Here is a 66,827-nt window from a genome sequence, read left to right as displayed (position 1 = left end):
ACCAAAAATCAACGATTCTAACTATTTTTCAACGTTGATTTAACATCATGTGCTATCTGGGACTCTATCCCTGTTTTACTGAAGGGCCTGTTTTGATGAGCTTCAGATGAAAAATGTTCAGGTGTGGTTAGTCCTGGACTACATCTGTGATGGAGTCTACATCCTGGATATCGCTGTTCGTCTCCACACAGGTACTCAGTTAGTAATTTGACAGAAGCAAGTCTCTCAGTGTTGCTGTCAGAATAGAAATCCTTATTCAGTGATGTAGATTTTCATTTACATTGTTTGTTTTAGTCCACATCCCTTAGCCTGGGCATTGTTTGTCTATATGTCAAGGTTTTCTAGATCAAGGCTTGTTGGTGAAGGACGTGCGTCGTCTGAGAGAAACCTACATCCGAACACTACAATGCACCCTGGACATCTGCTCCATCCTCCCCACGGACCTTCTGTACCTCATAGTCGGGATGAGCTACACGCCTCTTCTCCGGTTCAACCGCCTGCTGCGGCTCTCGCGCCTATTCGAGTTCTTTGAACGGACAGAAACGCGCACAAGCTATCCCAACGCGTTCCGCATCTGCAAGCTAGTCCTGTACATCCTGGTCATCATCCACTGGAACGCCTGTGTGTATTACAGTTTCTCCAAAGTCCTGGGTCTGGGTTCCGACTCGTGGGTGTATCCCAATGCTTCCGACCCCGAGTTCGGCTCGCTGACCAGAAGCTACATATACTGTCTGTACTGGTCCACTCTGACACTCACCACCATCGGTGAGACCCCTCCGCCTGTCAGAGACGAGGAGTACCTGTTCTTGATATTTGACTTTCTGGTAAGATCGTCATCCCCAAACATGCCGTCCATTGAGTGAACCTGTCCACTGAAGACCGGTCTTTTGGTGTTTCTCTTCCAGGTTGGCGTTCTGATTTTTGCCTCCATTGTTGGCAACGTTGGATCCATGATCTCCAACATGAACGCAACGCGAGTGGGCTTTCAAACCCGTGTGGACGCCCTCAAACATTACATGCACTTTAGGCATGTCAGCAAGGTCCTGGAGCAACGCGTCATTCGCTGGTTTGACTACCTCTGGACCAATCAGAAGACAATTGACGAGCAAGAAGTGCTAAGGAGCTTGCCAAACAAACTGCGAGCAGAAATCGCCATTAATGTCCACCTGGACACACTGAAGAAGGTAAACGCCACTAAACTCCTCTGACATCAGCTTATTCAAGTCTTCGATGCCTTACATTTGCGTAATTAGGCATCATTTTGCTCTATCTACAACAACAGTCTCAAACTCCAGTCATCAAGGGCCGGTGCCCTTCAACTTTTAGATGAAACTGACTCAAATGGTAATCCATCATCAGAGCTCCGTAGCATTTGACTCCATACTAGTGAAGCAGTTTTGCTACTAAATTCATGTGTGTAGGAAAAGGGATACATCTAAAAGTTAAAGGACCCTGGCTTTTGGCTGGAGTTTGAGTCCACTGATCTGGAATGTTCTTTAACGTTCATAAGAACGCTCATCAGAACTTGAATTTTGAATCCCATTTGTCCATAAATTGCCGTGTCTTCAATATTGTCTGTTTCTGTGAATGTGTGCGTGGATCCAGGTGCGTATTTTCCAGGACTGCGAGGCAGGTCTCCTCGTAGAGTTGGTGTTAAAACTTCGACCCCAGGTGTTCATTCCTGGTGACTACATCTGCAGAAAGGTCCGTACTTCCTCTGAAGATGTTATTTGTTGATCTTGGAAGAATTGCTAATATCTGTTGAACTGTAATGGTTGACAGAATTGCCAAAACACAGTAAAACAGTCCAGTTATTTTACAACATGGGATTCTAATACCACTTCTTTGTATCCTAGCGTTGCTAGCTCCTTCTCGTGAACAACATGTCTGCTACATAAATAACAGAAAAATATTTCTACCGTATTTTCTGGTCAATAAGTCACTCTTTTCTCATAGCATCTTCAAGTTGTCACTTATAGCCTAGAAAATATGGTACATTGTTTTCTAGTGGCGGACATAACACCATACCTATTTACAAAATGCTCCTGTAACATAGACATGGGCAAATATTGGATTTTTACAGTATGATAACACACTTTAATGTTTCAGATAACTATATAAATTTTAATATTATATTATTTCATTTGTTAAGAGAAATAGTTAAGTCAAGTATATTTCTATAACACGTTTCAGCGACAAGGCAGTTGAAAGTGCTTTAAATCATAAAAACATCGTACAGTCATCAATTATGAATTAAGCAAAAAACATTATATTTTGTCAAATGCCGTCATCAAATATGTTGATCAATGTTCCTGTTACTGCTAATCAAAGGCAACTTTAATCAAATAGGCTTTCCAAACCCAACTGGCACGGTTTTTAAGTTTTTTTCTTCATTTATTTTTTTTTAGATAGAAAAATACATTATTTTACAATACATCTTTAAGATGACACATTATTTTAGAGAAATAACACATTATTTTATAGATGTAAACCAACAGCATGGAATTTTTTTTCTCTATTTGGTGCTGGTTGGTTATGATGTGTTGGTGTGAGTCAGATTTCTGCCGCTGAGCGTTTTCACCTTTAAACTCAAAATGAGTTTGAAGATATCAAATCAAATCAAATTTTATTTGTATAGCACATTTCAGCAGCAATGCATTTCAAAGTGCTTTACATAATTAAAATAAAAACAGCATGTGACATTGAATAAACAGTGAGAAAGAGAAATAAAAAGAAATTAAAGTAAAGATAAAGAGATTTAAAAAAAATTAAATAAAATAAAAAATAAAAACATTATCCATATGAGGACTTGCCCTTATGGGGTCTCCTCCAAAATAAGAGGCTCTACAAGCCTTTCCTTCTGTAGGACTTTAGTCAAACCGCCATTTGATATGCATTTCTTCTCATCAGAATTTTTTTGTAGGTTTTAACTTTTATTTGTTCCAACTCAGTTATGTTTGTGTTGTGGATAAAAATTATAGCTGGGAGTAGTTTGTGTCTTAATTATTAGTGATTGTTTTTAAGCATTTCTCCTTTCTTTTGCAACTATAAAATGGCTTACAGAGGAGCCCACGAGAAATTGTCTCTGCTTTTTCCAAGGGCGATGTGGGTAAGGAGATGTACATCATCAAAGAGGGCCACCTGGCGGTGGTGGGGGACGACGGAGTCACCCAGTTCGCTGTGCTGACCGCAGGAAGCTGCTTCGGAGAAATCAGCATCCTGAACATCAGTGGCAGCAAGATGGGGAACAGGCGCACCGCTAACATAAGGAGCCTGGGCTACTCTGATCTGTTCTGCCTCTCCAAACAAGACCTGATGGAGGCCCTGCAGGAGTTCCCCCACGCCAGGGCGCAGCTGGAGCAGCGGGGGCGGGACATCCTGCAGAAGGAGGGGCTTCTGGAGGAAGTAAACGTGTCGGCCGGAGAAGAGCTGGAGGTGAAGATGGAGAGGCTGGAAACCAGTCTGGACCGTCTGCAGGTCAGTGTAGCGGCTTTTTATGAAACTTTATCAGTTTTTTTAATTTTATTGTTTTTCTAATTTCCATGATGTTTTTTTTTTAATTTTTTTTAATTAAAACAAGTCTGATTCCTGAAAGCCTGTCAATAACTGGTGATGAATTATTTTCAGACGTGTTTGGCGCGCCTGCAGAGTGAGTTCAACTCGTCCCAGCTCCGGCTGAAAAAGAGACTCACGGCCCTCGAGCACAACATCACCACGGCAACCACCGGTAGCGGCTTCCTGTCGGACGCCGATGGCAGCGAGAGCGTCTCCGGCTGCGACTTCGTACGAAGCGAAATCAACATCCGGCTCTGAGGACTCACCTCACGCAGCTGTCAGCAAATACTGTTATTTTTTTATTTTATTTTATTTTCTGTAATTCAAGACGTAGACTCAAAATAAAGTAAATCCCAACTCGGAGCACAATTTTCGGATTTTTATTTGCTGAAAACAAACACAAATGCGCCCAGCGTCCTTTCACTTTACGCTTATTTTTTTTCTGTACGACATAAAATACTTTGTGTTTGTAAAGTGGAAGGGTTATTGGGCATAAAAACTTTTTATTCTTTTTTTTTTAACCAAACTTCTACCTTTCCTGATTAGACCATCTTCCAGATAAAAAAAATTATAAATGTAAACTAACATACAGCATAAATAGATCTTTATAAAGTATTGAGTAGAAATAAAATCCCATCATGCTTTGAGTTAGAACTACGAATAAATACTTTAGTTAATAGGAATCTTTCTTTCTTTTTTGTTTTATTTTGTCTTTTGTATTTGTCCTAATTATGACATTATTACCTTAAGAATCTCACATAAACTTTGTATATAATTTAAGATCATAACTTAATCTGTTTCAGATTAAGTAGAAAAGAAGGCTGTGTGAAAGTGTGTGTTAAGGACACTGATACCTGTGTAATGTGGTAACTCTGTAACTGGAGTCAATGTTAGCAAGCAAGTGGCTTCTGATCAAAGTCCAACAGCACAAGTCTGCAAGGTATATGAGGAAGTGACAGAGAACACTCTCCAGGTTGAAAAGGTAAAATAATTCATTTGCTGTTTGTTCTACTCACTTTTTCAACCTGCTTCCAATCCAACATGCTGCTGTTCTATACAGTGAGGTTTGTTTTCTTGTTAGCTGAATCATTCTGCAGAGAAAAGCTTCAGTTTGGATCTCTTAGTTTGGCCTCATGTACACACACATGCAGGCAGATTTTCTCAGTGCTTTGAAATAACTGTTTTCACGCCATTTTTATGTTTTTTTTGTTTGTTTTTTTAGCAATGCAGAGAATAACTCTGGTGCTGGGTATGATGCTGGTGTCTGCAGTGTCTGCTGCAGGGCAGGTAAGAGTTTAGCTTGGTGTGTGCATTCATTTTCTTTTCATTTGCATCAGTAAAATCACCAACTATAAGCAGACACATTCAAACCTGGGCAGAGTAGCCGGAAATTATACTCAAGTCAAAGCAGAGCTAAGGAAGTGGGTATTTGTATGTGGTCATTAGTTAATTTAGTCCCTGTGTTGTCTTGTCAAGTAACGATCTTCAATTTATTCTATTGTAATTCAGTGTGATAGATCAATGCAAAGTCGTGAATAATTGTGAAATCTAATGAAAATGATTCATAGTTTTCAGCTTATTTTGGGCTAAAAGTTAGAGCTTACAGGGGCAGTAGCCCAGGGCACCAATTCTTGTGGGGTGGGCCACAAAATTTATTTATGATTTTTTTTATGGATGCATGTTTTGAAAACACTGTACTTTATGTAATAGTCACAGGTCCACATCAGTTGAGTTGTAATAATATTCTGTGATTTTTAAGACTATAGACAACACTCCAGTAGTTGAAAATTATGAAGGTTTTTTGTTGTTGATTTTTAAGGGACAACATGAAGCTACTGGCCAAGTGACATATTAAACTTACCATAATCAGTTGGTATAATCGGCTCAGACCTGGTTTATTTATAGAACTACCTATTAATCTATTGAAAATTGCATTAGGGAAGTAAAGTTTCTTTAGTGGAAAGGACACCAAGATGCGGTTTCCAGCCCATGGGCCTACATAGTTGTAAATCCGGCCCTGCATATATATGTAATCAACACTGTATTCGTCCATCTATGTTGCAGCCTGGTTTCTTAGAGTCCATCATGCTGTCCATCCAGCAGCGTCCCTGGCTCATGGGTGTCTACGTCTTCGTCGTTGGACTTCCCCTCGTTCTCTTCGTCAGCTTCGTGTGCCCTGACAAGGTACTTTGTGTCCACATTGTTGTATTCTGTGGGTATGTAGGACAGCTGCAAACCTTGGAACTGTGTGTGGTGTTTTAAATGTAGAGGTTCGGCCCACCAGACCAACCGTATTACTACAAGAAAACGGATGATGTCCAACCAGACGACCTTGAGGTCTCCCCACGGAGAAAATCGGCAAAAACCAAAAGTAACAAAGTCTCTCTGTTTTTTTAAATCGCATTTGTCAAAGTTCCCAAGCTGAAACAAGCTGATAATTATTAGCTTTTATTAAGGTGTAGTTATTTATGATTATTTAAGCTGAAAATGCATTCACCACCTGAGAAAACAAACATTTTGTGTGTGTCTGTTTGCGTAGGATCCCAGATCAGTGAACAGAGCTCCGCAGAGGAAACAACATCAACTCACAAGAGATTGCTGAGCAAGCAGTAATACTCTCAGTGTGACTAACCTTACTGTTATTATAAAACTGCTGGAGCGATGCAGTCAGGACTCAGTCATATATATCTGGAACTTCTGACTGTGATGTGGACAAATCAGAAGCAGCTCTGATCCTCTGATACTGATTCCCAAAGGATGTGAATAGATCTGCAACTTACATTTATTTTAGTAATTGATTAAACTGTTGATTGTTCTGATGATTAGCTGGTTATTCTGACGATTAACCGATTAATCGCATAAAAAATTGGCATATTTTGCTGATTTTTCTTTTTTTTTTATTTTACACAATATTAAGAATACATGAAAAATGCAAATAAACAAACAATGCAATTCCTTTTTCTAAATAAGAAAATAAACATTTTATTGCCTACAATGCAACAACTGCATTCTTTTAGAGAACGAATTATAATTTGTAGTTAAAAAAAAACAAACTTCTAAAATCAACATGTGAAAAGCTCAGCCCTTTCTGCTCAACTTAACATCAATGTATTATTAAGCTAATCTGTTGACTATTTTTAGGCTAACAGAGTAGTAACTGAACAGCAATCGGAGCTAACTGTTTATTTGAACAGTTTTGACTCGATTACTGCCCTGAGTGTGTTGTTCTTTCAGGCAATGGCTTTTTATTGAGACCATATTTAGTTAGTGCGTAGTTAGCGATGAATTGATTACTAAACTTGTTGATGATCATTTCAATAATTGATGAATCACAATTAATCCAATTAATTGTTTCAGCACTAGACGTGATGACGATGTATACCATCTGATGGTTAATCTGAATAATATTCAGCATGCTGTTTTTCCTCATTTAAATGTAAATTAAAAACAGATAAATGTGAGTTTTCAAAATTAATTATGCATTTACATATTTTATTTTATCTTTGGCGAGATAAACATCTAATTTTCTGTCAGAAACATATGTGTTGGTTGGGTAAAAATACATTTATACAGTATAATTTGGAGGTTAATAGCAATTTTTCAACGACAAATTTAGATTCTCTGTCTAAATTCACCTTCAGTATTCATTACAGTGTTTCAGTTTATGGTAATATTCTTCATCAATTATAAAAGAAGCCAAGATGCTTTCTGTATCGGATACTAAATTCTATTTTTCTATTGTGTCAAATACTTGTTTCATGCAATAAAATGATAATTATTTTCAAAATCATTCATTGTTTTTTCTGTTTTTTTCATTCTTTACTAATATTCTCTCTTTTTGCCTCACCATTCAGATGCTGCTATAATAATAAAAAAGATTACCTTTTCATTTGATATGATTGGCAGCGTATTAAATGCTTCTTTTCCGCACCGTATTTATAAAACGAGGCTGTCTCACTGCAATCAGTCACAGAACAATTATGCAACCAAATAATGGAGGAAAATTGCCTCCTTCTGTCCTCTATCCTCCTACAAACGCTGACCTTCAGTTGCATTTAGCCACTCCAAACCATTATTTCAAATGGCACAAAGCTGCTAATCAGAAAGACGATGACCACTCAAGTCTCTCAACGACACTCACAGAGGATGGGGTAGATGGGAGCCACGGTGCGTTGGCCAGGAAGAATCAAAGATTCACGGTACGACTGCTACCAAGCAACACTAAGTTTGTTTTTAACAACAAGTTTAATATTAGAAACTTGTTTTTTAACGTGAAGTTGGTCTTGACAGGTTCTGGGCACATCTGTTCTGAGCCGTGCCTGAACATTTGGTGTATTTTATCACCGTGGAAAATCAGGCATTTCTCCAGGTGCTCCTCCTTTGTTTTGACTCAGCTGTAGGAAGATTTTTCCATTCTCCAAGACAAGAATCAAACAGATGAGCCCAAACTGTTTGAAGAATCAGTCTGCTTTACTGACTTCTTTCTTGGTTGTGCTGCAATTTTTCAACAAGAGGAGTAAGAGAGGCCCCACCATGGCCCTGCTAACAGGACTGATGATGCTGGCAGCTTGCACCCCGTTTGTCAAGGTGAATACTTTGAATAATCAGAATGCTGTTCTGGGGTGTTCTGTAACTGTGCTTTTTAAAATCTATGTACCCCTTGAATGTTTCATATTTTGTCACAATGCAGCCAAAAAGGATCTGTTCATCTGTTCTCACTTCACTTACAGCTGAAAGGTATTGTATTTCATGGTGTGTCTACCACAGACATTTTGGCTGCTTATTCAGGCTGTAAAAGATAGCCAGACCTTCAGATAATAACAGGAAGGCTGAACATATTACAGTTTTTCTTTTAGTTTTTAATTTATTCTCTCTATATTAACTCAGAGTTAACATAGAACTTCACATTTTCTAAAATATATATAAAGACGGAGACCCGTTTTGGGTTTGGTGCTTCTAACTGAGGTAATCACTAATAGGTAGCCTAGCTTCTCTATCAACTCAAAAGCATTAACATGTCTACTCTGTCATTATTTTGACTATTGTTGTATGATAGTAATACACTGTTTCACATGAGAGAAACAAATAATAAGAGTGCTATTTTTATGGCTTCATAAATTATTGTTTTCCAAGAAACGGGAGCTAAACTTGGCATCAGTGTGTCAAAGCCTTACAGAAACATGAGATTGAAAATTTGTCCCAAAATTTCCACATTTTCAAAGCTGCATGTATACAACGTTTATGGAAAAAGTATGTTTTTTGCATATTGGTTCAAACTATTACAATGTCGTATAATGATGTGGCAATGTAATATGAAACAGATAATCATCTTCTCCCATGTGCTGCTATTGCCGTCTGGAAAAAAACACCGTCCCGACAGAAACAACCAATCAGAACCAGGAGGTGTGTCTTAATGCTGTCAATCAACCTCATGAATGTGCTCCTAAAAATGCTAATGGAAGAGAAACAAAACTCACTGTTACCCAAAATCCGTTTATCCGCCATTATCAGAGGCCATGCTAGCTAGCCTTAGCATTCACGAGAGGCTCCGCTGATGAAGAGAAGCTGTACTGTATAGCAGACTGCAAGAGGAAGGCATGTGTAGGGGAAGGAAGCACATACATGGGCATGATTGACAGCGCTAAGACCTGCCTCCTGGCTCTGACTGGTTGCTTCTGATAGTACTGGGACAAGGCACAGGATTACCTGCCTCATACTGTACTGTCACGACACAGTGACATTTTTATATATTTCTTACAAAAGCTGACATTTCTGCAGACTTAGTCGTCTATTTTAAAGGCTACATAATTTCAGTGTGTTTTATTTTCTACATATTTTCTACATTTTGCTTTCCAACAGGCATATTTGAAACCAAATGAGATAATGGAAGGGAATAGATGTGAACATCTCAGGGACGACACATATGTGTGTATGTGTCTGTGTAGGCGTCAGACGGCTGCGGCGGGGAGCTGGCTCAGTTGCGGCAGCAGGAGCAGCTTTTGAAGAGACAGCTTCAGAAACAGGAGCTCCTCCTACGCAGCTTACAGCTGATGACCCAACAGGGCAACAGCAATGATGCTGGAGCTGACCAGGTCCAGGACACCCAGCATGCAGGTCAGCGCCCACTGCCTCGCACCCTCAGGAAGCCCTGTGAAAACCATGCTGAAACTGTATTTGATCATGCCGTCTGTTGGATAAACGGACTTGTGTAAATCTGTGTGTCAGACTGCTCCCAGGTCTATAGTTCTGGATTCCAATCCAGCGGTCTGTATCGGATCAGGCCTAGCGGAAGCCCTTCAGCGGTCAAAGTCTACTGTGATATGACTGAAGGAGGAGGATGGACTGTCCTGCAGAGACGGGTCAATGGCACAGAGGCATTTAACAGGTGTGTCTGCAGCATGCTGTATCATAGGCATTGGTACAAACTCAACTATCTGTGTAAAAAAAATAAGAATCTCCTCAACTATCAATCCATCAGGTCATGGATAGAGTATAAAGACGGTTTTGGAGACCTGAATGCAGAATTTTGGCTTGGAAATGACAACATGCATTTTCTCACAACACAAGGTTAGTACTGTTTTGCTTTGTAGACTAAAAACTAACACATGCAAATGCTGTTTTAAGTGTCCACTTTGTGGAAAAAGCCATGTGTAGCCTTTTCTGTAGCCTTTGTTTGTCTGCTGCCATCAAGTGGTCAAAAATAACAACTATTAGTGCTTTGGAGAACACTTGTGTTGTCCAGAAATGTCATCTGCTCAGCCACTTTCTCATCGATGGCCACAAAATTCTCGCAGGGTTGCTGGTGTCTACCTCTGGTGGTCTTGCTGGTATTCCAACACCAGGACATTGATATATCAGCACAACAGCGCTTACATTTCTACAGGTCACATTGTATGCTGCATAAACTTATCCTTTTCCTTGTGGCTCCTTCTTTTGCAGGGAATTATTCAGTGAAGATCAACTTGGAAGACTTTGATGGCCACCAGCGCTATGCTGAGTACAAGAACTTCCAAGTAGCAAATGAAAAGGTCCAAGTCCTAAAAGTTGATGGAATACATTATGTGTAGCACTGTGTAGTTGTTTGAAGATTAAAAGGAAATATGTCTTTAAAGAAAAACATATTAAGTAACATTATATCTTAATTTCAACCCTATCGCAGCAGGAAATCTGTAAAAACAAGTAAAAATATTAGATTAGCTAGTTAGATAGATAGTTTGTTTCTTAATTGGAATTTTAAGATGCTTCTTAAAACTCCAACTTTAAGAAACATCATAGTGGATTTATGCAAAGCTCATTCTATCTAGTCGTAACCATTGTCACAATTGCATTGGAAGGTTATTTACAGAGAATAACCTACCTTTTTTCCCACAAGAAATAAAGGTAGAAGTTGGTGCTCTAACTATGATCTGTCAGTGTGACTGGGAAAGAATACGCAAAAAAATTTAAGGTCAGGTATGCAGTACATTTTACACAGCAGGATCATTATTGGTGCATTGCTTCCTACCTGAGTGTCCTGTTTAAAAGAAACATTGACTTTTGTAGAAATACACACCTACCTCAAATGTGACATCTTAAAGGTTTTCGTTGACAATACAAAGTTTTAAAGACTGGAAGTAAAAGAAATCCATTTCAATCTTGGATCTCTGGATGTTGGCAACTAAATTAGATTTATTCAGTGTGAAAATACTAAGAGTCAAGAGTTATTAACGTTATTCATTTAAAAAACCATCCCGAACTCTGTCTTTAACCTCATGCAAGTCGTTATTTTTTATTTCCGTAAGTAGGAGCACTACCGCCTTTCCTTTGGAGACTATGTTGGTACCGCTGGAGATGCTTTGACTGGAAGCTATCAGGTTCCTGAGGTCAAATGGGCCAGTCACCAGGGCATGAAATTCAGCACCTACGACCAGGACAATGACAACTACAAGGGGAACTGCGCTCAGGAAGACAAAGGGGGCTGGTGGTTCAATAAGTACGAGCCCAAACAAAAATCCACATTTATGTCTTCCAGTGACATTAACAAATACATTCTCTGTTCGACTGGTATTTTCCGTAGATGCCACTCGGCCAATCTCAATGGCGTGTACTATCCCAACGGACACTACAGTGCTTCCACGGATGACGGTGTGGTCTGGTATCCTTGGAGAGGGTGGTGGTACTCGCTGAAGACCAGCATCATGAAGCTGCGACCTGTAGACCACAAAACCCATCTCACTAATGACCAGGTGGCAGTTTCTCTCAAGCCACCTTCCTAGGTTATGCTTGCTTTGACAAATGATGAACAAATGGAACAAAAATACTTTGCAATCACCCATATCTTTGTAGTACTTACAACTGCATTGACCATCTCCTCATAATATATAAGAATCCTGTTTTGTGTCGGGGCAAAGCTGAGTTGCATACACAATACGGAGCAAACAAAGGAACAAAATTGAGAACGTGTGAAAGTTTTAGTCAGTTCTACAGACTTGAATGTTGTAAGAGGAAGTTGCATCCAGCTGTCTGGTTTGAAGGCATAAGAGGAAGTCTGATGTCAGCGTTATTGAGAAGTCATGAAACATTGGATTGACATGTTATTGACATATTATCACACAGCTGCAACTGACTGAACACGTGTATTTTATCTGAACAATGGAGTGACATGACCTTTCAAAACTACCCTGTCAAGCATTGTGCTGATTCAAAATTAATCATCAAATGTGCTTGCAAATAAATCCATTGCTTTTATTGAAGTACAGGGTGGTACGTTGTCTTACTTTTGATTCGTTTCACAACTTGAAACAACGCATTGCTAGGCTATGGAGAATTTAATGTGGTCCATGTTCCAGTAGTGTAACATGTGACTTTGTGATCACATTAGCAGGGGACAGATTCCAAAGTGAAACATAAGCATAAGTCCATCTGATTTCCAGTTATTTTCAACTTATTTCTAAATCCATCTTGTAGTTTGTTGTTGCTTCTAGGAAGCAAATCTTATCTTGGGTTGGTCTATAGACGTGGATGTTTGTAATTACTCCTAGGGTATAAATAACTAGAATAGAATATGCAAAATACAATAAAACAACTTTTACTCATGTCCGATTATGCTGTGTAACATAATAAAACTCACCTCCTATCTCTAATTACCATACTAATATAGCACTTTTGTAGTCTAAATTACTACATAGTCTAGATTTAAAGTAAAAGTTTTTCATTTTAAACGTCTAAAATCAAACATAATGTCATGCACAAAAGGACTGTGTGTATGTCCATGCCCAATATGGCAGATTATTCTGCACAGATAGATTTAATAGGATATTCAGAATGTTTATTCCAGAAAGGAAGAATGTACTTGTGAATATCTGGAAATGCAGACCTAATACTCCTAAATCAGTGACCTTTATTTATTTATTTTTTTACACATGCATGTCTTCCAGCCTGTTCATAAAAAGGAAGTGCAGTTCTTTTTGCTCAATAAAACACTTTAAATATTCTAAGAAAGTAATATCCATGTTAAGATCTAATCTAGATATAGCTGAAATATGATGTACCATCGCTCAGTGTGAAAATATTAACTGCTGTTGACGCTGAATGGCGCCTTTGTTGTGAACGGCTGTCTGAGACAAGAATCTGTCGTCACACAAGCAAGCCACGAGCCTTTATCTTTTGGTACGCTTGATTAAATGATACGGGAAGCCGTTTTACTGGGCCGCGCTTCTGCCAGTGAATAGGTTGCTGTGTTCAGGCTTGAACTCCCCGCCCTTTCAAACCGTACGGAGGTTAAAAACGGGCGAGACGTCAGCGTTTAACGCCAACGCTCATTGGCTGACACCGCTTCACGTTGAGAGAGATTGTCAGTCAGCTGGAGGTTTAAGGAGAATAACAGTTACTTGTTTTTGTCTGGCGGCCCTTGACGAAATAGTGGTAATGCTTATAAGCTTGCTCAGCCCGTTGAAACGACTTGGTATAGCTGTTCGGAAAACAGGATTGTAAGGTTCTTGTCGGAAACTCTTCAGCGCGAGGTGAGTAAGCTAACCTTAGCTGATGTTGAACTGATTACTAAGCGAGCAAGCTAGTAGGCTATCTTCCGTCATTGTGTTTGCTAGTCAATTGCACACCTTTTTTTTTGTATATGTAAGAGCAACAATATTGCCCTCCATTGTTATTTTTCAGGTAAATTTCTTTCTAGTTCAGTTTAGTTAGCAGTCGCTCAGCTTCCCTTCCGCCTCTTTGTCTCCAAGGTGACGGCTTTTATCACTCCATCCATCATCTCATCACCCTGGGTCTTTCTGTCTGTTCTCCGGGAGACTGCTACCAAAACCTTAGACAAGCGCGGTGCGTTTCCTGTCTGGAGTGTTGTCGCAGGCGGAGCTCAGTGCCTGTTGCCACCGGGTGGCCCGATGCTAGCAGCGGGGAAGACATAGCGGCGCGGCTCGAGGAGGAGATGTCAGAGCGGGGATGCCTCTTCTTGGAGACAGTGCTGTAGTCGATGGAATACCGGAGTGCACACCCTACACCTGCCGCTGGCACTTGCGGAGTTGCAGCCTAACAAGCAGTGACAGATATATGGATGGTGAGGTCGCAGCATGCCCACCCCCTCAACTACCACTACGCCGCTGGCTGGAGGGAGCAGCAGCCGCCGCAGTAGCAGCAGCTCTGGAGGAGAAGAGGAGCCCATGTCTGCCAGTCCCGACTCCACCGGCGGCTCCTCTTTCCGGGTCGTCCCGGCTTTCTGCCTGGGCGTGGTGGCGGCTGTTGCGTTTCAGCTGGCCTGGGGAGGCCTGACTCTCACCTCTGTCCTGCTGAAGCTCTTCATCTACGTCTCATTCGCCTTACTGTGCTTCCTGGCCGGGAGCTTCGTGCTGCTGGTCAGGAAGAGCCCTCTGAAAGTCAGCTGCTTTGACCGAAACAGGAGGCAGTCAGCTGCTCGTCTGGAGTTCTTCAACAGGCTGATGGTAGGAAGATTACTCTTTCGAATAACATGTATGTATATAAATATGTTCATAGAGAACACATTTTAGTACATCTAAGAATGGAGAAAAAAATAAAACACTTAGCCAGTAGCGGTGCTTACATGACTGGTTCCCTCCTACCCAGATAAGAAACAAACAAAATAAACATGTTTAGTTTGTAGCTTAAGAATTAAACATATATCGATCATTTTTACCAATGACATGGGTCAAAATTGTAAAGACTAAAACATTTTCTTCTGCAAATGCTAAAATTTAAAACTATATATTGATCTATCTGTCTATCTGTGTGTATGTAGTTCAACAATAAACTAAACGTACAGTCATTTAAATTAAACAAGTGAATAATAAAAAAAAATTGTGGCAAAGAGATTTTTGCACAACTTTAAAAGAAAGGCATACATTATTCAAACTATTTCGAGCTCAACAACAATTTTCAGACAATATATTAGATTCAGTCCATCTTCAGCAATAAGAACAGGGTTAAGTTTCTGTCTCTTTGAAACACCTGCTGCACATTTTCAAAAGTTGAATAAATGAATTAAAATCAGATTTGGTCTGTTTCAGAGCAAAATATCAGTGGATAGATGTTGACTTGTTTACTACAAAATTAAAGACAAAGTAACCCTGTTACTAAACGATGACTACATTTTGTTGTTCCTAAATTTTTTCCATTCTAATTTGTAATAATTTAAATCTGATAATCTCCATCTACACCAACCCCCTTTATTATGTTATTTGCATGCTCTTAGTTTTATTCTAATCTCACTCTGTATTTCTATCTTCTCATGTTTTCTCTTTGTTCTTGCATTAAAAAAAATCTTGATCTATAATTAATGCATTCATGCCATCTTGCTTAATTTCCACTGTGCACAAAGTAAATGACTGCCCATCCCTTCAGAAAAACAATGCTGCGTTTGCAGCTGGCTGCTGGCCTGTCTTTCAGCCGTGTTATTTTCTGCTGTGTGCCGATGACTTATTGACGATGGAGGGAGATTGGCGCAGACATCTGTCTTGTTGACATGTTGCGTCAGCTCTGACAGATTGCTTATCAGGGATACAGTTCTCTTTTAGTTGTATTAAAATGCTAACTGCTAATCACTCCTGCTTTCCCGAATGCGAGGTTGAAAATGAAGTGACCTGGTGCTCTGGTTGTCCCTCAGGGTCGGTTTTCGGTGCCTGCTCAGGAGTCCGTCCTGAGCAGAAGAGTGGTGGTGTCACACAACGTGGACAAAGCCCTGAAAGAAGGTAATTCATCAGAGATGCTTTGACGTATAAAAAACGTGAGCGAGCCGTACAAGTTTTACTGTTTTTTGGGTGAAAACGTCCTGCCTGGGGTTGAGCAGTGATTTTTCCAGTTTTTGTGAAGCTTTGCTTTGTCAATACTGAATTCAGATGTTTCGGATTTCTCTTTACGCGCTGTAAATGTAGAATATCAAACTGTGTATTTTTAATAATCCAGGCACAATGTGTCCACACATCCTTAACAAATCTTAAATTCATGTATATATGGGTTGGTTTCTAATGTAAAGGCCTTAAAATGTCTTAAATCCATTAAAAAAGTAAATATGCTTTTCCCAAGTCTTACATTTTGTCTTTATTAATATTTTATTTTATTTTTGTCCCCTCCTGGGGACTTTTCTGTCAGGCAAAAAAAAGGACATCTTCGTTGCGCTTTGTGACACGAGACCACTGATGCTACCGCTAACTAGTGCTAATATACCTTTGCTAGCTAGCAGGGGAAGTTGCAAAGAACTACCCATGATTGTTCTTTGTGACTGTCATGAGTAAGTGCAAATTTTTTGCCGGTTGTCTTGACAAAGTTTGTTCATTTCTGTTATGACACAAGTCTTAAATTTCATTCATAGTGGTCTTAAAAAGTCTTAAATATGAGGTTTTGAAACCCTATGTCAGGATACACCTATAATTATTGAAATTAAGAACATCAATAACATTTTACCACTATTTTCAGATCTATTATGAGTCTTCACAGAGGATTTACGCTCAAATATATATTTTTTTGTACTCTATTCAGCCTTCTTATCTCTTCAAAGTACAATTCTTGCTCGCTGTTGGCAGCCTGATTGAACCACAAACATGTCTCTAGAAAATGCAGCTTGCCTTTCAGTAAATTCTTAAATGTCTCAGATTCCTCTGAGTGAAATCTGAAACATCTTACTAATCCTGAAATTTAGTAACTGAGGTTTATTATGTTTCCAATCAGCGAGTGAAAAGCCATCACCAGTCGAGCTTAAAAATGTCTGAATCTGGTTACCAGCTCATTTCCCGACACATTTCTCTGAGAGAGACTTGATACAGAGATTAGAATCTTTTTGTGCCACGTAGAGCAAATTAGGAGGAAATGCAAAAGGATTAGCTGGTCAGAGATTTAAAACATTTCAATTTGCTCTTTAGACCACAGTGGAGCAAATGCTTTTCTAATGTGTTAATTAAAGTTTCCTGCATAGATTTTTATTTCTGGGGAACTTTCTTTATTTTGTACAGTCAAAGACTCGGTCCATTACTCGTTTGTTTCTTTGCTCTAGAGAATTGTGAGTTTATGGAACTTCAGGGTGAAAATGTACTGATTGTAAGAAGGCTGTGTCATTTCCATGGAGGCTTGTGTGTCGTTTCCAGCATCTTTCATCACAAAAACATTCTGTTAGTAAAAATTTTTATTTATTTATTTTTTTTAAACCCAATAAGAAAGCTTAGTGATGGTGCTGTGCTGCTACCACTCATCACTGCTCCTCAGTGACCCACTGTTGCACCAGTAAAAGGCCTGGTGAAGGAGACGCACAAGCATTTGCACAACCACACATCTACACAATGAGAGGAGCTGTGTGTGTGTGTGTGTGTGTGTGTGTGTGCGCCTGCCAAGCAGCAGATGGCTCCAGGATTTGTACTGAGTTAACAAACGCCTACACAGTAGAAGAAGGGGATTTGTACATGCTCCACTGTGACTGGCAGGTGGAGTAGGTTGATGACTTTGGATTCAGTCGACTTCTGCTCTCAGTGATCTGATGACTCGGTCTGAGTTTCTGTCCAGTCCAAGGGTACAACATGCCTTCTGGTTGAATCAGGAAATCGTGGACACAAATAATGTTCAAAGTAGTAAAAATGATTTTGGAACCACCGTACGATGAAGTGTGTTCAGAAGTGTATGTTGAAATTCAATTTATAGCACTGATTTTATGCATCAACAAACTGGCTAGGATTGCACCAATGTAATCTTGCAATAATTGATTTTTTAAATCAATTAATTCAATATTCTGTTTTGAAAATGGAACTTTTGGAAAATTTGGATAATTTTCTTTCTCACCTATTCACTTCTTGGGTTTCCAGAGTGATGCTAATTCACCCAAGAACTACAATATGATACGATCAGTGCATTTTACAGCTTCTATTTATGTCAACTTTGAATTCAGGTTAACTCACAGAAAAAAATTAACAAAACCCTTTTTTAAAAAAATATATATTTTCTGTCATTTGTAAGGCTAAAAAAACAACTAAGATTGGAAATTGAATTTAGTATGGGGGGGGGAGAAACACATATTTTATTTTTAAGCCAAATTGCCCAGCTGTAATTGAGCTGGGCAATTACAGTATTCAATTGTATTCTTACAATTGAAAGAATTGTAGGAACAATGTTGAAATTTATCATCTCTAAGTTATTTAAAAGATAATTGACAACAAAAACACAAGTAACCATTTTTTTGTACAATTGGATATCCATCCAGGCTTTCAGGGGTTAAAGATATTATTAGTATTATTATGTTTTAATCTAATTATAATATTTACACTAGAAGCAGAGGTGACATCACACTGTCGACAGCACAACCCCGAACTTCCTCTAAACTGTGAAGAAAGCCTTGTCACGAATGTGTTTTTTTTTCCTTTTCATTATTTCTCCTCTACATTCGTCCTGTCCTGGGACTCGATCTTTGTATTTGTTTTCTCTGCATATCTTGGGTGCTCAGATAACAAAGTCCACTTTGGCTATATTGATCAGACCAGTGACTCTCTCCATGTTTTCCAAAACGACTTCACCATTAGCTAAGACTGAAAAAGAGCAAGGTGGTGAAATGGGAACATAAGAGCCCTCAGAATCACCAAAGTCTGCTTTTGATATTCCTCATTAATTCTAATTGGCGCTTATAATAGATTGCGATAATGAGACATCCTGTGTATTTTCAGATTGGCATCACGTGAGCGTATGTTCCAAATGAGCCGAACACGGTTGTGTCCTGCTCATCTGGTTTCCTCCTGCAGTTAGTCACATCAGTCTCTGCTTCTATGAGTCATCGCTGTGATAAAATAACCTGTCCCTTTTTTTTTTTTTTTTTTACACCTCGCTGCCTCTGATGCACCTGGCCTTTGAGGAAATGAAACCTGTTGGACTAACTCTGCAGCTGTCTAATTCGTGGTTTAGTTACCAAAAAAAAAAGAAATCAGGCACCAGGGCTGGCAAATTAAACTCCATTTAACTGAACCGTTCGTCTTCTTATCTCTCCTAAACAAAGCCAACCTGCATCGGAATCCTCTTTCTATCTCCGTCTCCTCTCCAGTGTTCGACTTGGCCTACAGAGACTACATCCTGTCCTGGTACGTCTCCCTGAGTCACGATGAGGGCCAGCTGTACTCCATGCTGCTGGAGGACTGGTGGCAGATGATTGGCCAGTTGCGATCCAGACTCGCAGACATAGACGTCGTCAACGTGGTGTGCTACGACAGCGTCCGCATCCTTCACTCCCACTTCACCGACCTCAGGGCCGCGTCTGGAAGGTACGCACTCGGCCACGTTTCTGTCCAGTCGTTGGACAAGTTTCGAGCGAGCTTTGAAAATGTCGCAAAAATGAGAATGCAAGTTACGCGTGCGTCTGGAGCGAATTGACCATGCTAAGCACTCCACATGGCTGTAAACAAAAAACAAAAAGAACAACAAGATGTAGAATTTTTAAATTTTATTCTTTTCAAAAGTTTTGTTGACAGACCCACCAGTGAATGTGGACAGTTGGTTACGTCAGAATTTATTTGGTATTTACGGTATTTACGGTATTCGTATTTTTATTTTTTCAGAATGTTGGTATTTCACATGCAATATTTCAAAACGTGCATAAAAACAAACCTTGACGGAAACGCGTCTGGTTTGTTATTTGCATGTAGTTGTAGTGGATAACTACATGTAGTGAACTTAAAATTTTATCACGATATTTTGCGGTATCATTGCGATAACAATAAAAGTTCCAATAAGAACCGTTTATTACTACTTTATTAGGAAACTATCTGGCTGTGACTGCCACTAAACTGCACACACATTATAAATAGTATTGATATTTATTGATACTTTAATTGAAAAAACAGTCAAGAAATTAGTAAAACAGACTATTTTATCAGGTTTTAATCTTGAATTGGAATTTATTGTGACAAAGATAAATCAAAATTCTTATAAGACATTTATCAGAAATTGTACGATAAGTAAATCGCCCCAGATTTTCTTAATTTTAGGGAGTTACTTATATGTAAAAGCAATTTTTTGTACCTTCGCAAAGGTTGCTGTATTTCGCAACTTTTCAGATGGTGGTGGGGGTGGGGGGGTGGAAATCAGCATCCTTTGAAATCGGTGTCAGTGATTGGCCAGAAAACTGTAATTGGTTCACCCCTACAAATTGAAACGGCAAGAACACTAATTAATTTTAGTGCTGGCTATCGGCCTTTTTCATTCTGACGTTATGACTCCTTGTTGGTGTCATACCATCAGTTGCTTTGTCAAAGACAGCAACTCAAAAGTGCTGTCTTTTGAGTTGCTGTCCCCACCTTCCCCCTGTAATTTCACGCATCCTGACGGAGTGAAATCCCATCAATCTGATGCAGCGTAAATGACATTAAAAACTCACATCCCCCCCAGCGATATGCACAAAAGACGACCGAGGGGACAGACGGAGCGGTGCTTCACGCTTTATCTGCTTTTATTATCCTGGCACGTCTGGCGAAGCTCATGATTCCACCTCGCAACAGTGACGTCGGTCGTTGATGGGTTGGCGAATACGAGAGCAGTGGCGGCGGCGTGTCTTGATATGTCAAGTTTAGGAAAAATGTAATAAGAACAGCTCTGCGTTGGATGCGTCATAGCAACCTCACCCTGTTTGAGCAGGTCTGACATGAAGCTCGGACTGAAAAATGCGTCTGTGTTTCAGAAGTAAACATGCACTCACCACGAGCGTCAAACCTCAACAGATGATGGAGCTCAAACTGCTAAATTTAGCTTTAGAAACCATTAAAGTTTATATGATAAAGTTTATGCCGTCGTATCCAAATGAATACGACGGTGCATGTAACACTATCCCTCACCCTAATCTGTTTTCTATATTTACTTTGTGTGTGTGTGTGTGTACAAAGATCAGAGGAAGCTGCTCGTCCATTTCCTCTCCATCCCTGCCTGGTCTGTCCCGACTCGGAGATGGCCTTCCTGCGTTGCGTTGCGAGAATCCTGCTGCTGTGTCTGCTGCCTCAGAAGGACGCCAAGTCTCACACGCTCCGCTGCTGCCTCACAGAAGTTATAACGACCAAAGGTGCTGACGTCTTTCTACGTCTCTACAAGCTTTGTTTTATTTTTTTGAATCTGATCTTTTTATCTGAATCAGAAAAACGAGGAAATGAAACCGACTCACTTTCCATAAGAGCTGGGCAATGTGGCTTAAAAATAAAATCTTTTTTTTTTTTTTTTTTTTTTACTACCAAATCCAATTTTCGGTTTAAAAAATATTTAAAAAAAATCCCTTTGCTTTGTTTTCTGAGAAAAAAGAAATTTACAAATGACAGAAAATATTTTCAAAAAGTGGCTTTTACTTCAATCTTTGCTTCTGGTGGTTGATCGACAGAGTTTTGGGCCCAAGCTACGAGAATTTTTGACTAACTATGAGAATACAGTCCAATTTTACCAGGAGAATATTTTAAAATTATGAGAGAAAAAAAATTTGTTTTAATTAGGGAAAAAAGCTTGGATAATTTTTAATTTGGCATGTTGGAGTTTGGATAAAATGACTATTCTGCTAACTTTATTCTGGTATTATTTCAACTCTGCCATGTGATTTTTATTATCTTATTACTATTATTGTAGCATCGTAACTTCATAATTTTATACTCATTAAAAACAAACAAAAACAAAGAAAACTTAGCCTGGCCTTTACATTTTGTTGACCTTGATTCCAAGTCCAACTAAACAAAAGAAGAAAAGCTTTTCTAACGGGATGTCCACCCTGGAGGTACTGTTGTTGAATGTGTGATGTAGAAATGAGAGAAAATGACCCATAAAACTCTGCTGTTTTAGCCAGCAGCAGCTAAAAAGAAAAAAATCCTACAGCACCCGATCTGCTTTTAGAACTAATATAGTCACATATCACCACGTCTTTCCCCTCTTTTACAACCTGTGATTAACCCCAGCAGACGGGTTTTGTTCTTTTTCTTTTTCCTTCTCTTCCCGGCGCTGAATTGTGATTGTGTGTTGTGTTGCTTGCTGCTGCAGTGTTAAAGCCTCTGGTGGAGGTGCTGAGCGACCCGGACTCCATCAACAGGATGCTGCTGTCTCAGCTGGAGCAGAGGGAGCAGCAGGCCGAGCAGCAGAAGAAGGCCTACACCTACGCTGCCTCTTACGAAGACTTCATCAAGCTGATATCAACTTCCACTGATGTCAATTTCCTCAAACAACTCAGGCACGCCAGCAGCTGCTCACACACACACACACACACACACACACACACACACACACACACACACACACACACACACACACACGGCCTCATTAAACGCAGAATGTTCTGTACCTGCACCAACGCTCTTTGAATGCACCACTCTGTCTGTATAAACTCAATAACAGACGGCTTAATCACTAATATTTTTTGTGCTCCTGCTGCTGCTGTGGGGGTTTCCATGGGAACAGAGCTCGTCTCTAAAGCAGTGTGGCAGATTTACAAAGGGGGGTTAGACATGATATTGTTACATGTGGGTCATTAGTGGAGGAAATAATGGTGACACACTGACTCATGGCGTTTTGTCAGGTAAAGAATCCTCGTAATGATGTTTTATTTTGTCTTTTCCCGTTTTCTGATCTCTCCATCTCCATCCCAGGTATCAGATAGTGGTAGAAATTATCCACGCCACCACCATCAGCAGCTTGCCTCAGCTCAAGAAGCAAAAAGGTAAAAGGGAATCGACAGAATGTGACGGCAGTAATTGGTTTGCCTCTGCACAGTCTGCTGCTTCGCCTCTGTTCTTTGAAGCCGAGGGAACAGTGTGTAGAACGGGGCGTATTCATCATGTTCCCAAAATTTACCAAGCAGTTTGGCTTGTTAGACCGATGCATCATTGTTCCTACTAAACTGAGCTAGCTTGATTTCTTTTAGGGGACTTTACAGTTTAGTTTTCTCTTAGTAGATGCTGCACATGAGGGTTTTGTTATTTTCCAGTTTTCCTTAGACGCCCCAATTCCAGACAAACAATCTAATAGTTTCTGCTTATTCAGGGATGTTTGGGAGTCCCAATCCCTGCAGATAATACAAATAAATATAAATACATGTATGTTCACTGTTGTTAGGGAAAACCACGACTACAGGACAGTATGTAACAGTGTTTTCCTACTTGTTTTATGTTACTGAAGTCATTTTTAATCTTTTAGTTTACGCATATTCAATGACATAACATGTCAATAAACATTGATATGTTGTTCTGAGTCAGTTTGTTTAAGATTCTTTTTGCTTTCTGTTTGTATGGCAGATATTGGTCATATACAGGCCTGTGGTGAAACAAATTTTGCTGGACGATAAATTGTCCCAGAAGTTATTGCGATAAACCATAATGTTGTTTTGAGACCATTTTCAAGCAATATAATATGGCAAGAGCACATTCTGAAAGATCAATAAAGATTACATTTTAATGTTAAAGTGGAACTGGAAGACATTTTAAATATTCAAAATAAATCAGCAAAACAACAAAAACCTTAAAGTAAAATGAATTATGAAATCTCTGTAATAAAATTGACGTTCAAAGAAAGGGGCTGGTTGATACCGATGCACCAGTCTGATTACTTTTGTCAATAAATTATACAAATGGATGGAAATTATTGTTGCTTATTGCGACTGAACTAGTCACACATGATAGAAAATGGTAAAAAAATATGATATCCTGTTGTTTCTTAAAGACTCTGTGTTATTTAATATTGCAGTACTTTTGCATATTTTTCCTCTTTATTAATTCATTATGAAGTTTCCAATGAGGAATAGAGAATCCGTCTTAAAACTTTCATTTGCCTTTCTAACTGTATCTATGAAACAGTTTTTATTCATATTATAGATGATGCCGTTTATAATAATTATAAAGCCAAGACAGAAGTTTGTCAACTGGAAATAAATAATAATAAAAAAAGTTTATATATTTAAGAATATATAGAGATATATTGGGACCAAACACACAACCTGGTGGGATCCCACATTCGTTCTTTTGAAACTCTGATGCCTCAGTAATAAACCAGTTGTTCACACTATTTTCTGCTAGTCAGCAGAACTACTCTGCTTAGTTTCAAATACCTTTTTAATCAAATATAATGTAAAGATATGGACAATAAATAATATCATCTTCATGCTGACTAAATAAATATATATATATATATATTTTTTTTTTACAGTCCCAGCTTTTCCATGCATTGGGATTATTTTAGTTCTGTGGTTTAATCTTATCACCGCTCTCAGTAACTTCCTGACCTTCCTCTTCGTCTCCCTCATTCAGAGCGCAAAGGCAAAGAGTCGGCAGCCATGAAGGCGGACCTGCTGAGGGCCAGGGACATGAAGCGCTACATCAACCAGCTGACCGTCGCCAAGAAACAGTGCGAGAAACGCATCCGCATGTTCGGTGGACCCAACTACGAGAACAGCGAGGAAGGAGGAGCCGATGACGGCGATGAACCGCAGAGCCAGAAGGTCAGAGGCATGGGAACGCCGGAGGGAGCGTTTTAGTTCTGAAAACCGAAGCCGTTCTGTTCAAGTCGTTGGACGTTAAAGTGCTTTTGGTCTCATTGTGTGCTGTCCCTCCTTTCAGATCCTCCACTTTGATGATATTTTGTGTTACCCGGGCTACAGAGAACACTTTCGAGCGTACATGGAGAGGATTGATAAGAGAACTCTGATAAGCTTCTGGGAACTGGTGGAAATGCTGAAAACTGCCAATAAGGTATTCAGGACACTCATTCATCAGAGTTCAACCCAGCTGCTCCAAACTAAAAGTAAAAAAAGAGTGCAGGGAAATTTACACCTAATGAAATAACTTCCATCTTAGCTAAGGTTGAGAAATATGATTCTGTAAAGAAATCCAGATAGATTTTGTACAGTTAAATAAGCTAAAGATTTTATAGTTGGCAGATAAAAAACATGACTGAACTAATACCAGGTGCTTCTTCTGTTAACATTTATGTAAATATTTGCTTTTAGGAGAATCTCTGAATTTTCTGTTTACATGAAAATCCAGAGATGTTGATGTGCAACGTGTGAAGGCGACGCCAAGCCTTTGTGAACTGGTTTCTGTTTGTTTTGGCAGAGTGAAGTGCCCCAAATCGTGGGAGAAATCTACCAGAAGTTCTTTGTGGAGAGCAAAGAGATTCAAGTGGAGAAATTTCTCCTGAAGGAGATCCAGCAGAGTCTGGTGGGGAACAGAGGGACCGAGGTGTTCGTCAGACTGCAGGAGCAGGTACGATGGGATTTAAGACGTAGACGATTAATCATGAAGAATCGATTATTGAAATAACCGTCAACTAATTTTGTAAGAGATCAATCACCAGGTTGAGAATAAAGACTCAAAAGAGGCCATTTGCTGAGTAAATGATACACTCACAGATGTAACTGAGCCAAAACTGTACAAAAGATTTTTTACATTTAAGATGAAAAAAAAGTGAAAAATGTTTGACCCAGAACTTCTCAAGTGACTCAGTTTTAGCTTCACCTGGTTCAAAAAAAGCAATTTTTTCTGTTCCATTATTAATTGACTAATTGGAAAAATAATCAACCATATCAGGTTTACTTATTGATGTTGGTCTGAGCCAACTTATTGATGAGCCAACATCAATAAGTAGCTGTTGAAATACTGTTGAAGCTGTAGCTGTTTGAAGTATTTTGTGTTTTTTTTTTTGTTTGTTTTTTTGCTATAAATGATGAGGTGTACGCTAAATGGACGCTACATTAGCGCATTTTAGTTTAGCTTAATAATCCTTCGGTCTGGTGTGGGGTAGAAGAACTTCTTTAGCTTTTTTTTTTTTTTTTTTCCCAAAATGTCTGCTCCGGTTGGAGCTTTATGAGCAGTTCTTGCAGCAAGAATAAAACATATTGAAATGTTCTCCAGGTGGCCGAGACCATGAGGGAGCGCTACTACCCGTCCTTTCTGGTGTCTGACCTCTACGAGCGGCTGATCAGACGAGACGAGTCCAACAGCCAATCACAGTGCAGCCCAGAGGAGAAAGGCAACGGGGTCAGATACACTCACGCACACACACAGAAACAAAGATGCGTCTGCATCACATGGATTTTACTGTACGAGATTGGCTTCTTTGTGTGTGTGAGCTGTCCTCATGTTGTTTCCGTGTCCCTCTGTGTGCAGTGCCAGGGTCTGGATGCAGGGGAGGAAGTATGCGACGAGGGAACTAAAGGAATCAATGAGCAAGCTAGCTACGCTGCTACTAAACTACGGCAGCTGTATGACAAACTGGAGTACAAGCGGCAGGCGCTGGGCTCAATCCAGAACGCCCCGAAACCAGACAAGAAGGTAGCAGATGAGAAGCAAACTGTCTTAGCTCTTCAGGTTTCCATCTACCTGCAGCTGGACGATTAATAGAGTTGACCCATGAGTCAAATCTTTGGTTTTTGAAGAATTAATTTTTTGAAAATCTGGATTTTTCTTTTTCTTTTTTCTACCCATACTCTTCTTGTGTTTCCATAATTTAGAGTGATGTCAGCACGCTTAAGGCTGCCATCTTGTTTTAAAGCATCTCTTTATTTGGAGTTTGAATTCAGATCAAATCTACGGCAAAATATAAGTTTTTTTTTTTTCCTTTTCCATTTTTAATTATGAGAATAAGATCAAGTGACAGAGTCAAAATTATATGATAATAAAGTTGTAATATATATATTTTTTGTCGTTAAAATGACTTTTCCTCTTTAAAAGGTGTTCTTCTGGTATAATTGTTTTTTTTTTCTCTGCTAATATTAGAACTATATTCTCCAAATTAAACAGAAGTTCTTTTGCCTGGCCCTCGTCGCTGCCATCGTACAGCTCACAGAAGGGATGACGGAAATAAAAGCCACTTTTAGAAAATACTTTCTGTCATTTGCAATTTCTCTTTTTAAAAAAGAGCGAGAAAAAGAATTCGATTAAAACCGGATCAGAAGTGGAAAAAAAAATCTGAGATTTTAATTTCAATCAAGTATTCTGACAACAGATATTTACTTTTATTTTTTCCCTACTCTTGAAGGTTGTCTCTGTGTGTTTCTGCACTGCAGATCGTGAGCAAACTAAAAGAAGAGATCGGCACCATGGAGAAGGAGCACAGTGAGCTGCAGCAGCACATCACCAGGACCGACTGGTGGTGTGAGAACCTGGGCCACTGGAGGGCCAGCATCACCACTGCCGAGGTAACCGCGCCCACTTTCCTCACCACTCAAACAGAACGCGGCCAACATGTCATGGAGTCCCTCTGAACCACGACTTTTTTTTTTTTTTTACGGTTCCAGGCGGCAGAAGAAGGCGGCGAGACCGTAGCTTGCTACACCGTGTGTGTTAGCCTGACGGAAGGAGAGGAGACGGCCAACAGCTGCTGGAGCGTCCAGAGGAAACTCACTGAGTTCCAGATGTTGCACCGCAAACTCACCGAGGTGCAGCTGCTACACTTCTTCTTTTTCTTTTTTCTCCAATAATTTCCGTTGCACTGTAATTGATTTGGAAATCAGTACTGTTTTGTGAAAACCAGATAAATATCAGGCTCATATTCTTTCACTACCACATTATTTTGCGTTGCATTTGTGATGAGGTCTTGTCTGACTCTCACTGAGGAGTTCTGTTAAAACAAATTTGTTATGAGAAGTTATGCAGACATGAAAATGCATTAAGCCATTATCAATATTCTTAATAGTCTATACTAATTACAGTCATATTTTAAAGGCTCATATTATCCGGTTGTTATAAACACAATAATCATTTTTCATTTCGCCTCCTCAGTGTTTTCCATGTCTGAAGAAACTCCAGTTGCCGTCGCTCAGTAAACTTCCCTTCAAATCCATCGACCAGAAGTTCCTGGAGAAGAGTAAGACTCAGCTCAATGCCTTCCTCCAGGTAAAGCTGTGTGTGTGTGTGTGTGTGTGTGTGTGTGTGTGTGTGTGTGTGTGTTTAAAGTGGGCATCAACATTAGGACAGTTCCTAACGGTTATGTTAATAAGCGATTCATCTGACGACTAATCTGATGGGTTTTTTTTTTTATTATTATTTCTAATCTGATGATTAATTGGATGAAAACAAGTGTGCCATTCTGCTTTTTCCATTTAACCACTGAAATGCATTAAAAATTAAAATCATTTAATTTTCAAATAATTTCCTTTTTTAAATAATAAAACAAACATTTTTTTTTGTCAAAAATGCATCAGCAGCATTCCTTTAGTAAGCACTTGATTATTTGTAGCAAAGGATTCATCTGTGACTAAAATAATATTTCCAACACCACCATGTGAAAAGCTGATCAGCCAGGCAGTGTACTTCTGATCCATCTGTTTTTATTGATTAACTGATTAATAACTGGATGGCAAAATATGCTTAATGGGTGATTTTCTTTCTTACAGAATTTGAACAATGTGAAGCTAAATTTGCATCTATGTTGTTCTTTCAGTAAATTGAGTCTATGTACTCCAGTTAACGATTTCTTGTTTATTGAATTTGTTAATTATTATTTCAATAATCAGTTTGTCATGATTAATCCGATTAATCCAATGTGTTAGCCTTATTTGCACATAAATAACAGAAAATTTATAACATGATCTCGTTTCCTTAATTCTAAGTAGAACATCATCGGTAGTTCTTAGTGTTGAAAAATATTTTAACATTAATATAATAATATGAAATCAATTGTTTTGTTGTTTCTTGTTTCAATTCGCTAAAACTAAAAGAATTCTTAAACACCATTTAGTGATAGTTTTCAGGTCACAACAAACAATAAAACAATTAATCGCGTGATAACAATCATCAAAGTGATGCTCCCCTTTAGTATCGCTGAAAAGCCGCCATTTTGATAAGTCCAGCAACCATTTGACACCCAGTAAGCTGTTGTTTGCACCTTTTCTTTTCTTTTTATTTTAGTTTTTACAAAAGTTGGACTGCCCCTTTTACCCGTCTTCCCTGTCTTTAGATGAACTATAAATATTCTGAAATGCAGGTTTGGTTACAGAGAATTCATAATCCATTTGAATTTTTGCTGTTTTGTTTATTTGTTTTGGATATTTAAAATGTTAAATGATGTTAGAAATTAAAGTTTGTGATGATTATTACTTTAGTTGAAAATGGTCTCATAATGTTGAATCTAAACCACTGAACCTCTGCTGATGATAACTCTGGTGTTTTCTGTTGCAGCGGTTGTTGACGGATGAACGACTGTGCCAGTCGGAGGCACTCTACGCCTTCCTCAGCCCGTCTCCAGAGTACCTCAAAGTAACATGGTCTCTTTGTCCAAATTGAAATCAAAAACACACGTTTTTGTTGTTTTTCAAACCGTGGCTTCCTGTGCTGCTCTGTGTTTAGGTGATGTCTGTTCAGAAGAAGTCCTCCTTCTCTTTGGCCTCCTTTCTGGAGAGGTTACCTGGAGATTTCTTCTCCCACACTGAGGTAGACGCCGGCTTCCCACTCTTCCCATCAGGTCGGATGAGAACTTGAGATGCTTAGCTTCACCCTGTGTGTCACGGCTGTGATTGGTTGTCTGCAGGAGGACGGGGACGATGACAGCGACTTGTCGGACTACGGCGATGAGGCGGACGGGCGCAGAAATGCCCTAGCTGAGCCCTGCTTCATGCTGATCGGGGAAATCTTCGAACTCAGAGGAAGTGAGCTGCTAACGCTAACAGAATCATGACCTGAAATTACGTCTGAGTGGATTCATCTAACTGCTTTTGTGTCTCGTTTTCCTGCTCAGTGTTTAAGTGGGTGAGGAAGACTCTAATTGCACTAGTCCAGGTTACATTTGGACGAACTATCAACAAGTAAATACCGGCTTTTTTTCGTGGGATTCTATCTGGGTTTTCGTATGTGTGTGATGAGCGCTAACGTGACACATTCCTTCCCTCAGACAGATCCGGGACACTGTAAACTGGATCTTCTGTGAGCAGATGCTGGTGTGCTACATCAGTGTGTTCAGGGACACCTTCTGGCCTAACGGGAAGCTGGCGCCTCACGCCAAGGTCCGGACCGACTCAGAACGCAGCGAAACCAAGGAGCGGGCTCAGCAGAAACTCCTGGACAACATTCCAGGTAGCAGCGTCTGGAAACTTCCTGTGTACCGCTTTGACTGCTCACATTTCAGCTGCTGACTTCACACGAATCTGTTGATGTCTAGTATGGAAAACCATCACTAATTTATTCACAACTGCAAGATTAAAGATGAATTTCATTATTATTATTAAACTGATTTGTTACGCCTCACAATCAAACACTTCTTTCTCTTAGTTTATCACAACATCATTGTGTTTGGAACATGAGAAAGTCTGGTGAAGTCCGAGGTAGAGCTGGGCGATAAATCAGTTTTATTGATTCATCAAACTTTAGATTTTTGAAGATTTAATTATTGGAACATCTGTATTTTTCTTTGTTTTTTTTGTTTTTTAACTAGTGCACTCCAGGTTTTCCCCCAGTGCATTACAAGCCTGGCGGGCCACCAGGCTTTACTGGTGCCCCCACCAGGCTAATCATTACTTATTTTTTAAAATCTTTTTAAAATGTTTAAAGACTTTATAGTTGGTGACCAGGTATTAATCTTCCAAGCTTTTGATAACTCATAAATATCAAGTTTCAAATTTCCTGTCAACTTTAAACATTTTTTAACTTAAAAACACGACGGACCGCTGGATGAATGACTGCCCTAACGCCCAAACACCAGGCTTAGCACGTTTTCTGGGCCTAATTCTAGGAGTATGAAAACTTTTGCGAGATTTTGTGTTCAGTAATTTGTCGTTTACTCATTACACATATGGACAGATATGTATGTGTTTTTGTTTCGATCAGATGCACTAGCAAACCTTGTCGGCCAGCAGAACGCTCGCTTCGGAATCATCAAGATCTTCAACGCCCTGCAGGAAGCCAATGCCAACAAACATCTCATCTATGTAAGATGGACAGGCGAAGCGTCAAACCAGATTCAGGTATTTTTATTATCCAGAGCTAAAGGGCTATGTGTAACGACTCGGTGTGCGTTTCTGTGTCAGGTGTTGATGGAAATGCTGCTGAAGGAGCTGTGTCCTGAGCTGAGAGCAGCAGCCGAGAACAGCTGAGCACAAACACAGAACATCCCTGGATCACCAAGCGGACGGGGGACTTGGAGGGTCTCCACCGGCAGCGTCTGTTCCTCGCCCTTTCTGTAGCTGACCAATCACCGAGTGCCAAGCGAGAGACAGGAAATGAGGTGTTGTGGGGTGAAGGCTGTGAAATGACGGCAAACCGAGCTCACAGCAGCCTGAAACGAGGGGCTGGCACTTCATTTTGTTCAACGAGGACACTAGTTGTATCTGTAATAGAGAGCCACGTTCACTAAAGAACAAGTTTTAATTTGTGAGATTATGTAACATGTTTTTTTTTGTTTGTTTGTTTATTTTTATGTTTCTTTAGTTGTTTTCTGGAGACACAGACATTCCAAATCGATACTAAAAAACAAAATGTTCTGGTGTAAATCTCATAAGTTGAAGTGGAAATCTTAATGTTTGGACATGGCAAGAAGTGATCTGAAAAAAAAAAGTAAAAGGAAAAAAAAAGGAAAAGAAAAACGCAGACCGGACCGATGACGGAGTCCGGATCTTCTGTTCCCCAGGAAAAGTCTCGGCACTCTGACCTCTGAACATTCCTACACAAAGCCTGAGCAACAACACTTGTGTTCTGTGATTCTTGTTAAGACTTGGAATCGTGCAATATAATTTCATGTGAACGTCATTGTGATAATTTTATTTATGATTATTATTGATAGATTTATTTTATTTTTACCAAAAAAATTGTTTAGAGAGCGTTTATATGAGCAATAAATGACAAACAAAAGCTGATGACTTGCATTCTTTTTATTATATATTGAAGAGGGAGTAAAATTTAGTTTTTCTTATTTTTTATGTATAACTAATAATTTGATAAACTCTTTAAAATATTACAAATAAAATTTTCAGACTGTAGTTCTGTGTTAAGGTAATTCTGAAACGATAAACTGGTGATCAAGGTGGATGTATAAAAGAACATTTCTGCTAAAATAAAGTTCCCAGAAAAAATCAGACATTTTTGATCTCCAAAATTTGAAACTTTCCAGTATTTTTTTCTAGAAATTTTTAGATTAATCTGAAATTTGTAAAGTTTCTTTTTTATGGCTATTTTTCTACTTGTGAAACTCAAATTCCTTTTTGTCCTTCTAGAAAATATGAATAATCTCAAAATTTAAGTTTTTTTCTAGAAAATTTCCGGCTTCAGAAACTCCACATTTTTCCTCGTCAATTTTTGATATTAATCTAAAATTTTAGGAGTGTTTTTGATGAAAGTTTATACCTTTTTTTTTATTTATTTATTTATTTTTTTTGCAATAACTAATGCCGTCATAAATATGTCATTAGAGCTAATGTTAAATTTCAGAAATTGCTCAATTTAGCTAATTTAAGCCATAAGCTTCCACATCTTGTGATGGTGATGGTGGGGACAAAAACACGTGGAACAATAAAAATAATCAATTGTGTTGAGAACAATATTGTATCAGTGAAGCAACTCTTTACTGAAAATCAAACTACTCAATATTACTACTTTTACGGTGAATTTTTTTTTAAATTTCGGCTGCACTGACAATCCACATCTTGACATGAATAGCAATATTCATGTCAAGTTATTCATACTCTGAACCAAAAGCACAACAATAAAAAGTTTAATTCTTTTATGCAGAATTTCATTCGAAGGGAGTGGGATGTGCTATGTATTTACTACCTATCTTATGTGTATTATGTTTATGTGCGTTGTCTTTCACGTAGTATTTTTATTTATTATTATTAATTTTTATTTATTTATTTTTACAAAATAACCTTTTATTAAATATATTTGGAAAAGTACCAGTGGATTCAAAGAATGGGCTTTTATTTTGACAGTCAAGAGCCTAAACCGGAAGTACTTCGATTTCCAAAACTGTTGTGCTACAGCGTAAACCTGCAAAAGCTGCGCTAATTCAGCGAACCTCTTGAGCTCGGGTGCCGCTAAAGGTAAACTTGTTTAAGTTTCTGGCGGTAGAAAGGCGATTCTAAAAGGGACAAAATAAGTTTATAATTACTAAGAATAACTTGATTTATTTACCGTACAGTTCACACTGACTCGCTTTGCTTTTGAATAAAGCTAACGGGTTAGCTTGGATAACCTTAAGCTAATTTTAAACAAACGTTCTCTTCTTTATTATTGACACTTTAACATGTAGCTGATAAAGTAGTACAGAAGAGACGACGAGTCTCGCCGTTACATAAAGCGGCTAAACTAGCTGATTCTCTCTGAAGAATGTGACGCTGCCCATTGTCGTTGCCTGACAACGAAGATTTAAAGAGACAGTAACCTCCTGAGCGCTTAAGCCCATGTAAGTGTCGCTAACAAGCTCTCTTTCCATATTCACTTTAGATAGTTATGTGAACCGAAGTGGGTGGCTGATTTCCTGGCTTCCTTGAGTACTTTCTACTGAGGGAAATGGATGATGAGCTGGAGAACTTCATCAGAGAACGCAAGGCGCGAGTGGCCGAGGATAAGGCCAGTCTAGAAAAAGACCCTCCCTACATGGAAATGAGGGTATGTCTGCTACAGTTGTCCCTATAAACCTGTCTCTTACATACCCTGTTGGGACATATAAAGGTTAAATTATTTAAAGTTGACGAGAACACATTTGTAACAATAAAATCGTAAATAATAGGTGCTTGTTCGTGTAACGCATATACTCATGGCCAAACCTGGCAGGAACACAAATGTTGTAATTTGTGGCTTCAAAATAGTTTAACTGCTGACAATAGCTGCTTAAAAACCTATTGAAGTGTTAATATGTGTCTGAGCCTTCTGCAGAACAAGTTGACATTATAAACCATCACAATAAACACTAATGCTGCAGGTTTTTTTTACTACGTGGCCATGGCTGTTCTGCCCTTCCACGGGGTGTTTTGTTTTTTACGGGTTTTTTAGGTCAGTGTGGAAAATCACCACAAGATGACGATATAGATATGTTTTCCACCTCCCCAAGAAAAGTCAAACAACAACTTTAAAGTTCCTTCACATCTTCCATGGCGAAATTTCACTCTTGAAATTCCCAGAATTCTCTCCTGTTTCAAGACGCTATTTCAAGGTTTAAATTAAAAGAAAAGTGGTAAATTGGTTCTGGAAGGAAGAAAAGAAAATGACAGCTAAAAATAGTTGGGATGGATGGATGGAATAATGAATATTAAATGATTATAAATTCTGAATGCTACTTAAATCAAATTCTATATTATCCTTGTAAAACTTAACATATATTTTCTGTAAAACTAGCAATCCTGTCTTCAGCTTTAATCCAAAAGCTTCCTCTGGTTTTGACTGACAGGCAAAACCCTGCAGAAACTACGGGTCCACCGTGAAAGAGAACATCCCTCCAAGGATTAACATCCAAGTAAAAGGTATTTTTTTTTTGTTTTACACAAAATAGTAAAATAAAGAACTTTGGAAACATTCAGAGAAATTAAAGGAGCAGTACTATATAAAATCTGCTGAGCTACTTTATTCAAGCCACTTTTCAGTGCAACAATGATAAAAAGAGCAGTAGCTTTCTAAAGAGACAGAGGCCTAATTTCAAGGCTATACATTATGAAGTCAAATTTCTTTTAAATCACATTTGATATATAAAGCATTTTCTATAATGACTTGACTGTATAAAAGCTATAAAAGAGCACTATGCGCCTGGAAAACACATAATGCTGTCCTTAAAAAAGACAGGAAATCTGTCACGTTTCTTTGACAGAAACGGCTCATATTTTTCCTAAATGGATGAGTGGGTTGTGTTTTCAGCATAAAACCTTTGCCCACAGTTTGCCTCTGCTTCAAATTGCTTGGGTGTGTTTGACAGACGAGAGCTGCAGCGTTGGTCTGCCGCTCGGCGCCGAGTACGAGAAGAAGAAACACCGGCTGCAGCATGAACTGCGGATGGACTACAGACGCTACATGGCTCAGGTTACTGCCTCTCTCAGTCACTCACACACAGATCATGTGTCAGGAAAAAAAAAAAAACAAGATTTAGTGAATAGATTTACCTTAATGCTTCTCAAAGTGGGAATCACCTGTTTAGTCCAATATTATTATTATTTCTCTGTTTGGTGATTTCTAACGATGTGGTTTCTGCTGCAGCTCCAACCTGACCTCCGAAAAAACGGGAATAGTCACTTTGTCACTGGACTTCTAATAGGTAATGAGGCTTTTCCGCTTGCTTTTTTTTTTTTTTTTTTTAAAGCAAAAACTATAAATTATGATGAGCATTTTTCAGAATAAACATATAAAATCCAATGTTTCAGATCTTAAATCTTGTGACTTATTCCCTAAGAATAAAGAGTTGAGCTTGCTCTCTTTATGCGTCCAGGAGCGGCTGACACAAACGAGGCTTTGCAGAGGAAGAAGGAGCGTTACAGGCAGGAGCTGCAAGAGCAGATAGCTGAGCAGCACCGCAACAAGAAGAGGTACAGCAGGAATGTTCACACCTCTTCAAGTCCATAGCATTTTATCAACCGCTAGCGTTTGGTACAATAACATAATACAGTAACAAATTACGAAATAAGCAATAAACATTACATTTTGTCAAATCATTAAGAATAACCATCATATGCTGATATATACAGATTTTCCTCTATTTAGCTCTAAGGTTCTTCTGCAAAGTATTGAACCAAATGGACTCAGTATGAATGCATTAAGATGCATAGAAGTTTGTGGTTGTAAAGTGACAAAATGAACAGAATTCTTGTGTGTGAATATGTTTGCATGGTTTATCCTCAGAGAATAACTGTGTTTGTTGAAGCATGATGTGTTTCCATGCGTCGTCGTTGCAGGGAAAAGGATCTGGAGCTGAAGGTTGCTGCGACAGGAGTGAACGACCCTGAGAAACCGGTCAGCCGTCACATGATATACAGTCTGCAGTGGCACCCCCAAGTGGGGGGCCAATGAGGTCGATGGCCCCCCACTTGAAAAATGCTGGCCATCCCAGAGAATCATGTTTATGTCATAGAAAATAATACAAAGTCATCTTCTTCAACTAAGATGTAAATGTAAAACCAAACCAATACAACACATAATTATATATAAATAACGTTTTAGCTGTGTCCTGCTAAAAAAATTTCCACCTCTATGAACATTTTCTGGTGGTGCCACTGATAGTCTGGGTTCAAATCACTGCGTGTTTCTGTTGAATCATTTTTAATAAATTTGTTCTCCGGCCCGCTGCAGCCGGACCGAATCAGACAGTTGGGTCTGAGCAGGAGGGAAGTTCCTGGTGTGACCGAGCCTTCAGCGACAGCAGAGAGCGGCTCGTCGTCCAGAACCACAGCCAGTGCAGAGGGAGCTGTGGTCAGAGGGAGGGACATGCCTCCTCCTGGGCTGCCACATGTTGCCTTCCAGTCCCCTCTGCTGGAGTACAGCTCCGCTCTGGGCCTGGGGGAAGGACATCTGTCTCCCAGCAGCCAGCACAGCAGCCTGTCCACAAACGCTAGGGAGACACACAGGTATAATGGGAACTTCTTTGGACTCCTTCACAATAAAAGCTTGGTCTTTAACAATGTTTCTTGTTATGATGCCTTGACTCACTGTCTGTCTGGGTTCTTCCAGAAACGCCTTCCTTCCTCAGCCGCCCTCCTCACTAAGGGAAGCTTACAGAACCCCATACGGAGAACCCCATCAGTACTACGGAAACAGGAACCTGCTTGACCCAAATATGGCCTATTGTAAGAGCTGCTCTCTCTTTCTGCACTGCAGGACAATTAAAGGGGCAGTATTATGTAAAATCAACTTTTTTGAGCTTTATATCTTGTTGTAATGTTATTCCCTCATCAAAAACATTCCTGGAGTGTTACCTTGATTCTTACATGCATGTTTGAGAAATCCTGTAATGCAAAAGGATTTCTCAAAGTTCAACTGCTCAAAATCCTCAAACAGGATTTTACACAGTTGAATGGAAACTATTCAACTGTGTAAAACGCCTGGGTGGACCTGGCTCTTCCTTTCGGGGCGAAGCTCCTCCTCTGAGCGTTTTACTTTTATGTCTTTGCCACTCCTATTTGCAAATATACTGCAATATTTTGAATATATTTTATATATTTTGAGTAATTATTTGATTTTTTTTTTTTACATTTAAATTTAAGGAAAAGCCAGTTATAATACTGATAATTTAAGTTACAGAATTTTATGCACAAACCTATTTTTAACTATAAACTGATAGAATTTGATACATTCTTGAACCTTATAGAGCTGTTTTAATTAGATAATATTCTGTTTGTTTGTCTGTTCCTTCTGTCAGTCACATAATTTAAACAGAATCTCTTAACCTTTGGAATAGAAAAATTGGTTTCCGAATTTAAAATTGTTTCTGAATAGATAATCATTTCTGAATTGAAATCGGAATCAAATCGACACTGAAAGGCTCATCTGTAGTTATAGGCTCAACCCGGTATCTCCAATCTCTTCCCAGATGGACATTTTCCTTCTCCTAATGCTGGGATCCCCACGCCCTACTGGAATGTGCCACCAGGGGGAGCTGTGCCCAGCCAGTTGGGGAACCACAGTCCTCACAGCCAGCATAGTGGCTATAGTTTTCCAGAGCCTCCATTACAGTAAGTGCATTAAGGTGTGACAGAACCTCAGAAAGAACACAATCCTTGACTCTAGTCATTGTTTTTGTGAAACAGTTCTGGCAGGTGCCGCAGTGAATCTGCTGTTGCAGATTCACATGTCGGAGACTTCCCCTCAGAGAGGTCCAGGTCCTCCAGGGAAAGGATTCTGAGCTACAGAGATGCTCTGAAACAACAGGTAGGGGGAAATCTATCCAAACATACTACAAAGTCCTTTTTTTCTCTCTCTCTCTGATTGGGGTAGTGCGTTAGTGTCACCATCACCCAGTGGGATCATCATGGTTGGGATGCTTAGGTTCTCATTACATAGTGTGTGATATGTTGACAGGAAGATTGCAGGAGTGGGAGCAACATTCCTTCCACCAAGGTAAAATGGATTTAGATAAGGATAGCTGATAGAGGAAAGTTGTGTCCTTAGAGCCTCTTTTATTAGCCAGTAGAAATATTTGAGATCTTTGCCCTCATTTAGATGTTTAATATCCCAGATCCACTTCAATCCTGTCTTCATATCGCTTACTTTCCCTAGACATGACGTACTGGTCCATGCTCTTCCAGGTTACTTCTCAGAAGTCTTCTTAGAAAAAAAAAATCATATATATTTTTTTCTTTTTAGATTATTTTCCATTATCCAACCTGTAAAAATCAAAATTTTTCATATTAATTTGTTGGTGTGTAAAAGATGGACACAGTCTCAGAAGTGGTTTGAAAGCTGACTTGAGATGTTTGACTATGTGTGAAATGGAAGAAGTGTTAGGCGACTTCAGTTTCATGTCCTACAATACATTTCATGACAGATTGTAGTGTTGTTGTTTTTTTACACTCAAAAACATCAGACGATTGTTCCCTTAATTCTGCGTGAGACTCGAGGAAGACAGAGGAAGTGTGTGACGCTGCCCTTTGTCGTGTTGCGTAATGGAGTCATGCCGTGCTGCAGATCCAGGAGCAACAGGAGCGCCGGCGTCTGGAGAGGGAGGAGAGGGAGCGCCTGGAGGCCCAGCTGGAGGCCGACATGAAAAACCACGAGCCCTGGGGGAGAGGCGGGGGAGGAGCTCCTCTGAGGGACAGCACGGGCAATCTCATTGGTGGGTCCTGATTTCTTCTCTTTGTTTTGGTGGAAAAAATAAAAAGTATGAAGAAGTTCCCATTGATCCTCACCCGGGTTTTCCATCGGCCCAGCCGACCTCAAGCAGATGCACAAGCTGAACGAAGAGGCTTACAGCAACCCGGAGCTGTGGCAGAGGAAAGCCACGGCTGCCATGACGACCCACCTGGCAGAGCAGCCTCACCCGGCCGCCAGGGTCACACAGACCAGCAGCTATGACTCTGCTGACAGGCTGCCTGGTAGATACCTGCTTTTCTGACCGATTCCTTTAACACACCAGGATTCTGAGTCTCAAGTTGTAGTAAGGCGTTCGCAAATAATGACATTATTCCAAATGATGAAAATCAGTGCTTTATTATTTTTTTTTTATAGATCTCTGAGATGTTTTTCCCCAGTTTAACTTTTGGTTTACATTGATGTCAACTCAGATTCCTAGTAGGTGCATTTCATATGTGACCTATGTGTGCAAAACTCTGTCTATATAACGTTGGAAAAAACATAATTTTGTTATTGCGGTGTTACTGTTAGATAAGAAACTAACCGCAACTAAAATCACACATGAATAAGTTCGTTCACACGACAAGTAATAGTCACACATCATCCTCCAACTACTTCCTGTTGACTTCTTCGTGGTTTGTGCCAGTGGCAGCATCCGGTTGTTGATCATGTGACTCATGTGATGCAATAAAATATTGGGTATCTACGGAAACCCAGACGACTGAGTTGTTAACCAGATTGTTGGTTCATCAATGTTAAAAGAAAAGAGGAGTTTAGTTTTAGGACAGTATGTTTGTACCATGTTGATGGTAAAGTAAGATCAGGCTTTACAGAAAGTAAAATCTAAGCAAGAAAGTTCCAAAACTTGATAATGAAGGTCAAATTATATTCAAAAAAGTATTTGATGAAATTATGCTGTTCCAAAGTTTACCAGCTAAACTCTGATCTTTTGTTGTACTGCTGTGACGTTTCTTTGTCCTCTGGTCTGTGTTTAGAACATAAACTATTTTCATTCTTTCCCTTGTTTTTCCCAGGCTTCACTCATGTCCAGACCTCCCAGTTTGCCAGAGGTAAAGTTTTTGCCAGCCAGCCCAGTGAGCTCCAGCTCCAGGAACAGGACAAGTACAAAGCTTACCTCAAGCAGCAGGTAACGGCTTTCTGAAATGCTAAAAAAAATAATAAAATACTCCAACACAGTTGGAAAAGTAGTCCTGCCCTTTCTAAAACCATAACCAGCAAACTGAGCAGTTTACGTCCTCTGGATCTCACTGACAATACGGCGTTACTCTTAGATTGATGAGAAAATGCGTAAAAAAGCAGAGGAGAGGGAACGGATGAGACTGGAGGAGGAGAAGGAGGAGAGGAGGCTGGCAGAGCAGAGGGCCCGCATCCAGCGGGAGTATGAGGAGGAGCAGGAGAGGAAGAAACGGAAAGAAATGGAGGTGAGGGCCCCGCGGTGTCCGTCCGTCCATCTGTCTGTCCTGTTCTGTCCTGTCGTGGCGCGTCCTTCTCTAAATGTGTCGCTGTCTCATAGCAAAAGGCCAAAAACGAGGAGCTGATCCAGCTGGCCGAACAGAGGAGGAAGGAAGCGGAGAGGAAGAAGAAGGAGGCGGAAGAGAAGGAGCACGCCGCTCTGAGGAGGCAGTATGAGCGAGAGAGGCAGGCCAGAGTGGACGAGGTCAGTTTGTGTCATTCAGCCCATCAACTTCCTGTAGCTCTAAAGCTAAACGCTCCTATGGTTTCAACAAGGAGGAAGAAATAAGGATGTGCTTTATCGTTTTTATGATGTTTCTGAACATTCCTCTGCTTTAGCAAGAATAAAACTGGGGTACAAAAACTAGATTTTGTAAGTTGTCTATGTTTTTTCAACTGAATTAGAACTACTTTGCTCTGCTGAATTAAAAAAATGACATCCATTTTCCTCCATCAGGTCAGAGTTTTATTCTAATTTGATTTAGAGAAATTTGATCTTCTGACTAAACTGATGTTATTTTTGTGACATTATCAGTTCATTTCCACTAATATTGTTCGTCCAAAAAGGTTTCAGGAGAAAAAAAGGTTTTCTAACAGTGTATTAATTTGATGTTACAAACTTGAATTTCTGTAAATTGAATAATAAACACTGATAAGGGTCAGTTCATGTAAACTGAACATTACGTCTTCATTGTACAACATTCTCCGTCTCTTCTCTGTCCTGATGGAGTCTCTCTTCCTGCTCGTCACTCATTGATCCAGATTCTCAGGAAACCGACCCAGATGTGAGAACAAGTTGTGCATTTTGATGCTCTTGTTGCTCCATAGTTCAGAAAGTCGACCTGATTGAGCAAAACCAATGTGATTTTTGGATTCAGCTCATCAACATGACCCTAAAACCGTCGAAAAACCCTGGACCAGTGTAATCCAGTGGACGATCTGACCCTGTCAGTCAGAATTGGGACTAGTTCTCATCTGAATGTGTTTAGGTGCACAGAGTGCCTTCTCCTCCTATCCCGACCCTGCAGAGGAAACACGGGCGATGCCTGCAGCACGCCTCCAGACCCACCACTGTCCACTCCCACACCTCCACCTCTCCCCTGTCTGTGAGTAACACACAGTGGGCCAGTTCCTATATAAAGAAGAGTTAAACAGGGTTTTCTTATTTGTACCTTTGTATTTATTTTTTTAAAGGAGCGATTGTCATCAGGTCTTCAGTCCCCTCCTGTTCCCGCTCGTAGGAACCAGCTCAGAGCTGCAGGTGCGGTAACCCTTTGAAAACCCGTTCTGTTCCAGCAGAGACCTGGTTTGTTTGCTGGGTTCATTCTACCTCCACTGTTTTACTTTTCTTCAAACACCCATTCAGTGGTTGATGTGTGGTTTTTATCCAGAGATCCAAGCTCAGCACTGAGATGAGTTAATTAGATAAAATGTTCTGGGTTTCAGGAAACCACCGCGACCTGTTCAGTGAGCTGTCGGCGTTGCGTCGGCAGCTCCGCAGCGAACAGAAACGCCTGGAGAGCGATCTGCAGCGGGGGAACTGGGAGGAGCCGGACTCGCCCATGAATATCAGGTCAGACCCAATCAGAGCCGCTGCTTCGTCTGCCGAGACCGAAGCGTGTTCACTCAGTCATCTGCAGTGCACTCAGTCCACTGCAGTCCCTTGTGTATTGTTGTGGGGGAGTCCCACTATCTAGAAAGATTAGCTGCGCTAACCCAAAAGAGCAAATCATAAAAAAGGTTCTGCGAGTGTGCAGATCCTTTTAGTTGCTCAACTTTCCAGAAGAATAGAACTGGACTGGAATTGAATGTTGACAACTTCTCTTCATCTGTCCAGAGATCGGGAGCGTCCGGCGGTGGACGTGTTCGACATGGCTCGGCTCAGGCTCCAGGCTCCGGTCCGAAGGCCAAACTCCCGAAACACAGAGCCCAGAAACCTGCTGCGTATCCATGACTCCCTTCAGCTGAAATACACAGGTACTACATGGTCATGGCTAGAGGTGTGGTAGTGGTGGGCACCGCTAGCTAGAAAGTTAGCTGCGCTAAACCCAAAACATTAATCATTAGTTCAGCTAATGCTTCAGTGCTACACCAACAAGGTATTTAGTTGACGCTAATGCTGAAGCTCGACACCATTAAGGTATTTAATTGAAGCTAATGCTAAAGTGCTACACCAATAAGGTATTTAGTTGAAGCTAAGGCTAAAGTGCTACACCAATAAGGTATTTATTTGAAGCTAATGCTAAAGTGCTACACCAATAAGGTATTTAGTTGAAGCTAATGCTAAAGCGCCAACTTCAACCATGTTGATTCATACCTCCAAACATCTGGAACAAAAACCAAAATTTACATATTTTATTATATTCAGTTATTTTCTTAGATAATGCATTTATGTTTTACATATTGTTGTCGACTGTTGAAATAAAGAGCGCAAAGAGAGGAAGTGAAACTGTTGCATAAACTGTTTTCACCCACTTCAAAATAAGAGCATGAATATAAACATTGTCCACCAAAGCTTCAACACAAATGTCAAACTTCATTCAACTGAAAGCATATAAAACAGACAAGTAAATTAATGCTTTAGAATTTGTCCAGAAAAATTAATTTAGGGTAAACTAAGTGCGCTAAACATTTACAACATTAGCTAAAACACTAAACAAAAAAATTAGCTCTGCTTTCAGTGGATTAGTGGAAGTGTGCCCACCACTGTCCTAGTGGAAATCCAAACAGTAACTGGTCTGCGTGTCTGAAGCAAACGGAGAGTCAAGGACGGGTTCTGGAGAAGACGCCAAACTGGAAGAAGTGGGCGTGGCCAGTAGGAGGAGGCGGAACTACAGAGACTCCTATCATCACCACAGCAGCCACAGATCTACAGTCCAGGATGGTATCAACGTTTACATTATGATTTCATTTCCTCGCCAGTTATTTCCTGGGAACATAAATGAGGCCTTACCTCTTCAGAAAATCACTGCAGTAGAAACGCATCATTCAGTTTCAGTTCAGTAACGTTGGTCTGGAGGTGAAAATCTAACCTACATGTTTCATTTTCAGACTATTTAGACCTGTCTCCACCTGAGCAAAACGACTATCTGGTGAGAAATTATGCTTTTTAAAATAAATTATGAGACTTTGTAGCATTTTTGGATATGATATTGTGACCAATGGTGTGTGTTATAGAGGAGTGTGAGTGGTGCATCCAGAAGAGGTTTCCTGCTGGAGTCTGAGAGCGCTTTCATTGGTAGGACAGTACAGCAGATTGTTAATGAAAGTCGTCTCTAGTGTTTGTTTGCAGCAATTCTCTAATTTTAAACAGCTTTTTCTTCTGAATTGATTCTTAAACAGTATTAAGTGTCTATTTTTGAAGCTTTAACTATCAAAACTATCACATATAGACTCAATCAACCTGATCAGTTCATTTTACAAAACTTTATTAGTCCTAAATTGAAATCAAATATACAATACATATGGCTGGGTGATATAGCTTAAAAAATAAAATCTCTGATTTTTTTCATACCATTTCTGATTTCCAATTTTTATGGATTTTTTTTCTTGCTTTCTTTTTTTTAAAAAGAAATTACAAATGACAAAAATGACTATTTTTCAAAAATTCAATCCAATTGATAAAATCGATTTATCACCTCACCCCGATAACCCGTTAAGCACAGGAAAGCAATACTAATATTTACCCTGTAAAGTTTTGGTACAGATTTTCATTTGCTTTTTTCCGTTTTTATTCCGATCCTCCTTGTTGTGTTCAGACCCCCTGGGCGGGTCCTCTCCGGTGCCCCCAACTCCAGAGCAGGACAGGATCCGTCAGCTGTCGGCCAGGGAGAGGAGGAGACTGGCCAAGCAGGCACAGCGCCCCCAGGTGGCCATTATCTGCACCTGTATGACTCTTTGCTTTACAGTCCGTCTCTTGAATTTTCTGCTCGTCTTGTAACCTCCAGGAACGAGGTGCTTCGGTTCAGAGAAGCTACCCCGACCCTTCAGGTGACAGGCTGAACCTGGAGGAGGCAGGAAGTGAAGTCAGGAGCCGGAACAGGACAGGTCAGCTGATGCAGGGTGGCCGCACATCCTTAAAAAGCCTTAAATTCATGAATCTAAAAGTAAGGCCTTAAAATGCCTTAAATGTTTGTGGTAGGACTATTTAATCTAATGTTTCACATAGCTGATTTCTCTAGTGGGACTTTTCAGGTAGACATTTGAGATGCATGCAGATATCTTTATTATGTTTTTTTTTATTTGAGGCTAACACTAACTAGATGCATAATCGATCAAGAATTTAAAGATGGCACTTGACTAAATGTAATGTTTCAATTGTTGATTCTTTGTGTTTTGGTGTTTTTATGATGTAAAGCACCTTGAAATGCCTTGATGCTGAAATGTGCTACACAAATAAAAATTTGATTGATTTAATAATATATTCTTACTAGGTAGCTAGCTAGGTTTTTTTGCACCCTTCATGCATATGTGTAAATTTATTGACGTTGCCTGGGCAACGTTTGTTTTCACTATCAACCCATACGACACTAGGTGCGTTCTGTTAAAAAAACCCAAAAAACTTTTATGGTGCTATGGAGGTTAAAGCTACCAAAATACAGTGTAACACAGCAGGGTCCCCCAACTGTCGCCTGTATTTATACATTTTTTGGTTTTAAATTACATTCAAGGTGGCATTAAAAAGTCTAATATTAAAAGTCTGACATTTGTGCTGTAACAGAAACCGTGTTTTCCTGCCTGTCTCTTGAGCCACTGCCTGCTTGTTTCTTTCTGCAGAACCTCTGGACGGGTCCGATGACGAGTCCTCCCCTCTTCAGTCGTCTCCTCTCAGTCTGAACCATGAGAGCTCTGAGGAAACCGTCACCACAGACTCTTGGATCGGACCAGGACCGTCGGACGCACAGAAAAGTTTGGACCTAGCATCCAGGAGGAAGCGGCAGGCAACGTAGGATCGTGTCCCTCCAGGGTTCTGGAAGTTCATGGTCTCGTTTTTTTTTTTTTTTTAAACATAGATTTATTTTAATGTTTTGCTTTTTGACCAGAGGATGTGCTTGTCTGAAACCTTCACCTCTGAATCTGTAACTCTTTGCTGTTTGGATCAAACATTACGTGTTGGTACGTGTTTTAAGCGTTTTTACTGGATAAATTATGTTTGAAATTAAATCTATTTTATATATTATCCTTTTTTCATTATTTCTTTTTTTAGGAATAATCATATCATGCAAGATTTAAATTTTCATGTGCTAATTTCCCCGTCAGTTCCCAAAATCACGGAGAAAAAAAATACATGTCAAAGCGCACGCGGGGTTGGGTATGCACCGTGCACAGGGTAGAAAGCTAATGCGCGTAAGGACAGCAGGACGATTACAGAGAGCATCCATTCAGAATCTCTGCATTGCATACATGCTGTACACAAACAGAACTAAGTATATTTTCTTGTGCTGATTTAAAAAAAAATCCTAATCTAATTAACAGTCTCTGGATTTTATAGTAGTTTTATATTAATGGTGACAGACAGAATACCAGCCATGATTATCATTGTTTTTCATTACATGACACTCTAAAACCTTTCCCCACATTGTCATAATGGGGTATTTGTGTGTGGAATTTTGAAGAAAGAAATTAGCTTCATACAATTTTTGTAAAATGCAGGAATAATGGCACACTGTGAATATTTCTGAAAGGAAAAGGAAAAAATTAAAACTAGATAATTAAACTGGTTCTTCGCTGTTCAACTAATCAAGTTTCTGATATGTTTCAGAATTATTAAATGTATTAAGCACTTTAATATGGGGCTTTATGTGTTGAATGACATCCCAGAGCTGCTAACATGGCGGTAGATGTTTTATTATTATTATTTATGTACCTGAGGCCTCCATTTGTGCTGAATCATTCCTTTTCCCCCTGGAGCGGCGTCAGGACCCGACTTTAAATTACAACCTGAATATAAAACGCACCCCAGGGACTGACCACTACACCACCTGCTGAACCAAAACAAAGAAGAAGTAAAACCGTCCACCCTAAAAAAGCAGCTCCGCCTGTGGCAAAGTCACGGTAACGGTTCAGAGCTGAGCCTGTGCTCCAGTGAATCACAGTGTCAGCATAATAAAACATTAATTTAAAATGTACTGTTGAAATACATGTATAACATTTTTAGTAGGATGTAGGAACCGGACTCGTACATTGGCTCCTAACAGATTTCTGTTGTCTCATTCAAATGTTTCACATTGTCTAACAACTTTTTCTATCAGACGAAGTAAACCTGAGCCGAGGCAAAATTCTGCTTCCAGATGATTATTTTAATATTTAATGAAGCTAGCAACCCAATCCAACGTGGTTCTATATATATAAATAAAAAAGCTAATGGACCTCCATGTTAAACCATGAATTAACTGTGACCAAATTATTGGTGATGATAAAGCAAAAGCAGAAGAAATCTTTTACATCCACCTTCTTTGTCTTCATCTTTGTGGGTTCTCATTTGTGCTCCGTCACTAGCGCTCCACCTTCATGGCCCATCTTCCCCTCGCCTTTCTTTCTCTCTGTCTGTATGAGTGATGACCTTCTCCAGCATGGGATAGGAAGCCAGATAGAAGCCATCCACACTCAGCTGTGGCCCCATTAGTCAAGCAGACACCCAGGTGTCGATATACCTTCACTGCCTCCCACTCAGCATTACACTGACTCAGGGAGGCCTCAGCACTGTACCATGACTGGAAACCTCATCCAGAAATTGATTGTCCCTGGCAGAAAAAAGAAAAAAAAACTCTCCCCTGGCATGTTGAAACAATTTATGGCTCCAAACTAATTTAATGCTCTTTAACTTTTCCAGCGGTGTAAACCAAACCACAGGATCCTGTGCAGCCCGCAAACATAATTCTGCTCAGATAAAGCCTTCTTTTTATAGCTACAAAAAAATAGAACTGTTTGAATTTTACTAAGTGAACACATCCTCTGCGTCGTAAATATTTATGCCCTTTCAAGTTTTTAAGATTTTGTTTTACAAATGCAAAAGCTGTACATTCCGGGTCATAGTTCATAACTCTGAAAATTTGAGTAAAGTGGGTAGTTCAAGATGTTCTTCTGAAAAACGACAACCTTTCAATCAGTCAACCAAGTTTATTTCATAGTGTATTTTAGCAACACTTCAAAGTGCTCTACATTGTGAAAACAAAAAACACCATAAAACTTTGATTAAAAAGTTGGAGAGGGGAAAATTTAAAACAAGGGCAGAAAACAATAAGATGCTCCGCTAAAATTATCTCCTAAATTTTAAAATGGAAACCAAAACTCAGAAAGCCAGTCCTACTGGACCAAAGAATAGCCAAAATGGCAGACTCAACCAATGGTTAGCTTCAGAGTGATCAAAGAAGTTCTACAGTTACCTTTGAGTGGCTTTAACTGTTTTTTTAAATTAATTAATTTATTTTTATGTAAATACCTCAGCTCTCAAGTGGTTTGATTGGCAGCAGACTTAATTCGTGGATGATCTAAGGCAACACTTTCAGAAGTGTGAATACAGGATCAACTGGACAGAGCAACCCGCAACGAACAAATGTACCGAGAAATTTCATAGAAATGGGCAACATGGCACCATCAAAGAGTTGACCACAGTTCCCACCCACGTTCAAACATTCTTGCCCATGTTGTGAGGAACACAATGCGTTGGAAGACACACCCAACTTGGTTAGAGCCTAACCAGACATTAACCAGCTAGAGTGAGACTTGACAACAAAGAAAATGCTTTAGAAGACATTTCTGCCAAAATATCAACAGCACAACCTTCCTATGTCCCAATGTTCTAAAACCTGCATGTATTGTAGAGGTTACAATTAACCAAAGAAGGTATGGACTGGCCCAATGAGAAATGCTGCAACATGTTACAGACTGATGAAAGCATCATTGCTCTGTTGGGTGGTTTTAGGGCCCCATGTCTGTGTGTCTTTGCCAGAAAACACCAAATAATGAATTAAAACCGCAGTACACCGGCACATATCGGCTCAGGCTTCATGGTATGAACGTTTTTCATTTTATGTTGTTGGGCCTTTTTTTATGGATCTATTTAAATACATAGAAATACTTAATCTGAAGAGAAAATACCCTGAAATCAAATGAGTGTTTCAACATGACAACCAGATACTCATGATGACCTTAATGCAATCTTAAGCTTGTGAGTTGATATAACACACAGCGTTTCTGAGTCAAAACCAAGAAGTGGAGAGGTATTAAAAAACAGGGTCCACAATCCTTCAACAAAGATGTGAAAACAGAGGTTATACAACTACATAGTTCAGTGATCCATAATTATTCTCAAAGCATTTTTAGTATGTTAATATAAATGTTTGCATTAAGAAAAATGGCAATGCCTCCCATTCTCTTCCTTTGCTTTCTGTAGAACAAAGCAGGTTTGATTAATTTCTCATGTGATGACAGGGAATGGGACGCCATGTTCCTAATGCATATGCAAATAAAAATGAATGCAATTATTTGGAGCTTTACACACGTTTGTTTTTATTTTGAGCACAAATGCACCTCAGTGAGTCTTCCACAAATTTTTAACACAAGGTGAACATTCAGCAGATTAATTTTACGTCTGTATTCTTCACGTTTTCATTAACTTCCCTTTGAGTCCCCATGTTTGCTGAAAATTTTTTAGCAGCTCAAAGCATAAGTTCTTAGTCTAAATTACTTCCAGAGGCCTCATTAACATAACGATGCTAACATCGCCCATAGCATCGCAGGCGCCACCATGTGCTGGTGTGTGTTTGTGTCAAGGAGAACCAAACCCTGCCTGTGTATGGAACTTTAGTCATCCTAAACCGCGTTACAAGCATCTCATCTATTTCAGTCAGAGTTATGAATCTATAATGAGGCTAATGAACGCCATAGCTCACGTATGCTAATCAGTTTCTTGAATTAGATTGTCACTGGAGGGGACTGTTAGAGGAAATCACAGAATAATTGATGAGGTTGATGCATGGTGAGATTTTGGAACATTTTTAATATCTCTTTTTCAACACTAGTTTATATCAATATAAACCAATAAAGTGGGAAATTTTATAAATAAATGTTCTTTTATTTATCTCTGAAAACGGGAAGTGAAGAAATGTGCTTACAAAGTCGCCCTACACGCAACAGCCAACCTGACCGCGATGTCATGGAGACTTTCTACGACAGGATTTCTGGAATCTTCTTTAAGCATCTTGTGGTCTATTTTTTTTTTTAGGAAAAATCAGCCTGAAGAGTCAGAACAAGGTGAGTTGGAAGTTGTTTTCTCCTTTTTTCTACGTAGACTATGTTGTCTATTATATGTTTGAGATCTGACGACATCTATTTTAATTGTGAGAGCTTTTATAAAAACACCAAAGTGAATGTTTTGTGGATAAAACGGAAAACACCTCCTTCAAAATTCGTAGAAAATCTGTTTAAATCCTATTATTTTAGTCTGAATATGGCTTCAGCCATTTAAACTGAAAATGAATGTGGTAGGTGTCCTCATTTTTTCCTGAACAGAAATTGCAGTTGTAAAAAAAAAAAAAAAAAAAAAAGTCTTCCCTTAATTTTCTAACTTGCGTTATTGGTAAAACGGATATTGACTACTAGACACATATTAGAAAAAACCCACCACGCGTTGTTGTTGAGTGTCTTTGGTGATGCGACTGTATAAGTTCCAACGAGGCTGTCATCTGAAATGAGCAATTGCATCATCTCACCACTGGATGGCAGTGTTGTTTTATGCAGAGCGGCTTTACAGCTGCAGTTTCTCTCCAGAGAATAAACATCGCGCTGTGATAACATATTCACACACACATGAGCTCGACTGGGCACGTTTCAGTAGCCACAGTGAGTATGATTATGAATACATTGAAATGTATTCAGCTTGAGTGTGTGAACTCCGTTCAGCATTCTCTACAATCAGGGTCTCCTTTGTATCTGTGTCTCCTCCGCATCTCTTTCCGTCTTTGCTCAGCTGCAGCTCAAACCTCTCTCCCTTCACTGCTCCTCAAGTTCAAGCCAGGAATCATCGAGCAAAGTTTTGGATCAATTTTTTTGATCATTCCTTGCAACATCTCTGCTACGCCCAATTAAGCTGACACACACTCACTCAAACAAACACACAGTGAGATGCAGACTTGTGGTGCCTATCTCCTTATTTTACCTCTGGGATGCGGCTGACAAATGACAGCGCTGTTCATCTGGCAACCCAACGTCTCCTGCTAGGCAGGGTGTGTATGTGCTTGTTGCTGGAGGAGGAAAAAATCGTTGAGGGACATGGGGAAGCAGGGGTAGTAGAGTAGGAGTGCAGAGGGGGCCTGCTGGTAAGATTCATGCTCTCTGATTGGCTGATGAGAACATCCTGCAGAGTTATGGATTTCTGACAGAAAAGATAGTTTGCTTCAACCATGTTGCCCAGCAGACTGAAAAACAGATTATGTTCTGTTTTTTTCTGACAATAAACCTAATCCATATGCAGGTATCACTTGCCCATTTATGGATTTCCACCTGGGGATGGAGATGAGAAAGGTTAGACCTGCAAGAGAAACTTTCAACTTTATAGGACTTTAAATGGAAAGCATGAGCTTGAAACATAAACACAGGGTTCTGATCCATCTGGTGTGAGCCTCACTTGTTTCCTCTTTCTCACTATTTCACTCTACACAGGGAAGTCTCACTCTGAGCAAGGCTCTGGATGCAACCTGATTTCTCAATAGCGCACCTAGCAACATTTTGAATTCCCAGTCATTTGAGGAAGAAAGAAAAAAGTTTCAAACACTGGACATCTCTCCTATGCCCATATTGTGGTTTAAGCTAATCAGAAATAGTGAAGGGTGGGAATACCCTCTCTGATTGGCCGTCGTCCAGCTGTTCACGAACATGTCCAGGTTCTGCATTGCGGTTGGCTAGTTGAATAAAAAAAGTGAATGAAGCAAGGTTGAGGAAAAGATTAGAAAAAGTTAAGGGTAAGTTAATTCAAGAATGGATGAAAAGAGTAGTCACTGACATTCATCAGTATGATGTACAGACATCACTCTGTGGTGTAGTTTGAATTATACTAGTCAGCCAATACACTCCAAGTGTTTATTTTATTTTTAATAAGTAACACAGTCAAATGCCATATTCCTACTGCGGAAAGATAACTTCACTGAACATCACTTCTTCTGTAAAGGCGTGTAACACTTTGGGGTTACAGAGGTCCAATGAGCCTTGCCTGGTTCTCACACCAAGAGCGTCTTGGGTGTGAGGTGCCTTTTGTACTTTTAGCTGTTCTTGTGTTTTTAATATTGTCTGTTTTCACTGTATCACACTGAGAACTGACCTTCATTCAGAGGGCTGCTGCTTCCATCAACTTGATTCAATTTAGTTTGAAACCTAAACGGCAACCCTTTAGCTGTGTATCAATGTAAGGGCTGTATCTAAAGGCCTAATGTGTCACTGCAGCTGTGCCATTTAGAAGAGTGATGCAAATCTTTTCCTCAGCTGTGATCGATCCATCAGGTTGATGCTTCACAGCCCATTCCAACATCCACCGAGGCTTACTATTAGCAGCACCCTCCCTTGCTGCAGGGCCCACACAGGCTTCACATTCTGACTTATTTATCTCAGTGTGTCTCCTAAGCGTTGGCGCAGTAAGTGGTAGAGGAGTTTTGATGTTTCCACCTGCTGTTCAAGCTGAAAACAGTGGTTTGACCTCCTTTAAAAGCAACCAACTCTCTTTGTTTTGTTCATGTTGAAGTGCAGAGGATGACAGACAATAATAATGAACTCAAAATAAAAGAGTCAGTATTAAAATTTAAGAAATCTGGAAAACTGTTTCATCACATTCTCCTAGGAATGGAGAAGGATTTGAGAAAGTTTACCAAGGACTAGACTGGATCACTAGATCTCTAGATCAAAGTATCTCCAAATCCGAAGTTCTTGTGGGGTGTTCCTGATTGGCGGCGGTCAGTATCAGAAGTGGTCCAAGGAAGCTTATGGTGGTGAGCCAATATCAGTGTTTCTCAGTTCCGGTCCTCTCGCCCACCTGCCCTGCATGTTTTAGATGTTTCCCTTCTGCCACACACCTGGATTCAATATTTTGGTGATTAACAGCCTTCTGCAGTACTTGAAGGTCATGCAATCATTTGAATCAGCTGTTCTGGAGTAGAGGCACATCTAAAACATGCAGAGCAGGGGGGCCCGAGGACTGGAATTGAGAAGCACTGGCCTATATGAACTTCCTGGCACCATGTTTAGTTCCTAACAGGAAGTTGTGCTTGTTTTGAAGCAATCTGATTAGTTGAAATAGGTCTTAGCTTTGCACTACATTGCCCCCTATGGGTTTGGCATGTTTAAAACAACACTCAGAGATGTATTTGTATATACATGTACATATATACGAGTGAAGTCTCAGATGAGTATGAGCCTCTTCAATAGCTATGGGAAGAGAAGATGTGCGTTTAAAAGGGCGTAAGGATGCTTATTGACTCTCCCAACCATAATCCACATCCACCGTGCAAATAAAAATGCATCACCGGCTTGTAGCTGATCAAATGCACACATACTAATGTCGGACTCTTGGGGCGATGGAGGGGCGGAATGGAAACGGAAAACATTCTGGGCCAAAGTAGCAGAGATCAGGCAGAAACAGATGCTTTAATTAGCAGCCGGCGAAGTGCCTGAAGCCGTGTGGCTATGTGTGCGTTTGATGGATTTAATTACTTGAGTGTAAGATGAAACACAGAGAAATCAACAAAGTGGCATCTTCATAAAGGTTAACAACCGGCAGCCCTCCTCTCTCCGCCTCTCCCCTCTCTTTCCTTTCATCCTTTCTTCTCGAGTCGGTCACAGAAGGGAAGAGAAATGAAAGCGGGGCCCGGAATGAGAATTAGGGAGCAAAGACGGACACAAAGACGGAGTAACTCTCTTTAATCAAACCAGTAGCTCAAAGTGCCATCAGCTTTATTAACTCCACAAACACACACACACGAACTTGCGCAAGCCTGTCTGTTGTTCGAAAGCACACCGATGGAATTGTGCCCCGCAGAAAAAGAGGGAGACCTTCCCTTTCATGCCCGGCTCTCACTGTACAGATTACAGGTAGAAACGCAGAGATTACTGCGAAAGTGAAATTGAGTGTCTAGTTTCTGATGTGTCGCCTTCGGCCCGAATTACTTTTTTTTTTTTTTTGCCCCCTCTCTTCTCGTTCTCTTGTCTCTCTGTACCTCACTGCTGGGGTTGTTATAATATTATTTGGGTGAGGGGGGGGGAGACAGAAAGATTGATGAGAAAGTTATGAGACAGGATGATGAGCAGCACGTTCCAGACTGCCTGAGCCTGTGGGCCATAGATGAGATGTGGCACAGAGGTGACAGGAATTCGGGATGTTCTCTCTGATTGTGGTCTCCGGGAGCCGCGAGTCATTAGACACTTTTACATTGATTTACGTCACATCTTGTTCTTCCTCATAGCTGGTGGCTGCGTTCTCTCCCAAGTGATTTGGTTTCTGTTATGAAGATAAAGGTGCAAATGTAGACATTTTTCAGATTTTCTTTTTTTCTTCAGAATGCTCCAGTGTCACTTACCCCAAGTGTGGCAGCTGCAACTTTTGCAAATAGGATTACAGTCGCAGGAAAACATGTCTGTCAGGCTAGATTCCAACTTGGAGAAATTCTGTTAAAGTATCTGATTTCATTTAATCATTTCCCTGGTCTGGTATGAAGGGAAAAAAGTTGCATTCCAAACTTTGTTTTCTATAACTTACTATCTTGCTTGTGCACTTACATCCTTCTTTCATCCATACCTGTCTTATGTCCATTCATTTAATTCCTACCTTACTCCTGTTTTCCGTTCTTTCCTTCCTTAATCACATCCTTCTTTCCTACCTTCTTCTTGTCCATTTTCCTTGGTTTCTTGCTTTCTTCCCTTCCTTTGTCCTTAAGTCTTTCCTTTCTTCTACGCATTTCTAAATTCCTTGTGTTCTTTCCTTCTTCCAAATGCAAGGCTCAAACCCACTGAATCTATTTTATTTGTGGCTTAACAACATTCATCAATAAGCTCTCTGCAAAGTAAAGGTGGTTCAGTCATCATTAATGCCAAAACCAAAGTCTAAAAGAAATGTTTACTTGTGCTGTCAGGCATCCAGATAAGCAAATGGGACAAAAACAACGTAGCAAGGTCACAGACTCCTCCTGATTTTAGATAACAGGCTGGTACTAGAGTGCATGAAAAGACAGGTTACCTCTGCTGCGTTTGTGCTGTTCGGCATCTTACTTCACTAAATCTAGTCAGACCAGTCAGATTTGAGCCGCTTTCAGCAGTCAGTCGTCCAAACGGGAAGGTCTTTCAGTCATCATTTGAGCCAGAACATTCCTTGTTGTTCCTGGCAGTTAAAAAATAGAAATTGTAAATCTCTACTTAGACTGTTGGATGCTGTTTGATGCATATCCTAGATGTCACCAATGGCATATAAACCCAGTTCCTTATGCTGAAACCATCTCCACCATGTCTTACAGGTTGTGGACCGAGGTAGTAATGAGCAAGAAATCTCCCAATGTTAAAACATCATAAGATCTGTTCTGTATTGCAAAGTCCTATCCAGCTGCTGTATGTCTTACACAATTCATTTAAATGTAAGCTTGATAACCCGTAGACTATGTTCAATTATAAGGAATAAAGTAGTTCCTAAGTTACTGTTATTTTAACAGTCTGCTAATAAAGTCTGCTTGTTGGGCCTTCAACAACATTTTGAAATAGAAGTATTGAAGAAGTCCTCAACAATTTTAAACAGTCACAGTTTTATTCTTACTGCTCACTCAAAATATTGCTCTACAGAGTAACAGATATGATATGAACAGTCTGCAGGTATTGTGACAATATTGTAACAGGTTAATTGTTAGCTGCTAACAATGTCGAAGTTAGCATCTACTTGGGAGCTTCCAACCTAACCGAGGCTAATCCCTGCAAATCCAATGCAAACGCTAGCTTATCTGTGCTAGTGGGCAGTGAAGGGAAAAGGCAATCCAATGGGTGACCAATCTAAACATGCCAGTCACCAACTTCTTCAAAGATAACACAAGTAAGTAGCCACCGTCTCATTAGGCAATCGCTCAGTTACAGATGCTAACCTGTCATTAATCAGAAGAGTAGCTAGCTTCAGATTGGATAGTCTTAATTATAGCACTGAAAAAACGCTGTAGTTACAGGGATGTCTGGCCTTCTGCAACCTTATCATGGTTGGATGGATGGATGGATGGATGGATGGATGGGTTGTCGGTTGAGTGACGGATGAACAGATTGATGGATGGATTGATTAACAGATGGATGGATGGATGGATGGATGGATGGATGGATGGATGGATGGATGGATTGACGGATGAATGACGGATGAACAGATTGATGGATGGATTGATTAACAGATGGATGGATGGATGGATGGATGGATGGATGGATGGATGGATGGATGGATGGATGGATGGATTGACGGATGAATGACTTGAATGACGGATGAATGGATTGATTGATGGATGGATGGATTGATTGATGGCTAGAACTGATTGATCTAAGAAATGTAATGCTATCAACAAAGATTCATTGTTTTTTGCTGTGAAGAACAAATGAAGGTTTGTTCTTCGGCTCAAATCTCCTCACCCCGTCCCTAAGGTCTCTTGAATCAATGCTGGACATCAGTGACAGAGCACGTATGTGGTTTGTTCTCTGCTTCAGTCTAGATTTCAATTTATATTTCTGGGCTCATTGTCTTCTATTATAGCAAGTAACAGTTTTACTTTGAGTGAAAATCAATTTTAAAGCTCACTTGACAGCCAGTACTACCTTGTAGGTGACTTTGTGTGGGGTATTTAAGTTCAATTGCTCCTCTGCACATGTTTTTATACAGTCTCATCATTTGATCTATGACACTTTACAAGGCAATTGGCTTCAAATAAAGATACAACAGGTGTGTGTGTGTGTGTGTGTGTATGACTTGGCCTTGGAGATTGAGCTTGTGGATTTTACAGCTCTTTTATAGTCCATTACTAGCTCCTTACTGCAGCATAATGGCCTCATTCTGTTCTTTTTATTCTGTTTCTCTTTACAGAGTTAAGTAACTAAATAACGACAGTAGATGGAGCAGCAGCTCTAGCAGCGCTGCTTAGAGACAGACAGACACTTTGAGGTAGGAGAAACAGCCGACACCATTCGGGTTTCTCAACATCCATTCAAGTTTACAAGCCCAAAGCTTTAGTACAGCGTCCTGAAGGATTGTTTCGAACCTTTTCATGTATTGTCCTACACAATGACTGTTGTGTTTACAAGCTGATAAAGGCCGAATATGAGCATTAACGTGTTTCTATCACTCGCTGTTACTCCTTCAGACCAGAGGTGTCGCTGTGGGATAGTGCAAGACGCATAAATAAAATTATCAGACTGTTTCTACTCTGTCAACTTCAAGAAACTTACGAGCACACTCTTCTAAACTGCATGTAAAATCCACCTGTAAATTTATATTCCACTGTTTTCTCCAACAAGCAGTCCTGGCAATGCGCAGGCTACTGAACTAAATTTAGATGAACTCTTTCTCGGCCAGAATCTGTCCACAGGGGAAACGCACTGGAGAGAGGGCGCGCTTCGAGAAAAGCTAAAGGGCTTTTTTTCTTCCTTTTACTGAAAAAAAAAATACAGTTCATCTCTTCTTGTTTTGATCTGATAAATGTTCATATTTATATACAACTGCATAATCTGAGCCATTTCTTCTACAGTCTGTACCTTTTCTCCTAATATCAATCATTCTGGAGGGGAATCATTCCACCGACTTTTAACAATTTGCAGCTACGTGCTAAAACCATCCATGGTTTAGAATGGAATATTATTTGTAAGTAATCTTGTAAACTGTGCCTCAGACTCTTGAACCATGGTACATTCTATCACACAGCTGTCATGAATTGCATTTGTAGCGGACCCAGAACTCAGACAGAATGTCAGGCGATTCGAACATTTCATTGAAAACAAGTGAAAACTCAGAACGGTCTTAGAGAAACTCAGATAACCCTGACTGGAAACAAGATGGTGAAAACAACTGCAACAGAAAAACAACAGGCAACAGGTTGGACACGTAACTGTACGCCAACACCAACACCTGTGAGAAGCAGGAAACAAGGACGACTGTGGGACTAATGGGAGGGAAAACCAGGACAAAATAATTCAACCACGGCAAACAAAATCTCAGAAACCCAGGAACAATCTTCCAAATAAAACTCATGTCTGAAGTGTTCATTATTTCAGTGACCCAACTCTGAAATAATGAACACTGGCCAGCCAGTCTGGAGCTCAACCAAAGTAGATGGTTATGATAATAATGTTTGGGATCCATCTCAGACGACCATCTGTCGACTGTTGTGTAATACAGTTACAGCTTTACTGATGAGCATTCTTGTTGAAGGTGAAAAAAAGGAAAAAAAAAAAAAGGCCTGATGACCAGAACTGAACCTGTCAGATGTACCAGAGAGGGTGTAAGAAAAAGCTATTTTTCAGTTTATAATTTAGCATTTGCCTTTCCACAAGCAGAAATGCTCATCCATTCTTCTCTCCAGCAGTAAGTCCGTCCAGCCAGGCCTCTTCCTTAAACTGCATGTCCAAAACGCCGTCTTCAAAAGAGTGTTCCTTGTCCTTGAGATGCAGACTGCAAAAACACAAAATCTTACCAAGTAACTTTGGACTAGGAAAAAAAAAAGAATTCTTCAAGAAATAAATAAAATTGCGGAGCATCCTGTCTTACAGGAATGCTTTTCCCTCTGTGATTAATAAAGTAGTTTTGAATTGAATGTTGAGTGTCAAGTAGACTGTGCGTTAGACTCAACTTAGCTGTACCAGAGCTCACCATAACCTGGTCAGTTTCTCACATTGCTGGCTTTGAGTGAAGGTGCATCAATCCGACATGGCAACGCTGCTGCTGATTTTTCAGAGCAATGTTGCTACAATGTTGCTATTTAAAGTTGCCCTTCCAGATGAATAAATCACGCCTGTAGGAACCCTCCACTTGGACTAAAGCCCAGCTCGGCATGATCTACTCACTGAACTGACCTTCTCAACAGCCGCCTTCAAAGAGGGCACAAATTGATATCTGTATATCATGAGTATTTAGCCGCTTGCAGCGTTTTGACCAGATGGAGAACAGCCTCCTTTGCAAACCATGAATGAATTTAAAATCCACCAATTAAAAAAAAAAACAAAAATAATATCCATCACCTGCTTTCTGTCTCTGTTGGCCAAACAGAAATAATCTGTGTATGAAAAGTGAGTAAACTATAAAGATGTTGTTTATACGTTTGAACAGAATATTCCTTCATCATGATACCATCTGTTTGGTCAAATGGACCAGTTCATCTTGTATCAAAACACCCCCACATGATTTTATTAAACTTTTCCATGTTGTAACTCAGTATTGTAGTTACAACATGATCAAGTCAAGACCAAGAACAGTGCCCCACGCTAATATGAGGTAATGTTAGCTTGTGCTCCAAGCTAGGTGGCAAACAGCTGAAAAGAAAAGGAAACTAGTTCCCGAAAACATACATTGTTTACTGTACAAGGTAGCCAACTTAACATGTGTGGCTAATATTGACTGAATTTTCTTGTCTGGGAGCCAAATAAAGAAATTTGGTTCAGAGGCAGATTACTAACGTTACCTAGCTAGTTTTGCTAACATCAGTTGTACATAGCTTACCTTTCTCTGTGCTTCCTTTCTAAATGGCGATAAAAGTTTTGAATTGGTGTCTTTGAAGTGACTTTGGACTTGAAAAGTTGTTTTACAAATATATTCTCCATAATTTATGGAGCTGAATTGTATTGCAGAAGATTTTGCAGACATTTTCATTCGTTCCCAGACAACCACTGCGCGCTTTCTTGGAGTGAGAGTGAGAAGGGGTGAGGACGGGTGACAGCACCAACAAAAATACATAATTAGCAATGAGCCACGTTATTGCTTGGCATTTTGAAGTCTGAGGGATTGCCTTGTGTTACTCAGTTTAACGTAAATGTTGAAGAAGCTTACATAAAAACGATACCATCATAAGGGCTTTCTCAAGGCTATAGCTATCTTACTGGATAAACATGTTTGAATTCAAAGAAAGCCACAAACTCTCTCTCTCTCTAAAACAGTCTTGATTTAATGTAAAAAAAAAAAAAAAAAGAAAGTTGTTTGTGTTTTAATTCAGTGTATATTAATTTCTGGTTTCAGCCGATCCTAGCATAATAAAGAACCATCTCCCCTTATTTCACCGACTGGTTTCAAGGAACTGTAATTTCTCTGCACCTCGCCGATCTCATTTACGGGAACATGCAATAATCCACAAAAGCAATTTCCTGGCTTTTCAACAGCGTGCGGCCTCGGGTTCTGTCTGTGTTGTGTCGTAACGAAGCGTCTGATCATCAACACGCTAACAAACCGAGAAAATGTATTTATTTTTTTTGCTATTCGCTTCGGCCCGAGCCGTTGTGCAATCCGCCAGCACGTGTCACAAACGGCGTGTGTCGTGTGCTCTGCCGCCGTGTGCCGGGGTTCCTGGCGGTAATGGCGGTAATGGCGAGGGTGTGAGCCTCAGAAGTGATTAGGGAGGGTTTTCAGCTCTCAGACGTGTCACGAAGGAGGAAAATCAAACGAGGCTCTTTAACGCTCACACACTCGGAGCAGCCCAGCACAGTTTGAGCCCCGCCTGATGTCATCAGAGTAGGTTGCTAATTAAGAAGAAAGTCTGTCTCATTCATACACACACACACACACACACACACACACACACACACACACACACTCTGACAGCTTGGAGCTTGTCTTGCTTTTCCCAGAGTCTCATGATGGACTTGGTTGCTTGAATGTGTGTGTAGCGGTGTGTGTTGTCTGCTCTTCAGTCACAGAGGCTTGAAGGGTGATTTGTTTCTCTTTATTGTGAGCATTAGGGCACTTCATAAATTTGAATGTACTGTAATCACTGCAGTGCAAAAATTGCCGTACGAGTAATGACTCCGTTCTGACAGATGTAACTCCTTGCTGGAGGTTTTCATCATCCTCCAGCTTCTTAACAACTACAGAATTCAGTTTATTTCATTAGGATTTTATGTGATTACCCAAAATATGACAGAAAACCTGACTGAAGAACTGATAAGTTTGGTGTATTAATGATTTCAGAGCTACATTTCACTGCAGTTGGAATCTTTAAAAGACAGGCTACATCTCCACCAGCTTTGCTTTGACTATTTGACTATTTGTAGCAAAGTTGGTTAAAGCTCAATCATATAACAAATTTGAAGACATGCCACATATTTAGTTCTTGACTTTGACTAGGTCATTGCACATAGATAAAAGTTTGGCCTGAACAGCTGCTTCTTCCTTGTGTGTCGGTGTGTCCTCTATAAGGATTTTGGGAAGCTTTAAATGGGACGTCTTATGGCTTTCTCTCAACAAACCTGTCATATTCTAGCTAATTTAAGAAGATAAATTAAACATTCCTCTGTGAGATGCTCAAAGCTTGGGAAATTTCTTAAAATGACGCTCCCACACAGCCTCCCTAAACATTTAACACTGTAGCTTGTGCAGTTTGATCACCACATAAATCAGGATGCTACAGATTAAGAAAAAAAAAACGTTGAAAAATTTGATACGAGCGCCTGAACTCTCACACATCATCTATACCTCAACACTACAACAGAAACAACTCAGCTGCTCTGCAATATCAGAGCAGTGACCCAATTAGAGCAGCACTTAATCTTGCGCTGCACTCTGCTGAGAATCTTTACTCACCTGCAGGGACGCGGGATGACTGGAAGTCAAAGTGAAACTTTGGGCAGCCCTTATTTTGATTAGCCTAAACTTATATGACCACTTGAGGGCACTCATCTAACATTTTTATTTAATTCCCAGTTGATTCAGCTGAGACTTCTAATGTATTTTACCTTTCATACTTTAAAAATGAGCAAGAGAGAATACACAGAGCTTAATAAAAATTATGGCAACATTTTTCAGATTTGTAAAAAGTTGTGAAAGCCATGATTGTTTTTGTTTTTCATTTTACCTTTATTATGGTATTTTACATGTTCTTATGTTAATCTCCCATGTAGCATCCCAATAAAATACATAGTTTTTGGTTGTATGTGACAAAATGTAAGAAAAAAATGTGAAAAATATGAAAGGAGTTTTGAATAGTTTTGAGAGTCACTATAATTCCGATTACAACGGCCATTTTGGCGGCCATTTTAGACTGATCCTCACTCTGGTTTTTTAAGTTGCGCTTAAATTTCACAGGAAATATTACTCTCCTCTTAACTTTAATAGCTGTAACTTTCATTTTTTGTTTCAAAAATGTTTTCAGTTCTTAATTCTAAACCGATCCAAGATGAAATATTGGGCAAGATAATTAATGAGTAAAAAAAAAAAAAGGCGGTGTACGTGGTGAACAAGATGAACAAGATCTCTGTTGCTGTCCTCTTTTTTCATTTTTATATTTTACAGCTAATTATCATCTTTATAGCTGACATAATAAACGGTGGTACAGCTGTTCAAAAGCTCCACTAAGCAAAGCCCGAGTGGAGGACGAGGGAGGAGACTAATCTTTCAAACGATCTGAAGTGACAGATAGATGAGAGAGCCTGTTTATGTGTGTAATTGTGTAAATGAGAGTGAATTAGAGCTACAAGGAGTAAACAAGCCTCATCCATATTAATAAACTGCAGGCTTCTCGCCTCCACTTCAGGGACCGATAACGTCCCTCACACTAATAGATCGCACATCCTTCATCACCTGGTGACTTGTTTTTATACCCAACTCAGAAAAAAATAATAATAATAATAATAAACTGAGCTGTGATATTTCAGCTTTATGACATTTGCTTGGCATTTTCACTTGAGTCCCTCTGTTTCCTCTGTTTGTTCCCAATAAGGTTTTACTTAAGTTCATAAGTTATCTTAGGTAACTGCAGCCCTGGGTGGATAAAAGGAGCTGCTGTTCATCAGGATGTGTGAACGGCTCTATTAATGCGATAGTTTTGACACTTTGCTTTAATAGAGGATTGAGGTGAAATAAAGGCCAAAGTAGGAAAGCAATGATGCTAACAAAGAAATGCTGCCACCACTCAGTTTGAAAAGGTTATTCAGCCACAACCAGAATACATGGAGTTAAATATTTCATTATAAGGGATGCAAATGATTAAATGACAGAAATATTGCAGTAGGACAGCAGAACCTCAATTTTCGTTATCATTTATGTCCGTTATCCTGATCATGAACCTAACCCGTTTCTTACCTCTTGGCCGTTGCCTCTACTTTCGACCCCCTGCTTCATATCTCTAGATTTCAATCACTACCTCATTGATATTGGAACCCTGCTGGCTGTTCTGTTGTCCACCTGAACTGTTTACCCAATTCAAGGATTATTTGCTCAGTCAGTGGAAAATGGGACGCCAGGAGGTCCGTACTGGATCTGTTTCCCCAACGCCCAAATCTTGGCTAAGCAGAATATAATGGATGGAAGACTAGAAACCATGGTAGTGAGGCATCAGGTGGTGTAGTGGGGGTGCAAAGGCTGTGGTCCTCGTCGTGGTGGTCCCAGGTTCGATTCCCAGTCACGGTACCTTTGCCGCATATCTGCCCCATTCCTGTCAGCCTACTGTCAGAAAATCGGAAAAAGGTCGTTAGCGCCGATCAAAAACAGATTAAAAAAAACATGGTAGTTTAACACGGCTGTGACCGTGTTAAAAATGGTGATGTCTCTTCTGTCATTGACCACTTCTTTGACAGTAGTCATTGGTCTTGTGCCAATGACAGTGATGCCAAGTTAAAAATGTGTATCAATCCCAGATTGGCAAAAACTTCCTGCAACACAGACTGAATAATTAATCGATTCAAAGCCGTCCCTTTTCACACATTCTGTCAGAATATCCTGCTTGGCGTTTGGTCAACGTGTCCTTAGTGTTAGAAAGGAAATTCAGTTTCAGTGAGTTATTAGCACCGTCACCAGCTGTGACAGATGGAAAGTAAGCAGAAATTCACAGTGATGCTGACTCACTGACGCTATCCCGAGTGCCAATATAGCATCATTTTACAAGGGACACCATGTATTGCTGCTTCTCTTTTGTTTTCATCAAACAGATTCTGACTATTTCACATGTTTTAGGCCTTCGAGCTCATTTCCACCTTATTATCTTCTGTCTTCACTCGTTACCTCATTAAAATGAAGCACGCCGCAAAATCTGTCGGTATAATATTGTGCAAGCATGCTGTGCAACAGTAACAACAGGTCATTACCGGCGGCTGAGCTCTATGCTAAAAAACAAACAGCCAGAAACGCAAGAAACAATGAAGCAAAATCAACAAATCAACTAGCAGTATGAGGATTGCTCAGGCTTTTACTGCAGTTTTTATTAGAGCCAACAATAAAATATAAAAGTCAATTACATATTGTTTGAACTTGTTTCTGTATTTTCGCCAAACACGGTGCGTGAGGGATTTGCACAGGCCGGCTTGAGAGACACTGAATAGTTTCAAGAATATTCTTAATTTATTAGAAAAAAGTCAAAAAGTGATGAATTGGGAACAAAACAGAGGTCAACATAACAGACTGGAACTCAGGTAGTGACACAAAGAGCTAAAGCACAAACAAGATATGAGGGGAACTTAAACATAGTGGCTGATCAGACCACTGCTGACACACAAAGGCTAATTAGAAAACAAATGCTGGTCAAAACAATAATAAGTAATTTTTAAATACCAAACTAACTGCCAAAAAGGAAGAAAACTAAAGAAATAGTCAAATCAAACAAAAGAAATAACCACATTTCCCCGACGGCAAACAAATGGTATAACCTGCTGAAGAAGTTTGTCGCCCATATAAAAAAAAGAAGAAATTAATAGGATGACTATTAATCAAAATACAGCAAACTGACAAATAAAGTTAACTAAATGTGTGCACTGCAAATAGTTAGCTAGTGAAAAAGGAAGGCTAGCGAAAATAATTTAAATCAAAAATGAAAATCTAAACTAGCCACCGATTAATATGTAAGCTAATTTTAAGAATGAACAGAAAGCAGTTACCATTCAACAACTCTGTGTGATAACAGGGGCAGCCGTCACATGGTCAAATAAAAAAATAAAAAAAAAAAATAATAATAATAAAATGAAAAGCTCAGGAAACCATCCACTCCCTGACAGCGAGACTGAACACTGAAGGGCATTGAGATGTGGATTAATGATGTTTACAAAGGAGCTCAGATCTTAAAGGTGTAATTTGTCTGCTACCAGGCTGCAGAGATGTGCTGATGCTGGGTGTGAGAACACACTGACGGGAGATGAACACACCGCGACAGAAAGACAGCGGACGGCCGCCGCTCTCCCTGCAGCGTCAGGTGAAAGGCTCACCGTCTGGCATCCTGACGCTTCAGGCTTTATATCAGAATGAAAGGGAACCATTTGACTGTAAGGCACACGTGCAATAAATGGCGTTAATTCCTCTTAATTTCCCCTGTTTTAATCCGCTCTGCCCTGCTTTGATTGTTTTATTGTTTTCAGTTACAGATTCACTGATAAATCACTAAATTTTACCAGCTATTTTTGATCTAGTTTCTAGCTCAAATATACACTTGACATAAGACAAAACTAATTTATAAGTAACTTTTCAGAAAGATATATTTTAAGTCAATAATTTTTTTTATATTGATGAAAAATCACTAGTTTTAAGAAGATAGGCTTCTTAAAACTGCAAAGTTTGTTTTAACTGATATTTGTTCTTATCACACAATTAATTCAATTAGAGAAATTAATTGTAAAAAATGTTGATGTTTTTTTTTTAAAAGGGCATTTTGTGTTGAAAGTCAGTGGGTTGTTTGGGTTTCCTTTCGTATTGAACCGCAGAACAAAAGTGTCATGTCTGCAATAATTAATTGCATAAAAAACACAAGATTTACATAAATCAGGCGTTAAATTCGCTGACTTGTGAAATGAGCCACGCTGATTATTGTCATTCATCGAGGCTTCTGGTAGAGGGTGGAATATATGAGGCATCAAGCAAACATTTTGTTATCAAAGTTAAGTCTTGGAAGAAGGAAAAATGTAAGCGTTTGACAAATTTCTAGGGTCAAAGAATCTCTACAGCTGTTCCCAATCTGCAGTGGTCCAAGAAAGCTGAAACAACTGAGGCCCATGGGAAGTTTCTGTCTTCACTGAGATTCAAAAAGAGTAAAAACAGTTGTTTGGAGAAAAAAAAAAGGCCAAAAATAATCAATAACTGAATCAGTCAGCAGGATAATGGACCCTGCAACCAAGCAGAGAACAGTTCAGGAAATCAAATCCTCATAATAAAGCTTAAGCTAGCACGTCCAGTGAATTGGACAAACAAGCCAACCAACATGACCAACCAACACCAAGTTTCTAAGTCTGAAGTGATTTCTTTAATGGTAAAAACTCATTTGGATATTTTTTCCCCCCAATGATCTTCAAGTGACATTTATTTTTCGGGCTTTTGTGACTTCAGTGGCTGTGTTGTGGACGTCTGTCCGGTCAGCAGTCCTCATCTGACTGCGTCCAACTGACCCAGACTAAGAGACTATGTAGAGGGTTAGGAAACCTTTGCAGATGATTTGAGTTAATTAGCTGATTAGGGTGTGATTACATAAGTTTCCACTATTTTCCTTCTTTCACAGTAAATGAGCAGACTTTTCTGAAGCCTGACATTTATGCTTAAAATAATCTTTTGTGTAGATATTACACAGTAAAACTTAAACAGAGAAACTTAATTTGGGGGTTTTATTATTTGAAAGTAATAGTCATGAAAACTACAATAAATAAAGGGTTGATATATTTCACTCTGTGTGTGATGAATCAACATAATTTAAGAGTTTCACTTTCTGAAATAACAAATATTGATATTTTTCACCATAATCTAATATTTTGAGACGTACATGAAATAAAGGGAAGTTAGAGTTCATCCAGTCGGCTGAAAATGAAAGCCTATTCAGCTTTTTGTAACTTTACACACACTAGTTACAGCAATAGTTGTGATTCAATATTTTAACATTTTGTGAATTAGGATTTAATCGTCAGCCTCATACATAATACATCTGGTTCTGATTAACGTGGTTACTGTCACCATAGTAACCGGATGTACAACAGTTTTTTTTCTTTTAGTAGCATAATACTGTGGCATTATTGTATTTTTGCTCAACATATTCATGCTGTCTTTGTTTATGTAGCGCAGTGACATGGATGGCTGTAGGAATGTGACACCAGGCTGAGTCTAGAGATATATTTCACTTGATGTGCTGTCCTGTCTTGTATAAACTGCACATACACATCGTGGCTCTTTGTGTCATTTTTAGCAGCATGTCTGAATATAGCCTTGAAACAAAAGTGACTATGATATTTATGACTGAATATTTTATAGATCAGAATGTGGCAGATTTTCTCTCTGAGAAAGATTTTCTCGCCTCAACGTCAACAGTAGCTGCACTTCCAATACAAATGTACACAAAACCTTTTTGATAGTTTAGTAATGTTGAAAAAAATACAAAGTCACAATTCTAATGTTTCCATTGAATAAGAAATAAAATTAAAATGATACGTGAATAAGTTTGAAGTCTTTAAAAATCATGCCAGTAACAGATGCAAACAGAA

The 66,827-nt window shown here is 39.6% G+C and overlaps 5 protein-coding genes across 9 annotated transcripts; all 5 read left to right on the top strand.

Annotated features, from left to right (window-relative positions):
• Positions 1–53: 53 nt before the first annotated feature.
• On the top strand, positions 54–3,914 carry LOC106939176 (cyclic nucleotide-gated cation channel-like). 2 transcript variants are annotated; one of them, XM_015021481.1, is made up of 6 exons: positions 54–191; positions 337–824; positions 906–1,184; positions 1,606–1,704; positions 3,100–3,477; positions 3,628–3,914. In XM_015021481.1, exons 1-6 carry the CDS (start codon positions 107–109, stop codon positions 3,811–3,813), a joined length of 1,515 nt encoding a protein of 504 aa, XP_014876967.1. In that variant the 5' UTR covers positions 54–106; the 3' UTR covers positions 3,814–3,914. The 2 variants fall into 2 exon arrangements, with proteins under 2 accessions (XP_014876967.1, XP_014876968.1); XM_015021482.1 differs by lacking the exon at positions 1,606–1,704.
• A 158-nt stretch (positions 3,915–4,072) lies between these two features.
• On the top strand, positions 4,073–6,396 carry LOC106939177 (calnexin-like). The gene is made up of 5 exons (XM_015021484.1): positions 4,073–4,537; positions 4,778–4,842; positions 5,620–5,739; positions 5,824–5,926; positions 6,095–6,396. Exons 2-5 carry the CDS (start codon positions 4,780–4,782, stop codon positions 6,166–6,168), a joined length of 360 nt encoding a protein of 119 aa, XP_014876970.1. The 5' UTR covers positions 4,073–4,537; positions 4,778–4,779; the 3' UTR covers positions 6,169–6,396.
• Positions 6,397–7,957: 1,561 nt separating this feature from the next.
• fgl1 (fibrinogen-like 1) lies at positions 7,958–12,292 on the top strand. The gene is made up of 7 exons (XM_015021486.1): positions 7,958–8,142; positions 9,501–9,669; positions 9,781–9,940; positions 10,034–10,122; positions 10,495–10,583; positions 11,340–11,527; positions 11,612–12,292. Exons 1-7 carry the CDS (start codon positions 7,993–7,995, stop codon positions 11,808–11,810), a joined length of 1,044 nt encoding a protein of 347 aa, XP_014876972.1. The 5' UTR covers positions 7,958–7,992; the 3' UTR covers positions 11,811–12,292.
• A 1,053-nt stretch (positions 12,293–13,345) lies between these two features.
• On the top strand, positions 13,346–31,816 carry snx25 (sorting nexin 25). The gene is made up of 22 exons (XM_015021485.1): positions 13,346–13,556; positions 13,776–14,489; positions 15,668–15,752; positions 19,073–19,289; positions 20,904–21,076; positions 22,030–22,216; positions 22,632–22,702; positions 24,285–24,475; positions 24,594–24,725; positions 25,089–25,238; positions 25,887–26,012; positions 26,142–26,306; positions 27,041–27,172; positions 27,272–27,412; positions 27,756–27,869; positions 29,154–29,231; positions 29,322–29,405; positions 29,503–29,620; positions 29,710–29,776; positions 29,863–30,044; positions 30,795–30,895; positions 30,995–31,816. The coding sequence occupies exons 2-22, from the start codon at positions 14,121–14,123 to the stop codon at positions 31,058–31,060; spliced, it is 2,949 nt and encodes a 982-aa protein (XP_014876971.1). The 5' UTR covers positions 13,346–13,556; positions 13,776–14,120; the 3' UTR covers positions 31,061–31,816.
• A 1,088-nt stretch (positions 31,817–32,904) lies between these two features.
• Positions 32,905–45,378, top strand: LOC106939181 (centrosome and spindle pole-associated protein 1-like). 4 transcript variants are annotated; one of them, XM_015021490.1, is made up of 27 exons: positions 32,905–33,001; positions 33,405–33,569; positions 34,348–34,420; positions 34,867–34,970; positions 35,145–35,202; positions 35,374–35,470; positions 35,837–35,894; positions 36,231–36,505; positions 36,609–36,724; positions 37,468–37,609; positions 37,694–37,805; positions 37,956–37,994; positions 38,562–38,709; positions 38,804–38,968; positions 39,761–39,873; positions 40,019–40,168; positions 40,261–40,404; positions 41,189–41,305; positions 41,394–41,460; positions 41,646–41,772; positions 42,037–42,176; positions 42,952–43,083; positions 43,251–43,291; positions 43,377–43,437; positions 43,958–44,067; positions 44,147–44,246; positions 44,976–45,378. In XM_015021490.1, exons 2-27 carry the CDS (start codon positions 33,471–33,473, stop codon positions 45,146–45,148), a joined length of 2,961 nt encoding a protein of 986 aa, XP_014876976.1. In that variant the 5' UTR covers positions 32,905–33,001; positions 33,405–33,470; the 3' UTR covers positions 45,149–45,378. The 4 variants fall into 4 exon arrangements, with proteins under 4 accessions (XP_014876976.1, XP_014876977.1, XP_014876975.1 ...); XM_015021489.1 differs by having other exon boundaries at positions 32,962–33,001; positions 33,400–33,569; positions 37,685–37,805; XM_015021491.1 differs by lacking the exon at positions 37,956–37,994 and having other exon boundaries at positions 37,685–37,805.
• Positions 45,379–66,827: the final 21,449 nt, after the last annotated feature.

The sequence above is a fragment of the Poecilia latipinna genome, unplaced genomic scaffold (genome assembly GCF_001443285.1).
Source record: "Poecilia latipinna isolate Pla-1442-1.1 unplaced genomic scaffold, P_latipinna-1.0 Scaffold2793, whole genome shotgun sequence".
Classification (NCBI taxonomy): Eukaryota; Metazoa; Chordata; class Actinopteri; order Cyprinodontiformes; family Poeciliidae; genus Poecilia; species Poecilia latipinna.
Note: the sequence above shows the minus strand (reverse complement) of the source record. Positions and strands in the feature narration are given on the sequence as shown.

Excerpts from the sequence above, each read along its gene's own strand:
- snx25 (XM_015021485.1), top strand. The coding sequence starts at position 14,121 with ATGCCCACCCCCTCAACTACCACTACGCCGCTGGCTGGAGGGAGCAGC. Across the intron at positions 19,290-20,903 it reads CTCAGGGCCGCGTCTGGAAG|ATCAGAGGAAGCTGCTCGTC; the intron begins GTACGCACTCGG and ends GTGTGTACAAAG. Across the intron at positions 29,232-29,321 it reads CGTCTCCAGAGTACCTCAAA|GTGATGTCTGTTCAGAAGAA; the intron begins GTAACATGGTCT and ends CTCTGTGTTTAG.
- LOC106939177 (XM_015021484.1), top strand. The coding sequence starts at position 4,780 with ATGCAGAGAATAACTCTGGTGCTGGGTATGATGCTGGTGTCTGCAGTG. Across the intron at positions 5,740-5,823 it reads GCTTCGTGTGCCCTGACAAG|AGGTTCGGCCCACCAGACCA; the intron begins GTACTTTGTGTC and ends TTTTAAATGTAG. Across the intron at positions 5,927-6,094 it reads AAAATCGGCAAAAACCAAAA|GATCCCAGATCAGTGAACAG; the intron begins GTAACAAAGTCT and ends CTGTTTGCGTAG.
- LOC106939176 (XM_015021481.1), top strand. The coding sequence starts at position 107 with ATGAAAAATGTTCAGGTGTGGTTAGTCCTGGACTACATCTGTGATGGA. Across the intron at positions 825-905 it reads TCTTGATATTTGACTTTCTG|GTTGGCGTTCTGATTTTTGC; the intron begins GTAAGATCGTCA and ends TTTCTCTTCCAG. Across the intron at positions 1,705-3,099 it reads GTGACTACATCTGCAGAAAG|GGCGATGTGGGTAAGGAGAT; the intron begins GTCCGTACTTCC and ends GCTTTTTCCAAG.
- LOC106939181 (XM_015021489.1), top strand. The coding sequence starts at position 33,471 with ATGGATGATGAGCTGGAGAACTTCATCAGAGAACGCAAGGCGCGAGTG. Across the intron at positions 34,421-34,866 it reads GATTAACATCCAAGTAAAAG|ACGAGAGCTGCAGCGTTGGT; the intron begins GTATTTTTTTTT and ends TGTGTTTGACAG. Across the intron at positions 41,306-41,393 it reads CCTCCACCTCTCCCCTGTCT|GAGCGATTGTCATCAGGTCT; the intron begins GTGAGTAACACA and ends ATTTTTTTAAAG.
- fgl1 (XM_015021486.1), top strand. The coding sequence starts at position 7,993 with ATGAGCCCAAACTGTTTGAAGAATCAGTCTGCTTTACTGACTTCTTTC. Across the intron at positions 9,670-9,780 it reads CCAGGACACCCAGCATGCAG|ACTGCTCCCAGGTCTATAGT; the intron begins GTCAGCGCCCAC and ends TCTGTGTGTCAG. Across the intron at positions 11,528-11,611 it reads GGGGGCTGGTGGTTCAATAA|ATGCCACTCGGCCAATCTCA; the intron begins GTACGAGCCCAA and ends TATTTTCCGTAG.